The sequence below is a fragment of the Lactuca sativa genome, chromosome 3 (assembly GCF_002870075.4).
Source record: "Lactuca sativa cultivar Salinas chromosome 3, Lsat_Salinas_v11, whole genome shotgun sequence".
Lineage (NCBI taxonomy): Eukaryota > Viridiplantae > Streptophyta > Magnoliopsida > Asterales > Asteraceae > Lactuca > Lactuca sativa.
The window spans coordinates 39,347,732-39,403,532 of record NC_056625.2 but is presented as its reverse complement, the minus strand read 5'-3'; the positions used below and the strand labels follow the sequence as shown (position 1 = coordinate 39,403,532).

General features: G+C 35.4%; 3 protein-coding genes and 1 long non-coding RNA gene across 5 annotated transcripts; 2 read left to right on the top strand and 2 right to left on the bottom strand.

Moving 5' to 3' along the window:
* Positions 1-6,502: 6,502 nt before the first annotated feature.
* LOC111896740 (tobamovirus multiplication protein 3) lies at positions 6,503-8,822 on the bottom strand. Its single transcript, XM_023892726.3, has 11 exons — positions 8,537-8,822; positions 8,169-8,259; positions 8,026-8,078; positions 7,829-7,921; positions 7,674-7,745; positions 7,506-7,578; positions 7,379-7,424; positions 7,217-7,280; positions 7,058-7,111; positions 6,888-6,965; positions 6,503-6,799 (listed from the first exon to the last, which is right to left on the bottom strand). The coding sequence occupies exons 1-11, from the start codon at positions 8,699-8,701 to the stop codon at positions 6,707-6,709; spliced, it is 882 nt and encodes a 293-aa protein (XP_023748494.1). The 5' UTR covers positions 8,702-8,822; the 3' UTR covers positions 6,503-6,706.
* A 13,874-nt stretch (positions 8,823-22,696) lies between these two features.
* LOC111896743 (uncharacterized protein At2g02148) lies at positions 22,697-25,610 on the top strand. The gene is made up of 9 exons (XM_023892731.3): positions 22,697-22,851; positions 23,004-23,497; positions 23,671-23,794; positions 23,877-24,218; positions 24,317-24,479; positions 24,586-24,709; positions 24,784-24,849; positions 24,942-25,172; positions 25,279-25,610. The coding sequence occupies exons 2-9, from the start codon at positions 23,315-23,317 to the stop codon at positions 25,378-25,380; spliced, it is 1,335 nt and encodes a 444-aa protein (XP_023748499.1). The 5' UTR covers positions 22,697-22,851; positions 23,004-23,314; the 3' UTR covers positions 25,381-25,610.
* Positions 25,611-26,375: 765 nt separating this feature from the next.
* Positions 26,376-27,163, top strand: LOC111896736 (uncharacterized). The gene is made up of 2 exons (XR_002852013.3): positions 26,376-26,703; positions 26,802-27,163. It is a non-coding gene; the product is annotated as an uncharacterized LOC111896736 (long non-coding RNA).
* A 6,573-nt stretch (positions 27,164-33,736) lies between these two features.
* Positions 33,737-37,456, bottom strand: LOC111896746 (putative pentatricopeptide repeat-containing protein At2g02150). Of its 2 annotated transcripts, none has more exons than XM_023892735.3 (4): positions 34,840-37,456; positions 34,645-34,697; positions 34,489-34,556; positions 33,737-34,189 (listed from the first exon to the last, which is right to left on the bottom strand). In XM_023892735.3, the coding sequence occupies exon 1, from the start codon at positions 37,263-37,265 to the stop codon at positions 34,983-34,985; it is 2,283 nt and encodes a 760-aa protein (XP_023748503.1). In that variant the 5' UTR covers positions 37,266-37,456; the 3' UTR covers positions 33,737-34,189; positions 34,489-34,556; positions 34,645-34,697; positions 34,840-34,982. The 2 variants fall into 2 exon arrangements, with proteins under 2 accessions (XP_023748503.1, XP_023748504.1); XM_023892736.3 differs by having other exon boundaries at positions 34,489-34,528.
* Positions 37,457-55,801: the final 18,345 nt, after the last annotated feature.

Genomic DNA, 55,801 nt, shown 5'->3' with positions numbered 1-55,801 from the left:
TAATTGTTTATTTACTTGTTTGTATATATTGCTTGTATATATTAAATGTTTTGTGCAGGAGGATATATCTTGAACATTTTGTGAATCTATTGGATTGAAATAGTATATATGTGAAAATGGTGTAACACGCGGATCTAATCGGATACTTGATGACCCGTATAGTCTGTATATCATATATATTTGATTATGTATGAGAGTATGAGATATATACGAGTTTATCTTCTTCTCTGAGTCTATCTTCTTCTCTTTTCATATAGTCTTCATCTATACAAAGAGTCAGGTTCTTGTTTCAGTTCTTGTTTTTGATTCATATAGTTATATGAGTGTAGATTAGATGAGGGAATCTGTAGTGAGGTTCATTTTGTAATGAGAGGAGTGATATGTAGTGAGGTTTGTTATGTAAGTATATGTGAAAAACCTTCTGGTTCTTAATAAATAAGAGCTGATGATGTTGTAATTTCTTGTGTTCAAGTTTCTTTTGATGGTATAACCTGTTTTCACCAAATATAGGTGTTGCTTGATGTTGCATCTAATTCAAGTGACTTAGCACTCTTCTTAGCCACACAGCTTGATAGGTTGTTGTTGTAACAACGACATACTCTCTTTCGGTTAAAGATAAAGCAACAATCGCCTGTTTCATTGATGCCCAATAGATTGCTCCTAATCCAAAAACAAAACAATTCCCACTTGTACTCTTCATGCCTCCTCTGCTCCTGCCTAATCACTATCAGAATATCCAACTCCAACTAACTGAAACTTTTCTTGCCATATATGGATACCAAATTCCATAAGTTGATGTACCATCAATATATCTAAGAATCCTCTTTGCAGCTCCAAAGTGTTGCTTACTTGGACAATGCATGAAGCTTGATACAAAACCAACAGCATATGCCAAATCTGGCCTTGTGTGAGTGAGATATATTCATCGTCCCACAAGACTTGTGAATTTCCTTGCATCTGCCAACCCTGTGCCATCAGCCCATCATCATTTGTTAACTTCTCACTCACATTCATAGGTGTTTCTGCTGTTTTGCATCCTGTCATGTTAAATTGTTGCAAAATATCTGATGCATACTTTTGTTGGGATAGGAATATACCATTCCCTTTTTGTTGAACTTCAAGACTAAGAAAGAAACTTAATTCCCCCAAGTCTAGCATTTCAAACTCATTCATCATGGCATCCTTGAATTCGGAAATAAATTGTATTGATGAACCTCTATAGATCATGTCATCTACATACAAACTTACCAACACGATATCTCTATCTCATTTCCGTTTGACATACAACCTTGGCTCATTAGGGCTTCTTTCAAACCCTTTTCGATGAAATAATTCATCTATTTTATTGTACCAAGCTCGAGGGGCCTGTTTTAAGCCATATAGAGCTTTCTCAAGCTTGTATACTTTATGCTCTTTTCCAATAACTTCAAAAAATTCTGGTTGTTGCACATAAACTTCCTCTTCTAACTCCTCATTTAAAAACACGGACTTCGAATCTTGCAACCGGTGAAAATGTTTCTTTAAAATCAATCCCATACTCTTGAGCATATATATCATCGCGCCACCAACCTAGCCTTATGCTTTTGTATCGTTCCACCAGAGTAAATTTTGTTCTAAAAATCTACTTTAGGTTGATTGCTTTTTTTTCTTTTGGAAGATCAACTAGTTTCCAAGTTCCATTTCTCTCGATGGCATTGATTTCTTCTAGCATAGCTCTTCTCCAAACTTCTTTATTTATTGAAGATTCAGCATTTAGTGGATTACCAACATGCTTCTTTGGAATGTGACCACGCTTACTTCTTCTTGGTTGTTCTTGTTCACAATATGTGTCTTCTTGTGAAGATTCTGAAGTGTTTTTGCCACTTGAAATACTTCCATGAGATTGTGACGAGCTACTTGGATCACCAATAGGTTGTGTTTCCTGTATGTCTTCATCTTGTAATTCTGAGATCACTGTTGAGTGGCTATTTTCTTTGTTCAAGACTTCCTGCTCACTAAATTGAACATCTCGACTGATAATAATACATTTTTTTCTCTGGATCAAAGGGTCTATATGCCTTGGAACTAGTAGAATACCCTACAAATATATATTTCTTTGTTTTTTTATCCAATTTTCCTCTTCCATAAAGCATAACAATATACATAAGTGATTAGCAGCAAGTTTAGATTCATACCAAGCTTCATAAAGAGTAACGTTCCATACCGCTTTTGTGGGAGATATATTGATCAGATACACTGCAGTTGCCATGACTTCAGCCAAAAACTCGTATTCCAACTTCTTGGTTTGTAGCATACATCTCACCAATGGTTCGATTCTTACGTTCCGCTATACCTTGTTCAGGTGTATAGGGAGCCGTAAGCTCTCTCTTGATTCCATGCCCGTCACAAAAACTGTTCAACTCCTTGGAGAGGAACTCTCCTCCTCTGTTTGTCCTTAATATTTTTATTTTCTGATTGCATTGATTCTCTGTAAGGGCTTTAATTATATTTTTTGAAGAACTCAAAAGCTTCTGACTTGCATGTGAGAAAATAAACCCAGTACATTCTAAAGTTGTCATCAACGAAAAGCAAGAAATACTTACTACCTGCATGAGACTCTTTCTTCGTAGGTCCCCATATATCAGCATGAACCAATTCTATCTTTTCCTCTCACCTCTTTGCCTTTCCCACCGGAAATGACCTTCTTGTCTGCTTCCCTAAAGCACAACCTTCACATGTATGACTTAGTTCCTTGATAACTGGTAGCCCCTTTACCATCTCCTTGTTGGCAATATATAAATGAGCATATCGTTGATGCCATATATCAATACTTTCTTATCTGCTGCTCATCAGCCCATAGATACTTGTGTTAGAGAAATCTATAGGAAACATATTATTTTCTGTTATTGTGGATTTCAACAACACTTCACCTATCTTTTTTTCTACCATACATTCATCATCCTTAAAGATAACAGTAAAACCAGACCTTATAAGTTGTCCTACACTTAACAGGTTGTGTGCCAAATTTAGAGCATAATGAACATTTTGGATGAATTTCTCTTTTCCTTGTATTTCAACAACTACAGTACCTTTCCCTTCAATTTGGACTTGGTTATCATCTCCCAAAAGCACTTGCGATTTCACCTTTTCATCCAGATTTTTAAACTTCTCCTTGTCTCGTGTCACATGATTTAAACATGCACTATCAATATACCAAAGATCCTTAGGCATAGTTCGATCGAGGACTTACATGTGTCATGAAGAGGTAGTTATCTTCCTCTTATTCTACATATTGTGCATGTTTATCTTTGTTCCAACAATCGTCTTCTTTGTGACCATACTTCTTACAGTGAGTACAATGGACATTACTCATTCTTCCGCGTCCTCTTCCTCGACCACTATATTGTGAGAATCGTGCTTGTTCCTCGTGAACTTGAAAGGCTTGCTCGACTTCTTTATAAACATTTATGTTTATTCTAGCCTCATGTTTGCAGGCAACCCATGAGTTCATCAACAGAGTAGGTGGAAAGATCTTTGGATTCCTCTATGGTTGCGACAACATGATCAAACTTTGAAGACAAACTCCTTAGAATCTTTGCAACAACAACCTCATCATCCACTTTATCATTGTATGCTCTCATTTGGCTAACTATGCATGAAATTCGAGCAAGATATGCTTGTACTGTTTTATTTCCCTTCATGATTGCTGATTCAAAGTCCCTCCTTAGAAATTGCAGTTTTACCATTATGACTTTGGCATTACCTTGGTACTTGATCTTGAGTGTGTCCCATGCTTCCTTGGCTGAAGTTGCTACAACAATCCTTGAAAAAATACTTTCATCCACAGCTTGTTGTATGAAGAAGAGGGCCTTTGCGTCTTTCTTGTTTTTATAAAAATTAACTTATTTTCTCTATATATGTATAAGTAAAGTAATTTGAAGAGAAGTGGTATTTTATATTGTCGGTGAAAAGTGGAAATTTTAAGTCTTGAATGAGAGAGAAAAATAACATATTCACAATTCGATACTATTATTAATGGCTTTATATCTATGGCTTACAAATATATTTTTTTATTTTAATATTTCTTTTGCAGTTTGTTCTATATATATTAAGTTTCTTTTTAAGCCTTAACAACCTCTAATAAATGTAAGTTTTAGTGAATTAATGCATCTCATTGCTTCATTGTTTCGTGTATTATTATTAATTTTAGCTATTTGACTATAGTTTTTTTATATTTTGGAGTGCCTCATTTTTGCTTTTATACAAAGTCTCAAATCTGCCTAGATCTACCGCAGTATTTATGGAGGAATAATGTATTTTCATTTAAGGAATATTATATTATTATTTCAAAATCAATGTTATCGGTGTAACCAGTAATTACTTACAAAATATTTGTTTTATTAGCATAGTCATTAAAACGATCCAAAGTAGATTCTAAAATTGAAGAGTTATACTATATATGTTGTTTGCAAGATCTGAAGGCAACCGAATCTTACAAACCAAAACTATTCCATAAGTAGGGGCGGTTTTAGTATATGGCACGCAGTAACGTGTGCAACCTCTGACTTTTCTAGATGCAGTGCAAAAAATTTCAAAATTTTTTTCTACTATCGTGCAATCTCTAACTTTCCTGTGACACCCCTACTATGAAATTATATGGTTTCTCCTGTCCATAAGGTTGTTGGGTGTGGTTGCGGTTCCTAACGTGGTTCGCCGCCTCATCTATAGCAAACGCTGTGTTGGGTGTGTGGTTTCGTGTGCGATTCCTCTCTCTCTCTCTCTCTCTCTCTCTCTCTCTCTCTCTCTCTCTCTCTCTCTCTCTCTCTCTCTCTCTCTCTCTCTCTCTCTCTCTCTCTCTCTCTCTCTCTCTCTCTCTCTCTCTCTCTCTCTCTCTCTCTCTCTCTCTCTCTCTCTCTCTCTCTCTCTCTCTCTCTCTCCTCCTGGTATGTGACAAACACAATTGTAAGATGAGTCGGAGCCATGACATGACACCACAACTAAGAAATAAAGTAAAATTGTAAATAAAAATGTTGTAATATGATTTTTTTAACTGGTTGTTATGTTTTTTTTTTTTTTTTGCTAAAATCCAATGACACATTACTCAATAAATTGTTTATTTTATTTGAAAATATAACTAAGATTTTGTTAAAAGTTATATTTATTTATAACCATTTTTTATTATTTTTAAGATTAAAAAGGTATAAATAATTTGTTTATTTAAAAACCTAAGACTTTTTTTTACTTTGAATTTTTGTATATATAAAAAAATATATTAATATTTTTCTCTCTTTATAAAGGAAAAAAAAAAACTCTTTATAAAGAAAAAGAATATGATTCGGTTTATCTTGTTATCTTTTTTTTAAAAGTAAATGCTATTTGCAATTTATATTATAAAGTTTGTTTAAAAAAATTACATTTTACTACTATCTAGTAGAGGTGTCAAAAATTGACCCAACACGAAATAAACGTATTTGGGTAAGATATTTCAACCCATTTAAATAAACGGGTTGACACGACACGACACGAAAATTAAATGGGTAAGGTTAGTGTAAAAAATTTCAACTCGAATATGACTCGAAAATGACCTGTTTATTTATATGCACGTTTTTTGAATTATTTAAATAATCTAGAAAGATACAATACCAAAACCATAAGCAAAAGAAAACATTCGAATTGAATTGTTTTGTAATGTTGAAATGACTTGGTTATCTAGATCAAGACTTCATTTCAGTTTTTTCATTCTCTCCCAAACTACCCAGTCTCTTTCACCACTCTCACATCCACATTACCTTGTCACCTAACTCCCACTTTTTTAGTTTTGTCATATGAATTTGCTATGACTTCATCTATTCTACCTCCAAATTATTAGTTTTTCTTTTCGCCTACCCAACTCCTACTCTTTCAACATGCTATTTCTTTTAACCTCACATGACACGACATATTTCAAGGTATAGCCTAACCCGAAATCCGACACGAACTCGACACGAAAATAAACGGGTTCACACGACACGACACGTTAATTAAATGGGTCGGGTTAGGGTCGTGCACTTTCAACCCATTTAGTGTTTCGACACGACACGAACCCGGCACGACACGACACGATTGCCACCTCTGCTATCTAGTTAAGATTAATTTGGTCAATAACCACATTATGCTTTTTTTCTTCTCTTTTTGTGAAAGCTTTTTATTTCCTGTTTGAATCACTGAGTCTTAATCTTTATAGATTTCTAGTTCTCTTAACCTTTTCCAACATATTTTTTTTTCTTCTTGACTTCGCATTTCATTATTTAGTTGCTTCTGATTTTCATAGTTTCTTGGTGATTGATTTTCTTGAAAAGGTCATACTTTTTAAGTGGTATCTTTACCCATCTTCTATGTCCACAAGGATCAAATCTCAATATTACCATGAATTATATTAATAAGATTTAACATTCTGTCAAGAATCTTGGTGTCATATACTTTGATCTTTACTTGATGCATGGAACTATATATGTTGGCTAAACTTGTATCGAAGACACGAACAAAAAAAATGCACATTCATTAACATTTTGGAGTCAAACAACCATCAATACAAATCACTATCATATTCATCTAATTAACCACAGAGACCACTTCCACTTCATAACCCTTTCAAAATCTTTGGACACCATGGACATATATACCACCTTCTCCTTTCTTTCCATCAGTTAAATGTTGCTATTTTCATGCATTTCCTATATTATTCTCCTTAGCGAATATTGTGATACTGATTTATCCCTCTTTTAGGTGGCAACTTCTTCAAAATAAACAGAACCAAAGCTGATGGTAGTATCTCCACCAACTGTTCAAAAATATATATATGTACATAATTGGAAAAACATTAAATATATATATGGAGCAAACTATATAAAGCTAGTAAAGAAGTTTACCGAGTAGTATATGAAATTAAGAACAGGATGCTCCATTAAATCCAGGTTTGCAGCCTTATTGAATGCATTAAAGCACATCTAACCATCAAAATAAAAAGATAAAAGATTTTATTAAATAAATGCTCAATAATATCACTAACAATTACCAATTTGAAGAGAAGAGGACTCACCATGACACATCTTATGAGGAAGCATGTAAAACAGATACTTGTCACATATCCAACCTACATCAACAAAATAAAACAAAACTACATTACTTGCATAAAATAGATAGATAATTAAAAGGGTTTGAATTTCAAAATCGGTTTAATAAATTAATTAATATATGCCTCCTGCAACTTTTTTCGCCTTCCTTTTGATTCCACAGGAAACCGTTGCAACATTAAAAATAGCCTGCATATATATAATAAGATATATATTAGTCCTATTATATATATACACTGTATATGCTAAACAATAATATCATATATTCTCCAACAAAAATCTATTACCTTCCTCCATATAGCAGAAATCCCAAGGCAGCAAACAAACACACCCCTGGAAAAAAGATGAGTGAGACAACTTTTAAATTTTAATTAAAAAAACATTTTTTAAAATGTATTATAAAGAATGCAGGACCTGCAAAGAACATCTTGGAGAGGATCACCATAAAAGGGACATGCTTATACCAGATTACTACCCATAAAGATATCTATTAAGAGATAACAGAATATTAGATTAAGTGGTTATAACTGTAATTAAAAAATTAATACATATTTTATTGCAAAATAACTTCTTTTCTTAAACCTGAATAGCATAGATTATTCCATTGACTGTATAGAAAGTTGGCCGAAGGCCATCAGTTGATACAGCACGTGCCTACAAAGATTCACCAATCAGAACCAAGAGTAAAAAAAGATTATAAATAAATAAATATGAGAAATTAAGTAATTAAACTGAACCTGGTAGTAAATCTCTGCCCAGAATAAAACCAAGAGAGCAAAGGTGGTGAAAAACGCAAGGCTTGGGACATCAAGCAAGATATGTTGAACAATCTGACAAAATGAAAGTTTCATTATTAACATGATTATCATCTGAATTAATTAATGGGGTCATATTCATGTTCATATAATTGAAAAACTTAAAACAACTTTCTAACCTCTGGTTTCAAGAGTTGAATATCACGACGAAATGTAAAAATCAAACATCTAACTGCAATCAATATATAGTAATATGTTTATAAACTATCAGAATTCACAAGATTCATAAGAGAAAAAAAGTAGATTTATACATTATACAGACCTGCGTTAACCAGGAAACAGAGAAAATGGAAGACTTTCTGGGTTGTCCAACCATACTCTGGTACTCTTTGCTGAATTCGAATCAATTGCATCTGTAAATGTCACAAAATCATGAAATATATAGGGGGATCTTCTTCATACTACTAGTTTTAATCATTCATACAAGTGTAAATGTAGAGATCGGAATCTGTTATGAAGCAATCGAGTTAACAGTTTACCGACTTAACTTCTCAATTAACCGATACCAAAATCAAATTAGTAAGATAAATAAAACAAAAAAAAATTATCGCTCTAAAACGAACCCTAGAAACAAAAACATGAAACTCAACAAATCATGGAAACTGTAACAAAATCAAAAGGAGAAATCACCATTGCGACAACCGCCACGAGTCCATAGAGAAGAGCGAGAAGATAGAATATTCGATCTTGCCAAATAGGGGAGTCGTTTAATATATGCCACCATTTAGAAGCGTCTTTAATGGTGAACATCATAATCACCACAGAATCAGACGGGCCTACCAAGGCCCTATACATTGCCGGAGATCCGATTAGATGGTGATCGGAGGAGAAAATCGTCTTCTTCCTCGACGTGAATTGTACGATGAAACAAAAGATTGGGGAAAATTTTAAATTATCGTTGGAAGTCGAAATTGAACCGGACTTCAACAGATAATGCATATAGTAACTGCCGTTCAAAAAAATTGCATATAACGGACATAATTCAGTTAATTTATTATTATTTTTTTGCTTAAAAAAATTGTTACAGATAAAAATTCAAAACACACCGACATGTATTAATGAAAAAATAGATTGTTGCAAATACTTGGTAAAAAAACATATAAATTGTTTGCATATATAATTTATCAACTTACAAGTAAACCTGTCAAAACATGACACGACACGACAACATGATACAAACCCAACACGAAATTATTGGGTTTATGTAAGAGATTTCGATACTTTTAAGCAAAATGGGTTGACATGGCACGATATTAAAAATTAAACGGGTTAGGTTAGAGTCAAGACTTTCAACTCGAAGATGATTCGAATATGACCCGTTTAATTATATATTGTTTTTTTATAACTTTTATATTTTTATAAATATATTATATATTATAGAAATGTTTCTCTCTATTCTATATAGATTTTAAGTTTATATCATGCACGTTAAAAATGAATAAAAATGATTTGAATTTCAAATATTATATTGTAACTTTTAGCGGAAAATATGATGTGTTTTAAGCTTAACTATTAACTAAATTGACTATCGAAGTTATAAAAACATCACCATTTGGCCACTAACCTTCAACTTTCAAATTTGTCACCATTTAGCCACTGGAGTAGGTTTCAACCGGTTTCTGATTGCCACTTGCCATGTGGCTCGACTTGGCACTAATGTGGCATCTAAACTTTCCGAGAAGAAGAAAGAATTAAAAAAAATCATGGACTAAGATGGTTAAATGGAGAGAGAGAGAGAGAGAGAGAGAGAGAGAGAGAGAGAGAGAGAGAGAGAGAGAGAGTTCAATGGCTAATTAACATGATTAAAACCTTAATTAGTCTCCAACAACTTAGCAACCATTCCTTCAAAATTTTGAAATAAAAAATAAATAAATAAATAAATAAACACAAGAATCCACAAGCAATTAATAACTCAGAAAATTGTCATTCCCAACATGCAATTATTGAAGCCTATATGATTGAAACCTGTCTAAATACATTAGGTCATGGGGTATGGAGGATGTTTTTACGCGTAAAGGGTGACGTGGAGGGGGGTATTCACGCGTGAACACCGCCCCCCTCCATGGTGAATGTGACGCGAATTGAGATGGGTCACAGACAATTACGAGAATTTTGATTGGTTACCTCCAAATTGAATGCATTCTCATTGGTTGTTCACTAGTGAACACCATTTCCACCCTATAGTGAATGAATGGTGAAAAGAGGTTGATGATGATGTGGCAGCCCTTTAACGCGTAAAATCTCAAAACCATACCTCATGGCCTTATAGGAGATGATTGCAAATTTCAAACCGTAGAACGGTTCATTTATCTCTTAAGATGGAAGGGAAACAGATGCATGGTTTCATAGAGCAAAGCAACCGATGAGCTTCTGAATTTCTCCCCATCTAATCTACTTCGGCTACGTTCACTTAATCATTAATATTCGAAGTCACATTGAGAGAGATACATTTGAATCATTAAGAAAGAAGTTTGTTTCAGTTTCGCGAGGGCAGAGATGGAATTATCTTCAACTTACAAAGTGAATGTTAGACGAAAGTGCTATATTCCTGGTGCAATGTTTGGTCCATTTTCATTCATCGACATTTATTCTAGAAAAGAGGTTGTAGATGATGGTTGAGGTTGCGGTTATCTATCAGATACTACAGTTAATCTGCAAAGGTATAAAACTATGTATCCCATTTTCTAAAAATTTCAGAAGGCATGATAAAGAACATAGTTTCTTATAATAACAAGTTGTGAACTTGTGCCATCTTATTACAACAGAACGTGCGTCATCAAAGCATAAGATTAGCATTGCCGTGTTATCACCATACCCTGCTCAAGTTCAATGTCTCCAACAGAAAGTTGAAATGCACAACGAAAACAATGAGCTTGTAAAGGTAAAAGTTGGGTTTGTTCATGATTATCAGGGTGCAAAAGATGTTACGATAATATCGACAGTGGGAACTGATCATGATGGAGATGAATGCAACGAGCTCGAGAGTAGTCGACTGAACACTAATGGATATTTGAAATCGGAAAGGTGTGGGATCTAATGAGAGCATATTTATATATTTTTCTACCTTTTTCGATGACTTTTGGGACTATAGTGATATATTGGCTTGCTGATGCTTTTGCAGACAGTGTCTATGGATTATATATAGGAGACGAAAGAGAGCTCCTGAAGCAGGGAGGGTCTTACTGGGAACCCTTAATTATGGATGCTAAGGCTTCGTTAATGTTTCTTTCACGCAGATGAACACAATTAAGGACCTCGCAAAGGTCATAGTCGAAGTCAAGAAAGATCTTCATCAGCTTGATGAGTTATTAATTGGGGAGACTTCACTCTTCCGAAGTACCACATGGAAGGTAATTAAATCGGCTTTCTTGTTACTTCAAGTGCTAAGCACCAAAGTTTCTCTAGTGCTAATTTATATTATAATATATCATTCACATTCAAAGGATCGATAATTCCTCAAATTAGGGTTACTTATCAGAAAATGGTAAAAACAGGTCGTCTCTTGTTTTCGCATTTAAACTTTTTAAACTATTCATACGGATTGTGTGATCATATGTGGAATAATATCTTTGAGGCATTTACTGAATGCAGTTTTTAATCAAATAATAATCTACATATATTTCGTGTTGTAGCTAGAATCTGAAATTCTCTTGACAAAAAAATTTCCTAGTTTTTTACATAAAAATGGAAGTTTGGCTTTCAAATATCTCGTGCTATTTTTGCATGCATTTAGTTCATCATGGATTCATCTTAATTTCTTTTTTTAGGTTCTCTTTAGCAGCAAGTTTATAACCTCATTTTCAAACATTGACTCATGGGAGACTAAGAAACTAATGCTGCTAAAGCTTTCTACGGGTTGGAATTCAAAAGGTTTGTTGATGCGAATGGTAGCAACCTTATAAAAATAAATACACCTTTTTCGAATATAATGTTATTCACTTTCGATCAACTTTCAATCTGTGTTGATGGGTTATAATTTTGTTGTGTATTCTTTCATAAGGAATTGAGAATCTTGAAAAGTAATTAATGCACTTCTGATGATGACTTGTTAATATTTTCAGATTGACATGTGGTGGGAGTTCCTCATCACAATGCAACTCCATGAGTATTGATGATATTGATAAAGTGATGTTGTCTGTCTGAAGATATTCCAGATCATTTTATTCATCTCCCACACAACAAATATCCACTTATTATAACATTCCACAGATTCCTACTGATGCAGATGCTTGATGGAACAGTTGGTACATCATACCTTGAGAGATTCCCGTGTGTTAGGCAGCTCCTTTGTGGCAATAAAACAAGTAACTCAAGACTCAGTGTATTGGAACAATGTATTAGGCTAAAGGATGTTACTTTTGAGAGATTTTGTTCAGTGTATTGGCCTCACTTAAACAACAAGCTCACAGCAAATCTTGAATCCTCCATAGTTTACACTGAAATCATGTCAGTTATAAAGGGTGGATTAACTGCAAGCGAGGTTGCTCCCAATGGAATCTTCTCTAGAGAAGATTATGTTGCACTTTGTGATTCTAGAACTTCAATTTTTGATGCAAAGAAGAGAGAAATCATCTATTCCATATTTCTGCAGTATGAGAAGATAAAAATGGAAAAAGGGAATTTTGATTTGGCTGATTTAGTGAATGATCTTCATCAAAGGCTTGAATTTAAAGGATATAATGGAGATTTTGTGGATTATGTATATATTGATGAAGTTCAAGATCTTACAATTAGGCAGATTATGCTTTTTAAGTACTTGTGTAGAAATGTTCATGAAGGTTATGCTTTTTCTGGAGATATAGCCCAGGCCATAGCAAAGGGTATTGGATTCAGATTTGAAGATATACGGTGGTTGTTCTTTAGAAAGTTTCTTTTGGGTTATGAAAAGGGAAAACTCTCCAAGGTTTTCCAATTAAGTGAGAATTTTCACACTCATACTGGAGTTTTGAATTCGGCTCAAAAGTGTTGTCAACCTTCTTTGCCACTTTTTCCCCTTGTTTGTTGATGCTTTGAGCCCAGAAACTAGTCGAATCGATGGAGATCTTCCTATTTTGCTTGAAACTGATACAAATGATAATGCTATCAAAACCATATTCCAAAGCAATGGGGTTGGCTATCAGCAGTTTACTGGATTTGGTGCTGAGCAAGTTGTTTTAGTTCGTGATGAACATCTAAAAGAGAAGGTAGTCAACATTGTTGGGAAAAATATATGCACTTGTTCTAACAATCATGGAGTCCAAAGGCTTAGAGTTTCAGGTAATTAAAACACTAATTATCTTTTAATTGCTTTAAGTTTTATATGAGAATTCTCGTTTGAGCTCAAAAGTTGAACATTGTAATGCATTTAACTTATTCCATGTTTTATAAGATGTATTGTTATATGACTTTTTTTTACAACATCCTCTTTCTCAAATGAATGGAGAGTTGTATATATATCAATATATGAAGGAAAAAGGATTCAACTTCCGCTCTACTGTGGTGTGTGCACAGCTCTAATATGGTGTTGGGGAGGATGTGGGTATGCTGAGATAGAGTTTTTGCAAAAAGGTGCTCTTTACTATTATGATGTAAGGGATTTGAAAAGTATGATGACATTCGTTAGTTCCTTTCACTCTTAGGATAAGATGCGAAAGTTCTTAACTCAAAAGAGGTGTTTTGATGAACTTATATCGCTGGAAATAGAATGGGGTAACTTTGAAGAAGCTGCAAAGGCTTCAAGGCTTAAAGTACTAGATACTCAATCTGAACTTCTGATCCATGTGGGTGAACTTCACAGGGAGTCATCATTGCTAATCTTGTGGCATGTGTTTATGAACTCTCTGGTTCTTCAAAGTGCAGAGGAACCTTTTCCATAGAAGGATTATTTACTAAGTAAGGCTGTGTCAATTGCCAAAAGTGGCTTTGACGTCTGCTATCAGTTTGTGTGCAAAGTGGCGAGAATTTTATCCCAAGGGAAATGTTGACTTAGCTATAAGTTTACACAATGTACTAAAAGAGACAACCGATTCTGCAGGTTGGCTGACAGTCAATGACTATATGTCACCTACTTGCTTCTTATATCTTATTGAGCGTCTTCTAATCTTGTCATTTTGCTTTCATGGTTGCATTTTCATGACACGGTCTTCATGTGTCGAATGGCTTAGTTATGAGGGATGGTGCATGGGTTCAAGTTCAAATGTAAGGCAGTGTTACATGTTTGGATACCATGAAGGATATCCATCATTCTTTAGTTTCAATGGTTATGCAAATGTTGAATTCCCATGATGATTTATTGGAATAGGTCACAAGATCAAAGAAGTCGTATGATGTTTTGGTTTTGAGATTAATTGTTCTTCTTTCCATGATCTGTGTAAACTCGGGACAATAGTACTACTGTCATCATCTGCTTGATCTTTTGGGATGCTCTCGTCTTGCATTTGTACTGCCATCAACATTTGCTGAGGAGCTAATCAAGGGGGTAAAGGGAGACTGTTTAGCTGATGCTCTTGTTGTTGCCTGTGAGAAGATAGATAACCCACTAGTCATTGTGAGTTTTGTAAGATAATAGGGATAAAATAGTCTTGGAAATTCTGAGAATTGTGATTTCACTATCAAATCAAAGTATTGGGTGGTACTCCCTAATCTTTGATTGGATAAGACTCAGAAGAGAAAAGAACAGAGAATGAGTATATGAATTTTCGTAAGTACCAGAAAAAACAGACCAAAATCAGTTAAATACCTTCTTTGTCTGAAAACTGTTATAAAACAGTTTGGCAACAATCAACAAACTGTCATAAATCCGGGTTTTCTATAAGAATTAATATCAAGTCAAAAACGGGTCAAATATTCTAAATTTGGATTTCTGATGCATTTTCAATACAGCAATATAACCCAGGTCAGCTCGATCCCAGCCAGGGGCTCTGCCCCTTAGACCCCGCCAGGGGCTGCCGCCCCTTGGACCCCGCTCCCAGGGGTGCTGCCCCCGGACCCCCGTTCGTTCAGGGGTTTCGCCCTAAATGACATTCTACTTTTAATCTTGAATAAACTTAAACAAGTGTGCACTCCACACCTTCCTTACTTGTTTAATATTTATCAAGATCACTTTTGGTCAACAAAAGTAATCCTATTACACTTAAATCACATTAGTGAAACAAATCACCAACAAGTTTCACTAAAGATTCTTCAATGGCCCCAAGGAAATTCTCCTAAACATGGCGAAGCAGGATTTTACCCAGGAAATTCTCCTAAAAATGTTGTATTAAAGTCCTGGATATCAAAAACAAGCAAACTTTATTTGTCTACTTGATGTATGGTGAATTGAAATACGGTTTAGTTTGTACAAACATTATTTTGAATGTTGATGTCATAGAGGCAATGATGTTGGGATGCCAATCTCATTCGCGACTTGATTGGTCTGGATTTGATGTATTTGGGCACCTTTTATGACGTGTTCTCTTAATTTGTCTTTCTATTGTTGATTATCATGCTAATTGGTAATTAAGCCATCATGTTCCAATTTCACTATATTGACTTGTTGGTAATATGTGCAGTTCAAGATTGTCTATCAAAAAAGCATTTATGGAAAGAATGAAACTCCAACATATAAGACCCCATGACGCACTATATTAAGTACATTAAGTTATCATCTCTTTTTGACTTAATATATAAAAATCAAAATAGGATTCAACTATATATAACTGTTTCTTTTTTCTTAAGGCTAACATAACATCATAGTATGTTTCTTTTAAACATAGTGAAATATTTCTTTTTCAAGATTTAGATTTTGTTGCCGTAGGGACTAAATCCTCAATGAAATACAAACTTAATCATCATCAAGTTTCAATAACTTTGTTAGGTTTGGTCCAAATTTATTTTTTCTAGGCTTAAATTTCGTTGTCACAGGGACTAAATCCTCAATGAAATATGAAATTAATCGTTTATAATAAATTATGATAGTGTAATGAAAATGGATTAAACATTTAGTTATCTAATTATTACGAATAAGGAAGTAAAAACTAGCAAAATGATCTAGTCACCATCTCAATCTTTAAAGCTACTTTGAGTTTGGCAACTTACAAATCACAATTTTATTCATGAGAGTTTATAAACTGTTGAACATCAATTGAGTGTGATCACTGATCGGCCGTGTTTTGAACTCATGTATGGGTCAAATTCTCTATTGTTCCTCCTAGGTTAGAATATTATTGGTGATTTTATTGTATCAAGCCACTTAGTATGATCATGATGAGGGCCGTCCCATACATTTTTTAGGCCCGGGACAAAAACAAAAAGGGCCCTCGTTATTAACATAATAAATTATATTGTGAAAAACCAAGTTGGAATTTAGGCGTGTTAGCTATATATCAAAACCAATACAATGTAAAGGTGTGCATAAAACCGATGAGGAACCAAAATAAAAAGTTGGAGCGTACTATTGTAGTGAAAAACAAACGGTTTGGTTTTTGAGTTTTAGAAAAGATTGATTTTTAGCTTCATTTAGGTTTTTCTTTATATAGAAACTAGAAAAGCTATAACAAAGGGGAATACTTATGCCCTTTCATGTATAACTTAAGTGATTAGGGGTTCTACAATGGGACGGATCCATAAATATTTTTAGGTGGGGGTAAGAAAATATTTAAACGTGTTTATGTCTGAATATAAAAAATACTATATAGTCTTCTTGTTTGAGGTAAAATTAACAAAGTTGTAAAGAGACTCGTATCTTGTTTGTGCAGTAAAAAACAAATATACGTATTGAATCAGAATAAATTTACATCTTTAATATATTAAATTTTTTATATTTTTTAGGTAAATTTAAGAAAATGAGGGCGTTATATTTTAAAAAATGTTTCACATGGACTTTGAACAAAAAATTATTTATCGACAGCTACCAAATCAAGTTCTAAAAAAACTTCAACTTTTGTGTAATTTAAATATGAAGACCTTATTAGTATTATATTCCTTTTAAAATTATATTTGTAAAAAAAAAATGATGTTTTTAGTTCAACTCTTTAGCTTGAAAGGACATATCATTAAAACTATCCATGTGCAATAAAACTTATTTTTCAATACGCAACAAAAATATTTCTTACTTATGCATAATAAAATATCAAAAGTTCAACGAAAAAACAAGCCTCCTTAATATCAAAATGGAAAAATGACACAAATGTCCTACGAACTTTTTAGGGTTTATCCGTTGAGTTCCTAAAATTTTTGTCAGACTTTATGGGTCCCTAAACTAGAATATGACATGTTCTTTTAGTTCCTGTCAACTTGTAGTAGCCGGTTCAGTGACCTCTTATACCAAAAAAAACTTAAATTGTGCCCCTATAAAGCTAAAAAAATAAGTTCAGAGATCAATTCGTACAAAAAAAAACTCTCATTTTCTTCTAAAGTCGATTCACACTCAATTCATATTGATCCCTGAACTTATTATTTTTGGCTTTATAAAGACACAATGTTAGCTTTTTTGGTCTAAAAGGTCACTGAACCGGCTATTACAGGTTGACAGGGACTAAAATAGCATGTCATATCCTAGTTTAAGGACTCATAAAGTCCGACAAAAACTTTAGGGACTCAAAGGATAAACCCTAGAAAGTTCGTAGGTCATTTATATCATTTTCCCTATCAAAATATATAGTGGAAAATAAGGCTTTGAAATAGAACATAAATGAAATCTATGACTAATAATAAAAATATGCAAAAGAAAAAGAATAAAAATAACTAATAAAGCTTTTGTATTGTGGGTAATAATATGGTGTTGGATGTCGTCGAATGTAAACTTTTGTGCATCAGTTTTTTGGTTAAAAAAATAAAAATAAAAAGCCTACAAGAGGAGTCGAACTGTAACATCTGAAATCTAGAAGGTTAAATTATGGAAATAAATTCCCTTTTTAGGGGCCAACCCGTCGAGTTTATGCAATAAACTCGACGTGTTGGAAGTTTTTGGGGCGCGTCTTTTTTAAGGACCAACTCGTCGAGTCGGTGAAAGGAACTCGGCAAGTTGGACGCTGTTTGAGAAACCCTAATGTAACGACCCAATTTTCAAAGTAAATTTTCATTTTTAGAGTAGTCAAACATAATTCCATACATTAAGAAACCCAGTTATAATTGTTTTCAAAACATAAGTCAAAACAAATTTTGTTCCAAATATCATAATGTCCCATCAAACGCCTATGAGAGAGTGTGCACCGCGTCATCACGCCTTGCCCTTGCCCTTGGGATCTGAAGTACCTGAAACCATAAACAAACATGTAAGCACGAAGCTTAGTGAATTCCCCAGAGCATACCCCACACACAATCCACATAACATGCTAGCTATAAAGCTACCTCTACCACATAACGCATATCAATTAGCTATAAAGCTACCTCTACCACATAATGCATATCAACTAGATATAAAAGCTACCTCTACCACATAACACATATCAGTTAGCTATAAAGCTATCTCTACCATTAGCTCTGAAGGCTATCTCTACGATTAGCTGTAAAAGCTCTCAATACCACATATCAATGCATAACAATGTCACACACCTCTACACAGCAAGTATACAAACTATCATAAAATGGGTCGGCCTTTGTGCCTTAGACCCATTGGTATGGTGAAAAGACTCACCTCTCGAATGTTGAACTAATAAGCTGAAGTCAAGTGTATCCCACATGTTGTTCCTTCTCAACTGCCCATAATCGATGAATAAATAACTCAGCATAATCCCAAGAATACCCCCAGGATCAACCCTGGTCAAAGTCAAAGTCTATAGTCAAGGTCAACAATCCATATTGACCTTGACTCATCGAGTACAATTGGCCACTCGTCAGGTTCCCTGCTTAACTCTTCGACTCGCCGAGTCCCTCGAGAGACTCGTCGAGTTCCCTGATGTTTACGACCATAAACCACCAACCGTGAACCCTTGGCTGTGAACCCTTGACTGTGAACCCTCTCGACTCACCGAGTCACTTGCACAACCCGTCGAGTCCCCTTAGTCCCTTACGTTTACGACCCTTTCCAGTGGGACTCAAGGTCCCAAACTTCAGATCTATACTATACTAGTGTGAATTACACGTAAAGTTGCAAACTTTACATGCATGCAAGGCTCGCATGGCCATAACACCAAAACTAACATTCAACCAAGGTTTTTATGCATGGAGAGGGAATGAGCTTAATAAAATGTGCAACTTTCTGATATTTGGGACCTAAGAAGGTCCAGATTTGGAACCATATCCTTGTGATAGGTCTAGATCTATGCTTGCTTCCATTTCCTCAAAGTTGGTCATAAACTCTCAAATAGAATCTAGGCTTAAGATAACAGATTCATACCTCAATTTGATGCTCAAGACAAAGTAGATGCTAGATCTAGTGTCTTCCCACTTGATACTTCTTTTTCAAGCTTGGAATTCCTTCCACAATCCCAAGGTTTAAGCTCCCAAAGCTCTTACTTCACACACCCAAGTGTTTGCGGCCGTAAACGATCTCTTATGATGTCAAGGGAGGCTACAAAGGAGTATCATGTCGTTTATATAGGGGCAAACCCCAAAATTTAGGGTTTTATTTAAACAGCTCAGACTCGCCGAGTCGACCCTTTGACTCGTCGAGTCGGTCCCGTTCCGCGTTCCATGATCTCACGACCCTACTTGACGAGTTGACCTCCCAACTTGCCGAGTCCATGCATAAACCCTTTCCAATTCAAATCAGGTGTTACAAGTCTCCCCCACTTGAACTAGATATCGTCCTTGAAGTCTGTTGACTCAAACAAATCGGGGTAATGCTCTCGCATCTCCTCTTTCGATTCTCAAGTCCATTCGAAACCCTTTCGATGCTGCCATTGCACTTTCACCAGTCTTTCTTCCTTATTCCGATCTTGATTGTTTGCATCATTTCCAACATATTATGGGTATAAAGTTCTATCATTGCTTAATATTTGATTAGATCTCTTTTGGGTTAAGTTTTGATGCTTTTAGCCATGTTTGGGTGATTGGTGAGGTTGAAGGACATCCCAAGTGCTATCCTTCCAGATCTATGGTCCTCTTAAGCTCTTTTGTCATAAAGGTGCCAACTTTATCGTCCTAAGGGCTTCATGCATTCATTAAGTCCTTCTTTTGGTCTCTTTTAATCTTTTGAGCTCCTTCTAAGCATGAATAAGTGTAAAGTAGAAAACTTTACATGGCCATCTAGCCTCTTATGGTCAGATCTACATCTTGGAGTTGTGTCCTTATTGAATAAGTGATTAATGATTAAGTCCTTACCCTTTTAAGTTTCGGGTTTGGGTTTTGAACCCATTTTGGTGGTTCTTAGGGGTAAAGTTGGAAACTTTACCCTTCTTAAGGCTATTTTAGTTAAGATCTGAGTGGGAGAAGTTGTTAGTTTCGATTATGTTGGCTTAATGGATTAAGTTGTTTGGTCTCGGGTGAACTCGGCGAGTTGGATGGCCAACTTGACGAGTTGTTTTCGTTTTCCCTGATTTTGAGTTGGTGTGAGTCAACTCGATGAGTTGGTTAGACAACTCGGCGAGTTGGACCGGTTTCTTCCCGACTTTGCGGTTGTTAGAGGAACTCGACAAGTTGAAGGATAAAACTCGGTGAGTTTGGTCAACTTAGGTCGTTAACTTTGACTTTTAGCTTATGCCTTTGATCAAGTTTGTCCCAAGGGGTGTTTGGAACAATCTGAATTGGAAAATATGGGCTTAGGATAAGGCCCGTATGGGATTGGGCCCAATTTGGAAAATTAGGCCATTAGTGGGCCTTTATGGATTTTGTGTTTTAGGCTTGGGCTTTAGTTATGAATCTTATTGGGATAGGGGTAAAATGGTCATTTTACCCCATGTATGGATTTTGGATCATGGTTTGGAACCTAATTTCTAATTGGGTGATATTTTGGTATTGTTAGCTCGAGGAGTTGTCAGGGCAGCAGTTAGGGATTTCTTGCAGTGAGCTTCAACATTCGAGGTGAGTTTCCTTATTGGGTTTAGTGATTTGAAGGCACCAAGGCCGGACCATGTTTATATTATGTTGTTAGTATGCTCGTTGTCTCCGTGACTCTTTCATGTGTTGTGTTTATATGTTTTCCGGGTTAAGGCCCGATGCCGGGCAGGACCTAATGGATATATGTATGTTATGTATCTCTGTGATTATTGCATGTGTATGTGTTTATTTTGATATATGTTATTGTATGTTGGGCGGGGCCCGTTTTACAAAGCTCGGCTCGATGCCAGGCGGGGCCCGATGTCGGACGGGGCCCAATGACGGGCAGGGCCCACTATATGTTATTGTATGATTGGTATGTGGTATTTGAGGAATTTACTAAGCTTTGTGCTTACGATTTTCAATTTATATTTCAGGTACTCCAATTTTCAAATTAAAGGGGTTCAAGACGATCGCAACGCATAAACCTGTGTTCTCTACAATATATGATCTTTGGGAATGAACTCTGAAAGTATTTTTATTTAAAATCTTTTCAATGTTTGGGAAAAGTTACAATGGTGTTTTGAATATAATAAAAATGAAATTTTTAACCTTGATTTTTGGGATTTTACACGAACCTGGCTCAATTCAAATAAGATACGTGTAAATATTACATGTAATATACAACCAAACTAATTTTGGGGCCCCAAACCATCATGAGGCTCAGGACCGTCGCCCAACTTGTCCACCCTATTGGGTCGGACCTGATCATGATTAACTCGAGACAAACTGAATTCAATTTTAGCTATAACATACAAGCTTGAAGATGCAGAGTGTACACAAGTATAAACTAATTTGATCTCATGACCATGACGGTCAAGGGCAACACCTCTGGTGGGGTTCCAAGGGGCATTGACCTACCCCGGTATAGGATTCATATGTAAGGATATCATGCATCCATTATTTTTCCACAAAACCCAACTAAAGCGTTTGCTCCTAACGTATACGACTTCTCCTGATAAATAACCAAAGTTAATTTTCGTTATCTCATAAGTATATGAACCGGTTATACAAATTGATATATATTTCCCTAAACGTTTTTCTTCGAAGTCATTATCTTTGTAATCATAAAACAACAAGGTATTTTGTGTTTGTATATCTGAATTTGCATGAAATCTGGATATTGTTTACTTGAATGACCATAAATCTGATTTCGTGTAATTCCAAATAATAGGGTTAATTAAAATTATTGATTTTGGATTTTATGATAAATAAAAAGGTATTATCGTCTTTGGTGGAGGTACAATACAAAATCAATAGTGGGTCACTTTAAATCTTGTGGATTAATATAGTCTTTTGTGTGTTGCTTGTGCTCTTGCGCATTAGTTACAAAATTGCATATTATGTGTTTATTATGTATATGGTCATGACTTAATTTTTGTTTTTTGTTGCCATAAAAATTTTGATTCATGCTTAATAAGTTAAAGTAGATTCAACCATGATGTTTTCAATCAAGATAAGGTTATAATAGGTACTTCATAAACAAGACCCGTGTGAACAAATTTGGAGATTAATTTATTTTAGTAGAATCTTCTTATCCTGACTTCATCTTGATCCCGTTCTAAAAAAAGATTTTAAATAAAAATCTTAACAACCTTGGTATCCGTCAACCAAATATTTAAATGTCATCTTTAAACCTCAAAGCTAAAAACCATTTCAACAAAAAAAAATATAAAAACTTATTAGATGTATGTATTGCAATAACAAATCTTTTTACAATTCTCAAGTTAAATATGCATATATCGAACGGGCACGTTCTCTTTTTGGAAATTGTAAAGAAAACAACAAACAAGTGTCCTAAGGTTTGGGTAAAATGTACATATGGTACAAAGTTGATGGGTGTTTTTATGCTCTACAAGTTCTAAAAGGGCAAATATGTAATTTTCGTATTACTATTTACTAGTACCACTTCAGAACGCTTGAACTTGCCGGTTTGGGAGGTGGTACGGAAATCAGTCACAGGCTCGGGACCTGCTTTCTACTTCCCTGAAGCTCATCCTCAACCTCAGGTTTGGACTTCGCTCTTTCTCAATGTATATATAGCCGTTGAGATCTCCCTCCTTCAAACTCAAATGGCCAACAAATTTCCATCTTTCCTCAACTCTATCAACTCATCACTCCATAACACAATCTCTAATGCCTTTCCAATTTATCATCTCAGCTTTTCAGTTAAGTGTTTGACCTCGATGGAAAACAGAAGACGAGGAAGAATTAGAGAACATATACGTTTGTTTCTTCTGTGGGTCTAGGGTTTTGTTTGTGGGTTTTTTAATTATTTGGGATTTTGTTGGCGAAATTGTACATCAAACGATAGATGGGGTTAGGGTTCTGGGTCAACAGTGCAATTTGAGGTCAGCTGATGCTAAACAGAAGGCGGTGTAGAGTTAGATCACAGAGATGTATGTTTATTTTGTCGGTCTAGGGTTTTAATTATTGGGGGTTTTGTTAGTGAAATTGTACATGAACAGATAGATGGGCACTAGGGTTCCGGTTCAACAGTTTAATTTGAGATCGGCTGATTCATACATAGATGGGACTTCTTTGCATGATCTGAATACTGTGGATGGACGTTCTGGAGAGATCATTGAACCCATGGTTGACCGAAGTGCTGTTACAGATGAAAGCTTAGACAATGAAGACGACTCTGGTGCTGTTGTGAGTTCCAAATAGTCTCATATTATTTACCTTATTTGTTGTCTTTCTTCTAATGATTTTGCTACTCTGTTACTTTATGCGTTTGAGTTTTATCTGAAATTAGGGCTTAATTTCTTGTTCAAATGCATTTCTAAGAGCTATCCTGTTATAAATGATTTTTCTTCATAATGCAGGAATGCATGCATGAAAGTTACCAGAATACATTACCACTTCATAATGTAGGGGTAGATGGAGGTCATTCAAGCCTTGATTCAAACGGGTCTTCTAGGGACCCATATAATATATTATCAGCCAATGGTAATGTGAAGTTTCTCACCACATGTTCATCTTATGATTAAGATTAAATCACTTGACTAAATTTGAGTTTATTATATTGTAGATGTTTCACCAATAGAAACAGCAAGAGCAAGATTTCTGGATTTTGTGGTGGATAATTTCATTGGGTCACATATAGTTGAAGTAACAGATTCCGAGACAGAAAGTTTATCTCAATCTGTGGAAGAAAAAGTGAGCAAGAGGAAGGAAAGAGAGATCCAATATGAAGGTGATTCCCTTTATGCATTGCCATTGATGTATGTGGCAAATATGTATGAAAGTTTGGTTAATGAAGTAAACATGAGACTTTCTTCATTGGATGGCATGCGTGAAAAGACCATTGGAGTCGCACTTGAAGCTGCTGGTGGTTTATATAGGAAGCTTGCAAAGAAATTTCCTAAAAAAGGTATCCATTTCCTTTATTTGAGTATTTGTTAATTTGATATTCTTTTGTTGCTCGTTCCCCATGGTTATTTATTATCCTCCAAAATAAATTTTATTTAGGACCTTGCACATTTAAAAGAAGAGAACTAGCAACATCTTTTGAGACAAGGTCAAGATTTCCTGAATTAGTAATACAAGAAGAGAAACGAGTTCGTTTTGTTGTAGTCAATGGTTTGGATATCATGGAGAAGCCAACTATTACACATATAGATGATGCAGAGTGGTAACAATATTCATTATCATTTTAAAAATAATTAATAGTAATACATTTGTATTATTATTATTATTATTATTATAGATGATGGTTCAATTTTTTTTGATGTATGTAGGTTCAAAAGGTTGACTGGTAGAAGTGATGTGGCAGTTTCTCCTCGTGACTATAAGTTTTATGCTCCAAGGCATAAGTATAGGCGTTCTTCATCCAATTCTGTTTCAAGCATTTCTGGTTTTTCTGTAAGTTTTCTAAGCTGATTTTATTTATTTAGAAGATAATGAATAATGATGATATATTATTGTTTTGAGTTTAGACTTTTCCTGGTGCTGATAATTCTTCTCCAATGTCTGTTGCTCAAGGATACCGCTCTCTTACTGAGGTAACATCTTTTGCTTTTCACCATTATATTATTGATTATATAATTTTGAATAATTATGATAATAATAAGATTTGGTGAATAATTATTTTCAGCCACATCCACAAGATGATGAACATCAGCAGACATCATCAAAACAGCATATGCAAAGTCTGCCACACCAGGGTCAGTTTCATATTCAATCGCTGACTCATGGTCAACATGGTCAATATTCTCAATCATCACATCTTCCTGAAATTGGGCACACACAGCAGTCCTCTGCCATGTCTCAACAGTTGGCTTGTTTACAACCACTCACTCACCTTGGACCCCGCTTGCATGTACTGGTAAACTTTCTCATCTATATAATCTCAACCTTTTTTTTTTTTTAAAAAAAACTCATTTTAGTTTGTTAATAATTGTTTATTTAATATATATATTTATTTATTATAGCCTACAAGCCCTGCAAAGTTTTGTGATGAATGTGGTGCTCCATATTTGCGAGAAACTTCCAAATTCTGCTCAGAATGTGGTGTCAAGAGGCTGGGAACATGATGCTTTTCCTTTTTTCTTTTGCCTCTGGTAAAAGACATGAATGCCCTCCTCATCCTTCATTATTGAAGACAATCTAGGGCTGTTGTTGAAGTTTTTTTTTTTTTGTGTTGAAGGGGTAGAGGATTAGTTGTTGTATTGTGGATGTTTACTATGTATTGGAATAGTGAATGTGTCTTGTAAAAATTGCAAATATTTATATTTATATTAAATCAGGTAGAGGTGTTTGTAGTTTTGTTGACCTTAAAATTTTATTAGACCTTCTTATGACATATAATGACACAAATGAGGAAACTTACACATCATATTGAAAAAAAAGGAAAACGGACTTAAGATAAAGGTTCACCTATATGTTGAGTATTTTATTTACCCATATTTTTAGGGGTTTTGACTTAATTGACCATCAAATTTTCATCTCGCTGAACTCATATGAGTTTAATGGATCGACATATGTACAATCCACCACTCACTATACAACTTTACATATTAAATTCTACATTCTATTAAATTCTATACAATTTAATGGATTGCCATATTATTTATCATTTTCTTTTTATTTATTGTTTTTTTTGTAAATAATTAATTAGCATGAAATTAAAAATTAAAAACTATAATTAAAATTAACATGAATTAAAAATTACAAATAACAAATTGAAATAAAAAAATAATATATATATATATATATATATATATATATATATATATATATATATATATATATATATGTGTGTGTGTGTGTGTGTGTGTGCGCGCGCGTGTGTGAGGAGAGTGAGAGTGCAGAGTGTTCAGAGTGTTCAATGTAGATTGAACTCCTCGTTTTATTGAATCATTGTCATTATCCCACAATGATGATTTTGAGTTTAATGAAATTAAACTCCGCGTTAAACTCTCATTAGAGATGGCCTAAGTGTCACCATTTAGCCATGTAAGGGTTTGTTTTATATGTGACTGGGTCCGGTCAGCTGTTTTGGCTGACTCGGTCCAGTCAGCTTGTTTGATAAAGCGATAAAATGTCTTGACTCGGTCCATTGTTCTGACTCGGTCATGTAAAAGTCAGCTTGTTTGATAAAGCGATAAAATGCTTTGACTCGGTCCATTGCTGTGACTCGGTCATGTAAAATCGTCTGATTCGGTCGTTCCTAGAAAAGAGATTGACCGAGAAATTTCTCCACTTTGCCGTGAAGCTTTGAACTCCCCCCATCGTGAACGACACAATGCTATCTCCTTCATTGGCCCTTCCTAGCCTGCAACCTCCTTCCTTCTTCGTCTCCTTCTTCCGTCGGCGCCGACCATTCAATCGATTTATTCTTCCTTTAATTTTTGCATGTAAGGGCTTTCTTCTTCAATCGGTTTCTTCTTCCGTTAAATTTTGCAGGAGAGAGACAATTTCTTCAATCAATTTATTTTTCCTTTAACTTTTACAGGAGAGAGAATATCGATTGGTCGGGAGAAAGATAGAAAAGGAGAACGTGTTTGCTTTGATTTTTTTTCTGCAATGTAGTAATACCAAGTGACTTTTTTGTATTGACTACTATCTCCATCGATTTCTATACACAGTGTGATCTTTTGATAGGCTTGTTTATTGTTGCTTCGTTTCTAGTGCCACATTTATGGAAGAGACAAAAAAATTGGTTTGACTCTTTGAATTTCCATGTGAGTTTTGTGTCTAGCTTTTCAACAATTCTATTCTTATTGCTTTCAATCGTGATCTTGTTCATGATAAAACATTGTATCTTGTAAAAACACTACTTTATATGAAGTCTACATTTCCATGTTGTGTTCCAAATTTCATTTGTTTCTAATAGGCTTTAACAACTCAACTTTTCTGTTTAATTTTTGTGTATCTAGGAAATTTAAAACTTGTTAATTGTTAGGTACTGGGTGACATGGATAGAATTGTTTCCGTGTCATCTACTTCCTTTAGTTTATTTTTTTCAGGGAGAGGAGTCTGAGGATGATTCAAATGATGGTGAAGTATTGTATTGAAAGTCAAAGTTGGTGTTCCAAATTGCTTTGTAATTCGATTGAAAAAAAATAATTCATGTGTTTTTATTATGTTCTCTTTGCGTATGTGTATGTATCATCAATGTTCATTGCCTTTTCTGTTAATTATTTGTTGGTTTGATCAAAGTTCATTGCTTTTTCTGGAATCAAGAATAAAATTCTTTTTTATTTTTGGTGCTATATAAAGTTTTTCATCAAGGGGTAATATGGTCATTTTCATTATTAATCACAACCAGTCAGAGATATAATCAAACAACATGGTTTCAGTCAGATGTGGACCCAATCAGAAGTTCTAACTTAGTCAGCACTAACTCAATCAGCATTAACCCGGTCATCAACTATCAAACGACCCCTATGTCCAACATCACCTTCATTATATGTTCACTAGCCCTTGGAAATGGTTAACCCTATATATTAATTTATCTTTTTTTGATATTATATTAAATAAAAACACAAGAGAAATTAAATTGCCTCCTATATTTTATGTCTACAAATATTCCTACCCACTAATATTATGACACATGTCGCAATTTCATATTTACTTAACTATTTCATTAAGAGTATATTAGGAATATATCAAATTAAATTAAATTGAATTGTGGAATGATAACATGTGTCATAATATTAGTGAGTATGAATATTTGTAGGCATAAAAGGTAAGAGGCAATTTAATTTCACAAAACACAGTTATTAAACATACATAAATATTTTATAAATAAAAAAACATTAACTTAAATAAAATAATATTTTTAAAATTCAACGTACACTTTACTAATAAAAAACATTAATAAAACATTAAAATAAAAAAATACTACTCGTCGTCATCGTTGTCCTCACCGTCGGTCTCGTTCTGATTGTTCGTGTCCTCGTCCTCCTCATCATCATTGGGGTTTTTGAATTGTCGTTGTCATATGTGTTTAGTCAAATCTTGACGTAGATTATGATGTGTTTCACTGTTTTGTATTTCTAAAATCCTTGTAAAGTATGTTGGGTTACCGACTTGTATTATTGCAGTTGGATTGAGTATATCGTTCAAAGTATATGTACAAATAGTCATATCCTCTTCTTCTATTATCATGTTATGTAAAATAACACACGCTTTCATCACTTTCATCAATTTTTGCCTATCTCATGCTCGTGTTGGATGTTTGATTATGTGTCACTTATGTTTGAGGACTCTAAATGCCCGCTCCACATCCTTCCTTGTAGATTCATGTGCTAACTTGAACAATTTTCGTTTTTCATCAGTCGGATATGTGTATGACTTGACAAATGTAGTGTATTCTGGATATATCCCATCACCAAGGTAATATTCATAATTGTATTCATGTTCATTTACAACGTATGGCATGTTTGGTGTTTTACCCTGCAAAATGTCATTAAATAACGGAGATGCTCCAAGCAAATTCAGGTCGTTGTTTGACCCTCCCATACTAAAAAATGCATGCCAAAACCAGAGGTCCTGAAAACAACTACTTCTAGTATAACAGTAGGAACACCATGATCACCTCGCATGAATTGCCCTGGCCATGCATTGGGACAATTCTCACACCCAATGTGTACAATCAAGGCTACCTAGTCTTCCTGGAAATCCATGTTTAGCCTGATGTGTGGCATACAATTGTTCCACATCACTTCTATTCGGATTTCGCAAGTATATGTCACCATAAATCTCTATACCATACTCACGAAAAAGATATGTGCATTCTCGACCGGTCCTTGTAGAAACTTTAGATTCTATTAATACATGAGCATTTATACTTTCCACTCTACCAGTTCACACTTAAGCATATAGAGATTATACTACTAGCTCTACTCAACTCATTCCTTATCCTAACATACATGGATATATATTTTAGTACATTGCATAGTGAGATAACTCACCTGGACAGTTTCTCAGAAGATTAACAATTTTTTGGGCAATCCTACTGACGGGCAATGCACCAAACGAGTATTAACCTATAATACTATAACTTATCAGTTCTTATGACAATCTGATAATGAAAGCTAGATCGATCATTAATCCCAATGAATACTGAGAGTTCTATCAAATAAGGATTAGCTAGGTCGGACAATTGGGAGGCATGATCATTTCGGCGTATAGTCTTTCTGAAATCCAACAACCAAGCCAATGTGACCATTCTATACACATCTCTCGTAAGTAGATCAATCAGCATTATAACTGGAATTACTGATAAATCATATTTATACATTCATAATAACGACTATGAATATAAATATAAGTTACACTTAAAGTATAGTAAGTATAGCCTAACTTACAAAGAGTTTCTAGTGAAACTGGAAGATTGCACTAGAAGAACTCCGACCCGAGAGCTTCTATTTCTCTGGCCTTCTAATGTCGCAGGGTCTTGTTAAAGTAGTCGAAAATTATAGAGTAAAGGGACTAAGAGTACAAGAGAATTCCAGAGGAATTTGGGTGAAAAGGGATGAAGAAAATGAATGAACTCGTCGTCTATTTATACTAGGAAAAAGGGATGTGTGTCGCCCGCTTAGTTGGTGCGTGTCGCCCACTTGGTCAGGGTGGGTAACGTCGCGTTGTCTGGGTGGTGACACGTGTCGGGTTTCTATTGAATTGTCAACGTGCGCCGCACATGTTGTCCATGTGCGTGGTTGCGCGCAAGAATTCCTATTTTCTTTGAAAATTCATATCTTCTTCATACGAGCTCGGTTTTCGACGTATTTTATATCCACGCATAGCTATCTACGAGATCTACAGCTTTCATTTAGACTTTGTCGGCTAATTTTCACTTTATTTTTAAAGTTATATTTTTAACAGGTTTAGACTGTAAAAACCCATATAAAAATCATACCTCTCTCATATGAATTTCGTTCTTGACTGTCTTTATATCGACGGATAGGTATGATCGAGAGTGGGCATGGGCTTACCATGACTATCATGTGACTCCGCCCTTGACACCATTCAATCCAACAAAAAGGAAGTCCTTTTTTTTCTTACAATCTTTAACCCAAAAGCAAGCCATCAAGTGAACTTCGTTAGCCATAAGAAAATGGATGTTATCATATAGGTGTCACCACTATTTCTAATTTCTCTAATCTTGTTCTTTCTTACCATATGATCTTAAGTGATTGATCTTTTAGGCAATCCAAATGCGGTGCTTAGTTACAATCAGGGTAATCGGGGCAACATGAAAAGCTTCAACACCACTAATCCTCCTAAAAAAAATGCACCAACGTTTTTTACTGTCACCGCTAGTTGTATTAATTTTGCATTGCTAATACTGTGTCGCCACTATTTTCGCTTAAATTGTTACTGTTATTTGTGATGGTGCAGTTAAATATATCACTGCCATTTTTATGAATCAACTCAACTCTTTTCCTTTCTCTTTTTGCAATTACAAGCCCTAGACTCATATCTACACATACAAAACCATCATCTCTGCCATTCATCACTTCGGTAATATTTGTTAGGAGATATAGACTTGCTGCTGACATGTAAGTCATGGAGAATTTGCAAACAATAACTTCTTCGATTTTGCAATTTGCCACATCTCTTTCTAATATGTGGTTTTTTATATTTCTACAAAATCATTTTGCATATAGGTTTCCAAAATTGATGTGCATTTGGATGTAATAAAATGGAAGCGGACAAGATTAATGTTCTTAATGATGTTGTTCTTTGTCTATAACAATGAAGAATGAGGGAAGGGGGAAGAGTTTGATGCTTTAAGCATTCATTGTTGTTGGAGTGGCCAGAGACAAGTTGCAATTGCACTCGTGGAAAACCATGGTTGAGCTAGAGTGTTCTTGAAGTACCGGTAAGGAAAGAAAGAAAAAACAATGGCGGTGATTGGCGATGAGGTTGTCAATGATGGTGACGAGGTTGGTGGTGTTTGGTGATGTGGTGGTATTGGTATTTGTGATGGTGGTGGTAGGATAAGTAGGTGGTGGTGGTGGTGTGATGGTGGTTTTTCACTAATAGTTAAAATAAGAAAATAAGTAAAAGACAAATTTGACTAAAAATACAGATCAGTGTAAAGACATAGGGACCAAAACTGTAATTTACTCTATACATTTTATATTAAAGTTCCAAATCATCTTTATAAAAAAAATTACAAAATTGCAACAATAACCCTTGTAGTATGTTGAAAATTGTCACTTTAGGTCAAACATGTTTGGACTAGCACCAGTGGTTCAAAAGTTTCATTTTGATGTGAGTTTGGTTAATGTTGTTTTGATTTTTTTATAAAATGACGATTTTACCATTTGTATTTTGTTTTTTCAGTTTTTTTATTACATAAATCGAAAAAAATATATAAATTACCTCTCTCTCTCTCTCTCTCTCTCTCTCCCCAACAATTTAACCCCCCCCCCCCCCCTCATTCTTCCCCGTCTTTCTCTTTCTCTTACAACAAAAAAGAAACAATTTTTAGATACCTCTCGCTGGAAGCCATCGTATTGTCAGAAATGTCACCCTCCTCAGAGCCTCTTGTCGAAGCCACCAGCCTCACCAGACCATCTATGTCTCGCCAAAGAAATAAAAATAATAAAATAAGTAAATAAATAAAAACTTGTTAATGTTTTCTTTGGAGAATGAGCAAGGGTATCGGATGACGATGCTCTCTCTCTCTCTCTCTCTCTCTCTCTCTCCCCCCCGGAGGTAGGCTCGTAATCAGACCTCCGTCGGAAACCACTAGACCTCAATGCACCATAATCGAACATGCAATCTGTCGGATATGATATGTATCTCTCTCATCATCGACGAAATCCTTAGCAAAACCCTAGCCTCTGCCTTCTGGTGTCGCTAACCGACAGCGGCTCTACAAACCCTAGTAAAGACGGCAACTTGTGGTTTATGGCACCTCTAATCAACGAACAGCACCATTTCAGGTCTGGTTTCAAACATCTATGACCACCTCCTATTATCGGGTTTGTAAGAGAGATGGTGAAAGAGGTGGCGTTCCATCTGTATGTGTGTGTGTGTGAGAGAGAGAGAGAGAGAGAGAGAGAATGACGTTTTAGATCCGAAGAGAGAGAGAGAGAGAGAGAGAGAGAGAATGACGTTTTAGATCCGAAGAGAGAGAGAGAGAGAGAGAGAGAGAAGAAGAAGAAGAAGAAGAAGAAGAAGAAAAATGACATTTCAGATCCGACGAGTAAGAGTTTCAAATCCAACAAGTTAAGTGGCGTTCCACCTCAGATCTTTGAATCAATTTTTGGGTTTTGTGTGTGTGTGTGTGTTGAATCTAGGGGTGTTCGCGGTACGGTTTGAAACCGTGAAACCGGTCATCGGTTTGGTTTTACGGTTTGTATTTTTCTTTATGGTTTGGTTTGCGATTTTGAACTTTTCAAACCGTAGTGAATGGTTTGGCTTACGGTTTTTAAGATTTCAAACCGTATAAAAACCGGACCAAACCGTTAAGATTTGTGTGTGTGTGTCTATATATATATAGTTATATTTTATTGTATTATATATATTAATTTTTATATATAGATAATAAAATTTAAAACTAACGTTTATTTAACCTAGATTCCTAGTAATTTCTTTTGTTTACTATAGTGTAAATGAAGTCCAGCAACTGAGAGTCCACCTCTCCAACTCCAAGCAATCGTTTGATTTGTTTCCACTTGCCCTAAACCTAATCGCAAAGAGTCAAAATCGCAAAGCAGAGTCTCGTCTCGACTGTGGTTGTTCTTTAGTCTAATCACTATCGTTACCGACGCCGACAGTATCACCCCTCTGACTACACCACACCTAATATGTTTTTTTTCTAGGTTCATCTTCTTTTCAATATTTAAAAAAGGATATGGATAAGGATAGTGTTTTCATATTTTTTTATTATTTAAATTAGTAAACATCATGTAACTTAGTCGTGTTAGGTTATTTTTATTTTTGCAAGTTTTTCTTTTCATGTACCAACATAGTCGATTTATTTTACTAAATTAGTTTAATGGACTCAATTAAAATGGACATAAAAATCCCAAACCATGAAACCAAACCGGAGCCAAACCGTTAGTAACGGTTTGGTTTGGTTCGATTTTAAATTTTCAACGATTTGGCTTTGGTTTGACCTAAAAACCGAAAAAACCAGACCGTGAACTGATTTTGTGTTGATATGTGTGTGTGTGTTCATGTGATCTGATTTTGTGTGTATGTGTTCATCAGATTTGATTTTCTATATGATTTTTGTTTCTAGGATGATTTTTTAGCGGATATTAAGTCGCAAAAAAGGTTTAGGTGGAGATGGAGGTGGCAGAAGATGTTCTTGAGTATTCTTGAATCTATGAATATGTTCTTAGGTGTTTATCAAACACACACACAGAGTATTTTATTTATTTATTTATTTCTGTAATAAGAAAACTGAAAAAAGAAAATACAAAGAGCAAAATCATAATTTTATAAAATATCAAAACAAAATGGACCAAAATGCAGCAAAATAAAACTTTTGGATCACTGATGCTAGTTCAAACTATTTGGCCTAAATGACAATTTTCGACATACAATAGGGACCATTCTTGCAATTTTGTCTAAAAAAAATTTAGCAAGAAGTTTCGTCATTCTATGTTTTAGACATGCTTCGCTTCCCAAGCTTCAATTCATCTTTATGGCCTTCCCATTTATACTCTTTCAGTAGACTATCTATCTATTTGAAAAAAAAAATACAATATAATAACTGTATGTGAATATACAATTACTTACAATGAATGAAAAATTCCCTCAAAATTGTGAAGAAAAAACTAATTTTCAGAGATTCTTGACCCCATCTGCCTCTCCCCTATTCTTCCCAACAGCAACAATTTCATTTTGCTGCCAAATGACTTCCAAAACTACCTGCAAACATAATCAACTCATGATTTTTTTTCAAGAAAAATAGTAAAGTTTAACTTTAACACATGGTTTAAATCATTAACTATTTTCAACTATCTAAAATACCCTTCAAGAAAAACTAAGAAACTATTGTGCACTAAAATAACTACTCTCTATTTACTTGTGTAATGATGACAATGGGCAAATAAGCAATTTTGACAATAGAATGATCGAATCTTTTAAATTAAAATACATGTTGCAATTTTAAGAGAAAAAAAAATTTCAAAATAGCATGCTGAAACTAACAACAAACCAATACATACCAGATTCAAGAACTGGGTAATGCTGAAAGATGATGGAATCCTGATGATTAGGTGGGAAAGATTAGAAGCTTCAATATTTAAAGAGGGATAATTAGTAATCAAGGTTTCCTTAGATAAATAACTTAACAAAACATACATAATTTGCATAAAACTCACACTTGGTAATCAATGAGATTCATGTCGCCTCTTTGATTGGATAAATCCCATATCTGTGATAAAAAGAGATACAAATAACACTTATCAGTAAGTATCAACAAAGATACTTTCATAAGTTCATGAATGCTCATAAAACTAACTTCCACATTTGATTCTTTTAATGTAAATATGAAAATGATAAGATGTATACTTTACCTTAGTTTGAGGATTGCAAAAGTCTTGATCCAAATTTATACGACTTCCAATGTGTTCTTGATCCACAAATCATAATATCCATGTGCAACAACAAGATGCAATCAAGTAATGAATTTCTCACTTTTTGCTTCAAAGTTCAAACCCTAATCACTAACACCATTCATAATTTGTTTTCCAACCATCTCATTTTGCAATTCCTCAGCTTCTTTTGTATCACCAATCTCATAATACTTTTTCACAAGACACCCATAAATCACATCATCTGGACAAACACCATTCACAATCATCTCATCATAAAACTTTCTTGCTTCCAACATTTTACCACATCTACAAAGCCCACAAATCAAACAAGTGTATGCATGAAGATCAAACTTTACACCACTTTCCACCATTTTGTCCCTCAATTCCAAAGCCTCTTTAACATTCCCATGTTTTAAATTCCCATCAATCAAACACGTGTATGCATTTACATCCGGAATCACACCTTTTCCCACCATTTCATCAAACAGTTTCACACCCGATTCTAATTGATCATTTTTACAATAACCATCAATAAGAGCTGTATAAACAATAACATTAGGCTCAATTCCAACATCTGACATCTTACAGAAATGGTCCATTCCCTCATGGACATAACCAAGTTTGCACAAACCATCAATTAAGACACTGTAAGTCACAACTGATGGGGTCAAACCTGTTTCATTCATTTCTTGAAACAAATCAAGAGCTTCTCTTTTGTGTCCCAATTTAAAATACGCATCCATAATCGTTGTATAAATCACAAAATTTGCATTTATACCGTTTTTCTTCATTTCTTGAAGAACAGCCTTAGCATCTTCAATTTTTTTGTCATTACAGAGTCTTAGGATCAAAGTACCATATAGCAATAAGTCTGGTTTGAAGCTTTTGGCTTCCATTTGTTCCCAAACATTGGTAGCCTCATTTACATTATTCGATTTTATATGCCCATGAAAAAGAGTTGTATAGCTTTTTATGTTAGGTGATATACCGGTTTTAAGCATTTCTTGAAAAAACACATCAGCTTCTTTCATTTTACCTTCTTTTGTAAGCCCATCAAGTAAAGCTGTACATGTAACTGTGTTCACCATAACACCTGCCTCATTCATCTCTTTGATTAACTTCACAGCCTCCTGAATACAACCTGCTTTACAATTTGCATCAATTAAAGAAGTATATGTGAATTCATTGGGAATAAGACCAACACGTCTCATATCCATGAAAAACTTGATTGCTTCTTGCATCATTCCTTCTTTACAGAAAGCATCAATGAAGGTGCTGTAAGTTACCACATTTGGTTTCAATCCACTTTTCTTCATGTGATGAAGAAACTCAAATGCTTGTGGCATTCTACCAAACTTACACAAACAGTTTATCAATGCATTGTATGTGATCACATCAGGGTAACAACCGATGTTCTTCATATCATTATATATACAGATTGATTCGGTTAACTTCCCGAGCTTACCATACCCATCAATAAGTGAATTATAAGTAACAATATCTGGTGTAATCCCTAATGCTTTCATCTCCATGTAAAATCTTTGTGCACCTTCCATGTCTCCTACTTTACACAAATAATCAATCATGATATTGTAAGTGAATACAGAAGGCTTAACACCAGCCATAATCATTTCCTTGAAGAACTTCTTTGAGAAGTCTCCTTTATCAATCTTAGTTAATCTACCCAGAAATGAATTACAAGAGCGTGCTTTTGGGAGAACTTTATGAGATTTCATCCTTGAAAAACACTCATTTGCTTCCTCAAATTTCCCTAATTCCACTAATACATTGAACAATGTGTCAAATACCCCCCACCCTGGACGACAAGCATTTCTGGTCGACCACATTACATCAAACACATCAAAACCTGGCAAAATTAGGGTCGAACTAAGCAAAGCTTTTAGAATACCATGAGCTTCATTGTAAAGCTTATGGAAAAACAAAATATGGGTAAGAATACAATAGGCCTCAGTCGTATGACAAAACTTAGGTCGGGTTTCAGCCCATTTGAAGAACTTCAAAGCTAACGTAGGTTCTTCGTTTAGTTGTAATAGTATTTTCGAAACCCAAATTGGGGCTAAACTTGAATCAAAATATTTGATGATCCTATAATCGTCCCAGCGCTCATTCTTAACAATTTCACAAATGGATTCCCGACCAAGTTCGTCTCCGATTTCGTCGCAGAAAGCCTTACTCGAAAAAGGGTACCGAAATAAGCAGAGAAAACTGGTGACACAGAATAAGAATGTGTACGATGATGGTGATGAACAGTTGCAGAAAATTATTTTATTAGGATTCAATGGAGACGGTAAATTTCTTGTTGATGATAATAGAAGGCTTACGCGATGATTAGGGTATCTTGTTTTTCTTCCCATGATGACAAGACTGCGAAGAAAGACGAACATCGTCCGAGCAAACTAAGAAAGTGAACTTCCATTCATTGTTGTTTTAAGCGTACGAATTTGTACAGTGACAGTGTTGTATTGAGTAGGGATTTAGTTTAGATGGTGCTGGTGGAGATGGAGGTGAAACCGTTGACGACGAAGCTAGTTAGGGTTTTAGCCACCAGGGGTTCAAGAAGACAAGCGGCAAAAGGTTTTTCTCATTCCATTCTATTACTGTAAATACGGTTCGGATTTGACCCGTTTTTTAATAGGTGGGCTTATTTTGGGCTATTTGCTTGCTAAAGGGAGCCCAATATTTTATTGGAGAATGAAATAATGGTTTGTAACTTTAAAGAGTGTGAACGTGAACTATGAAATATAAAGTTTGAGTCAAATATTAAAGGAGGGTTCCCAATTGAACAGTACTATGTTCCTATTGGACCACCTTTAATATTTTTTTCTTTTTACTCATGTGCTGTAACTTTGATGGTATACGTGTTGTTCAGACGCAAGTGTAACCAATAAAAGCAGGAAGGCAGGATGAGTGTGCTCTCCACGCTTCATTCCCCACTTGAGCTTCCACCGCACCATCAATTTTTTTTCTTCCACCGCCTCTATCTGTGTTCATATATCCCACCACCTTCTCTCACCGCCTCTGATTTCATTCATTTCCCTTCTAATCATACCGATTCCTTTTTTCCTTCATCCACCGTCATCGACTCTTCCTATCTTTCTTCCTTCTCTCTACATGGAGATTCCATGTTTCTTCCACCGATCGAGACACAGAGGGCATAAATCGAACCCGCATTGCTCTTAATTTCTCTATCTTGCTGTGTGGAAACGGAAACAAAAGACAAGAGGCCGAAGATACAACCGCAGAACAGATAGAACGTGATTTGTCATGATGACACTACGCTGACGGTAAAGGCACATACCATCGATGCGCTGCATTCTCTTTAGCGGAAGAAGCTGACACTGATAACACCGGTCGATTCTAGGTTATATCCTCCGAGATTAAAAGAAAAAATGTGTATATGTTTGTATCCAGCTTAGAGATTCAGCACAAAGGGGAAACACAAACACACATACAACCTATTGTGTTACAATTTGTAGCACCCGGTTCCTGGTACGTAAATCTTAATTAAGTATTTCCCTTCTTTTAGCCTTGGACTCGGCGAGTCATAGGTCCGACTCGCCGAGTGGATGCGGGACCCGGGACAAGTTTAAGTTGGCGACTCGGCGAGTCCATATCCTGGACTCGGCGAGTCACAGCTGTTGGATGAAACCCTAAGTTTCAGGAGTTTGCACCCTATTTAAACGACTTAACTGCCCCAAGCCAGCCCCCATTCACCCTCAGAGCCCTGTATCTCTCTCTAGTCTTGCTTTCTTGTGAGTTTGAAGTGTTTTGTGGTGTATTGAAGTTTCTTTGAAGGAAAAGAAGAGGGAATCAAGAAGAGGAGAAGGAGGCCAAGCATCTTTGTGTCATTCCAACGTTTCCCCTAAGGTATAGCTCGTTTCCCCTCTGTTTTTAAGCTTATAGCTCCATAAAAGTCATTTTTGAGCCATTTCCAAGATTGTGTATGCTTGAGGGTTGGTAATAAGTCGATTGGCCTCTAGATCTAGGCAAGATTGAGCTCCAGGAGCTCAGATCTGTTAGCTTTATGGCCCCATGTTGCTTGTTCACCCTAGATCTACCCTTTTGAGGCATTTTGAGCCCTAAAATCCATATTGGTGAATATCCACACGTAAAGTTGGAAACTTTACGTGTGATTCGTGTCCTAGAAGTCCAGATCTGTGAATGGCATGGACTGGAGTCGAGCAAATATGTGTATTTAGTGGGTGCATGGAAACGACTCGGCGAGTCGTTCATGTGACTCGGCGAGTCTGTTCGCGAGTCTCCGAGTTTGTCCCCTTTTCGTAGTGTCGAGTGAGCAGTGAGTCACGGGGTGTGACTCAGTGAGTCGAAAGCTGAACTCATCTATGGAGGTACTCGGCGATTCAATGCCCTGACTCGGCGAGTTCAAGGCAATCTCCTTAGATCAAGAACAGACTCGGCGAGTTGTTCATACAACTCGGCGAGTCGCAGCATTAGTGTTCATCGGATGAAGATGAACTCGACGAGTTGTTCATACAACTCGGCGAGTAGGATGAAGGACTTGATTATCAGTTTAGAAGGAGAACTCGTTGAGTCATCGCCTAACTTGACGAGTAGGAACGGGATCCAGGACAATCGTTTGGGTGGTGATTCGGCGAGTTGGAAAGCCAACTCGGCGAGTCGGGTCAACTGAAAGTTGACTCTGACTTTGACTTAGGGCATGGTCAGGGGTAAAATGGTCATTTTACCCAAAGGTCAGTGAGCAGTGTTTGATTGAGTATGTTGTGGGAATTGCAGCCGGAGGATTTCCGGAGCAGCAGCAACAGCAGTAGGCAGTCAGTTCCCGATCAGATCAGCAGCTACTTCGAGGTGAGTTACCTTCCAGTAGCGGTGGGTCTACGGCCACAATGTCGGCCCACCAGTAGGAGTTGTATGTTAGATGGTTGTCTTTGTGATATCATCTAGGTTTGCTACTACCTGATATGTTGTATGCTGGCATGATATGTATATGTGATAGTTGTAGAGTTCGGTTGTTAGGACCGAAGGGTAGGTCGGACACCCCAGATATGTCTGACAGTACGTGATGATATGATTGCATGCTGGCTTGTTATGTTATATGAGGTAAAGGTAGTGAGAGGGGACTAGTCCCCGAGGATCGGTTGTTAGGACCGATGGGTAGTCAGCACCCCAGAATGGCTTGACACGGGTAGTCAGCACCCCAGGATGGCTTGACACGGGTAGTCAGCACCCCATAATGGCTTGACATGGGTAGTCAGCACCCCAGAATGGCTTGACACGGGTAGGACGGCACCCCAGAATAGCCTGGCAATATGTATGTTACGTGTTTGTATGGTATGTGGTACGATGGGGGAACTCACTAAGCTTTGTGCTTACGGTTTTCAGTTTTGGTTTCAGGTACCTCCTCAGCTAGGGGAAAGGAGCCGGCGCGGTAGCAGCATGTCACACACACTCTCTCCGGTTTCTGCATTTACAAGCTTCACTGGGATTTGTACTCTGATATTTTGATTGGGTGTATGAATTGGCTTTTAGACATGGTTCACTTTGTGTTATGGTTTGATCAAACAATGTTTTTAGTTATTAATATTTTCTAAAGTAATGTTTTAAAACAAAATTTTTGGTCGTGAAAATTTGGGTCGTTACACAATTTCTCGATTTTCTGTCTTTTTCAGATACCTCCATAAACCCTTCGTCCACTTTGAAAATTGAATGCTCGATTTCCCATTCATGTTTGTGTTTCGTTGTTTTTCTAGGGTTTATGTATTGTTTCTGTTCCTGCTTCGTTTTTGCTGAAACGCAGGTAAGGATTTTCCTTATGTTTCTTACTTTCTCGCTTGATGCCATTGATACCACAAACTCATGGATTCGAGTTGTTTGCCAGGACCGACAAAGGAGTTATGGTGGCCTAGAGCTTGCTTTTGGTGATTAAGTTTTCATTCCACCCTCGAATTCCAATTTAAGAAAGATCATGTGTAAGGAGAAGATAACAATACTTTGAATCACGTAAGAACATCTTTAAATTATGTAATTTTTCGATTTCAAGACTCAATTTCGTATGCAATTCGATTTGTATTCATGGCTCAGTTTTTTGATTTCAGGGCTCAAATTTTCATTTCCATTTTAATGATACATGCTTAATTATATATTAAACAGTCAATTTTTTTCCAATTTAGGGCCCAATTTTGGATGAAATTGGATTTAGATTTGAGTTATCTAGCATCTAATGGTGATTATGATATTATTTTCATGTCATGGTTTCAACCATAGTCGGATTTATTAGTGTGTTAGCTTTAAATTATAATAGTAATGTTGATTTTTACTTCATTTGTTGATGTTGATGTAGGGAATGACTACATGTTTTTATCATGGTTACTTAGTTGGTTCCCACTCCAAAAAGAGGGGATTGGATGATTACTTCACAACTTTCTAGGCAGTTGGATCGATCATGAAGTATTTGCTTGCTTTGGTATGTCTTATCAACTAAATAGTTATGTATCAGAAATGGAATGGAATAGTTACTTCTAATGAAATTACAAAACAAAGTGTTTTTTGTTTGAAGCTTTGGATATAATAAACATTGAATCCTGTATTTCAGCTTTCTAACTCACGTTACAAATGCATTTTTTTAGCCGTTAAACCACCTTCTTTTTATGAAGAAAATGTGATGGTGATGTGGCTACACCATTCAAAAAATCGACAGAAGGTAGTCTTAGAAAGTGACAACCTCTAATCTATGTTTTGTATTCCAAAAGGGTATGTACGCAGCATACCATACGATTGTGGAAGTTCCATATTTGTTGGTTAATGCACTATGGTAATGGTTTCTTATAGTTTCAATAGTTATAATGTGTTTTTTCCACTTTTTTCTTTTGATTATGACATATAGATTTACTGTTGTTGTATTTAGTTTTAAATAGTATGATGAGGCCTATGTGGTATAACTTTAGTTTTCTTGCAAATCTTGTGAAATATAGAATAGCTTCACTGCTTTATTACATATTATATTGAAAGGTATGTGGCTCCATTTTCAGTTTCAATGAATAATCGAGTCCATGTGTTGAAGGTTAGTCTCTCATCATTCCTTCCTTCATATTCCAGTGTATGCCTTTTTTAAGATGACTTTTATCTTGATTGTTTTACTTTTATTGACACAATGATTTATATTTTTACTTATTTAAGCAGCATTACAAGGCTCAATAAGACATTTGTTGGAACAAAACAAACAAGTTATTGGACAAATCTCAACTAATATGTGTGCACTAAAGGTAGTAATTATTAGTAAACGTTTTTAGAAGGAATGGAATCCCTCAAAGGAATTAAATTACTAAGGAATTGAATTCATTTTTAACAGCTTCAATTTCACAGTTTTAGTTTTTGTAAATCTTATTCATTTTGTTCATTGTTCTTTTTAAGTTCTGAACACCAACTGCTTAAGAAAACTCCTCAACGAAAAATCTGGTCAACATTGTGTTTCTACTTGGTAAACTGTATGATTGATCTCTTATTTTACACCAAATTACAATTCTACCCTTTATAAGTTTTTCATTACAGGATGCACTTGCAACTGCTAAAAGGCTCACTTCAAATCGCAAGGACCAATTGATTAAGGTGCTTCCATTAATTTATTTTTCTTTTTTTTTTCATTCGTGTTGTATAATTCCCTTTTTCTTGCAGCTTCATAAATATTTTCTTAATATGAGAGAATATAGTGACAAACTTAAAAGATGTGAAGACCAACTCCAGGTTAGTCTCTCTATTATTATTGTTTTTTTACTTAATGCATACAAAAAAACGATATAGTTTTAAATGAGTTGTGTTATCGTTTTGTTATACTGTTTTCATTTGCATATATAAATAATAATTTGCTTATGTTATTTATGTTGGGTTTTGAGCATTCTAACACTCCTAAGTGTACATGCAACCCTAAATACCTTGGATCTATGTTTTCTCTATTATACATGCAAATAAGAACTTCCAAGGTATTATCTTAATCTAGCATACAAAACAATGAATGTAACAAGATAGAATACATACCTCTTTGACGTAGAATGTCTTCATGAAGCTTGAGTGCCTAGTGCCCCAAGTGTGACACCTCAAATGGTTCACACAACACCAAATGCACTTGGAATAACTTGAGAGAAATCTACACTTCATGAAATCGGCTAGCCCTCTCTAGAATGATACTAGTCGCCAATTTTGTCAAGAATAAGATCTTTATATAATGTTACAATTAGGGTAAACCCTAATTGTCATGACTTTCCATTTCCTTGGATCCATGGGTTCAAATACACCATGGAGCATCCATGGATCATCCTATGGGTTTTAGCCCAACTTGATTATCCATGGAGCATTAGCCCACTATACAAGTATGGATGATTTACACAATCAATCCATATATTTAATTAGTCTTCTTTTGATCACTTAATTAATCCTAGATTAATTCTTGATCAATACTAATTAAATAATCTTATTATTCTTATTATTAATATACTAGAACTTATAATATATTAATAACCATAAGTGTCTTATTTCTCTCATTATAGTCTATCCAAGTGCATGATGTCATGCAACCCAAATGGACCATGCCGGGTCAGGTCAAGTCTTACCAATTATAGTTATGGACTTAGGCATTAATCCAACAGTCTCCCACTTGGATAAGTCTAAAACTATTATTGTGTATGACTTCAGGAACCAACTGGCAATCGTAGCTCTCAAAAGCTTTTGTCGAACTCTGACCTTGTCGATGAACTCTGACCTTTGTCAATGACTTGTCCATTAGATAAGGGATCATATATTCCTCCATTCTAGATATCATATGGATTGAGACATGGATTATAAGCATTCTCTCTGTCCATTTGTTGTTTCCCGATTTCCGATTTATGACGACTGACTAACTGAACAAATCAAATCAGTCCTGGCCCGGCCGAGCACTTCCATTTGTCATCATCAAATCATCGAGGGGCCCACAGATATCGCTTTTATCCCGAAGGTAAAAGGAATGGATAAACTTCGACTCATATGGCTTGTTCTACTACTTGTTGAATCATACACAAAGACACGTTTTATAGCACCGAGTTACCTAATGCGTTTTCGTGCAATCAATGTACTATCAACTCATAGTAACAACTCATATCTCTAGGTTTGAAGAATATAAGATATTATCGTCTCATGATCACTCGTGATAAAATCCATGAAGTGATTCCAATGAGCGCGGGTTGAATCCAATACTCAGAACTTATGAGCACTCATGAGTGTTGTAGCCCTTTGTCCAACACCTTAGACCTCTACAAGCCAACCCATGACAGTCTTAATTCATATCTACTTCCAACATATGACCGACTGTGGATGGTTTGAATAACTTAGTCATTTCGGAAGAATAACCTAGTTTATTCTGGAAGTCAAAACATGCAAAATGAAACACAATAATAATTGAATCCAATATGGTATCAAAACCTATGAACATAAATAAAACACCTTTTATTTATCACCATATGATTACATATTATTCATTGTATACTGTTTCAGCTATCAACTTTATTCTTGAATTTAAAACAATAGTTGTCCCATGCTCCAAGCATGTACACTATGTTTTCTAAACACTGGTCATGCCATACACCAAGTATGCATACTATGTTTGTCTATGATCTTTACTTTGTGAACTAGATCCATTGAACATAACTTCAATGATTCTCTTTTCACACTCCCAAATCCTTACTGCAAGTACAAGAATTCCAAATTCATTTCATTTACTGAAATCTGCTAGATTCTAAACTTATATGCATTGATCCTCTTGTAATGATTATGCACAAAGTCAGAAAGACTTGACAACAATCATTACAGAGTATTCCAAAGGAGATCAGCTCCTTGGAAACATCATTCTTGCATTAAGTTTCCAAATCTTAAACAGATTGAAAATTCTAACTTTGAAACGTTTCCAGATTCCATTTTGACTATCACTTCTGAACAAGAGTTGCCTCCTTCTAGATTATGTCAATATGGTCCTTCCAGAATTATCACTATACTTCCAACTATCCTTGAGCAACCAATCTTTGGTAAACCTTAGATTGTCCTCGACAATTGTTTAATCCTTTTAGTCATATCCAGTTCTAAACCTTTTCCCTTCTTAATGCCCCAGGCATTTGGAAAATTTTAGAAAGGATGAATATAGCACATGTAATCGATCTTATATCCAAAGCATATGGGAATCGATTCATGATGTCTCACATAAAGACTAAACCAGTCTTTTGCTATAACATTTCCATTTCAAGTTGCCAAGTTCTCAAAATTCAGATTATGAAAAGGGATGCCGTAATCATAATCGAACTTTAGAACGCAAATAATGGACTCATATACAAAATTTCCTTATGTTGAGCCATTCCAACATGAAATTCATATATATATCCTTGACTAAATGATTAAAACCTCACGATCTAAGCTTATAGATTTGAGATGAAGTATAATTTCCTCTCCCTTAATTATAGCAAAACAACTCTTTCCCAATTGAAACTTTTGTTTTATATAATTAACATTGCTAACTTGCAATACTTATCATAATTATCATGCTCCCACTAACATGATGATTATTAGCATAACACTTATGTTCCCACTAGCTTTGACATGTACTCAGAAATCAGCTGACTTTCTTACCAAAGTTCAGATTTCTGATACTAGACTGTTTTGATAAAACTTTATCAAAATCATACACCTTCCCTTAGATAGCACACTTGTGTGTCTAAACAATTATGAAGAGGGATGCTGTAATCATAATGGTTAGACCTTTTTGCCACTTCTCACAAGTCCAGGTTAGTGTGTCGGTAAACCACACACGCTCCACTAATGACTTTCAGAATGCAAATATCACAATTGTTATCTAGCTAAAATCTACTTAGTGAAAGTGTTTCCTCACCATCATTTTCATGGATCGGAGAGAAACCTTATGACACTTAGATTTAATGGTGTATGTGTTCTTATCCATGTGAATTGTCAAAACCATAGACACAAGACAAGGATAATGACAAATCCACACTCATATGGATTGAACTCAATCTTAATTTCTTTCCACCTGGCAGCTCAAGGGTCTGCCATTGCTTCCAAGTTGCTATGCAACTAATTGAGAACTCTAAGAACTCATATGCAAAGCCAACTTTAACTAGAATGGGCACAGAATATGTCAACACGATAGGTTATAAACCTCAAGTCGTGTGCTAGTGAAGAACTTCAGGTTTTATTCTTGATTAGTTTTTGAGACTTTCAAGACCTTTAAGACTCCCACTGTCCTCTTGACATATAAGACTTTCTTGTCAGTTATTCAAGAGATAGTGTGGATTCTAATCAAGACAAATATTTCACACAATTGGCCTTAGTTGGTCTTTGTTTTATCCAAAACATCACAACTTACCAATTTCAAATGTACAAGAGTAGAAAACTTTTACTCTTACATTTGACAAGTGTTTTAAACCTTCTTTGAGACATGTCACTCAAGTTACAATCTTGGAGTATGACTCTAAGACTTGTATTGGAACGAAGTATGACTCATCTTCTTGATTTAACCATTTCAACAATTCAAGTTCCTCTTCTTAGTCATAAGAATGCACTAAGATTTTCCTTAGAGAACTAATTTTGATATGGTTTCTTAATCATTAAGATGATCACAAAACTGATACTAAAGTACTCTCCCATCTTTTCAGATTTGAGAAACTTTTATCCTTCTGCCTAAGTTGATTCTTCTTATTCGCTCTACCTTACATTGAAACTTTTCCAATGTCTCAGAATTATACTTTAGCTTGTAAGTATAACCATATTTACTAAGCTTTAGTAAATTATGACGAATAATCTTATCGATCTTTTGTGGTGGACTTAATCAGTGCACAAGAATGTGTACTCGATCCCTTAGTCCTTTACTTGACTCACACATCCATGTGACCGAGTAATTAGTCTTAATTTTTCCAATACTTGAAAGTTCTCATTCATCATGCTATACAACTTGCATAATTCCAAGTTCCGGTCCAATTGAAACTTGGGTGATGAGAATCTTTCCTTATTTGGTAAATTTAGACATTACCACAAATGAAAGAATCAATTTCGTATTTCCACTCTTGCTATTAATGGAATCATATAAGCAACAATTTTTCCTCAAATGCCATTGTAAGGATATTTTAAAATAAATAAAATCTAAAATTTTCTTTTATTTTAAAACTTTGCAGAAAAACTTATCCTTACAATCCATATGAAAACTTGTTGTTATCTATTCCTAAGCAATATCTCATAACTCCTAAGAAGTAGCTCAAGAATCCGATCTTCAAGCTACGCGATAGAAATCCATCTACGCGATCAGATTCAACATATTCTTTCTTTAAGTTTCTTTACTTTTCTTTGATTCTTAAAACATCAACATGTGACCCAGTGACATTATGTATCAAGAATCTCATATTAGAAACTTAGCATAGTTAGATAGTGGACTTTACCTGAAGTAGGGTCAAACTTATTGACTTCAACATCCTTAGGTAAATTTGGCAGATTCGTAACCAATGTCCCTTCCTTTGGCAATATAAACATATGGACCCTTTGATAATGGTACACGGGACTATCACAGACTTAGCTTTTCTCTTTACCATTTGGTCAACCGAGTTGACTATGGCCGATCCCTTTCCATTGGGAAGAGAATGCTTTACTAGATATCCAATGTCATCATTGTCAATGTCCATAAAGTTTTAGGAAGTTGATCTTATCAAATAGATAAGATCATTAAGGGTCTTGTCATAGTCTGTTTCATAGGTGTTCCAAAAGAACTCACTATGTGACTTAGAAAGTAGTTGAACCACCAACTTTCTCAAGACTTTGACACCCAACTCTCCCGGCTTGTCAATATGTGACTACATCTCCAAGACGTGACCACACCTAGACCTTGCCTTTCCAATTGGGCTTGAGTGACCTTAAACTTTTCAAGAACTTGTGGGTTGGGGAGAATAATTAGAGGAGGTGAAAGAAGTATGATTTCCATGGGACATCATCTTCATTTAGGAAAGCTTGTTTCAAGAGATTTGGGAAGATCATAAATGTCTAAACCAGACATCTTTTGGGAGATATTCAAGATAGTTGATCTTAAGTCCTTAATATGACACCCAATATGAAATATTAAGGCTAGGACCCAACAAACTATTTTATAACTTAGAAGAGGTATGCCGTAATCCAAGCTATAAAATATTTGAAGGTAGGTGAATGACGATTCGCCAATTTCCACCAAGATAAACGAAATGTATTATTAGGTTTTAATTGGATTTGAAACTCCTAGATCTTTGAGATTCATTGAACTGTTCAATGGCATGTTTCAATCTCGAGTGTGCCCTTCAGGTTTTGTGACTGGGATGCCGAGGATCACAAAACAAGGTGTGAAGTAACCATGCAAATTACTTGGTACCCTTAAGTGTTTACCCCTCAATCGATGTGCCGGTTAACCACACACGCTCCATCGATACTATGATAAACATTAAGTTACCCTTTGCCTACCTTGTTAAATACGAGTTAGTGTGCCGGTTAACCACACACGCTCCACTAACCGACTTAAACAAAGTGCAAAGTGTAATTTCATGGATTAGCACCTTATTCACATTTTTCCTAAGTAACTAAGATTGGGTATTATTAAGATTTTAGTTACTTAGTATTTACCATTAATACTTTTAATGAAGGGAGAATTATAGTCTTGTCAAACCCGTTCGGCTAACGACCCTCCACCAGTCAAGCAAGCGGTGGGTGAGAGTGGACACCCATTAAGTTGCCATTTTATAGGCAACAACCTTATACCCACCTTATAGACCGGCTTCGTGAATGAGGCGTACTAGCGGTAAAACTGACTTTACTCTTATACATACATATATATATATATATATATATATATATATATATATTATTAACTTATAATATTATAAAGTATAAGGGTTGAATTTTAACTTTTAAAATTCTAAGGGCTAACTTGGAATTAAAGTATTCATAAGAGAAAACTTTACAAATTCCAAAACTTGAGGGCAAGTTTTGAAACTATTCAAAACTAATTAATTCCATAACTTATGTGTTTAAAGTAGTTTTAATCCAAAAACCCTTCAAGTTCCATAACTTGAGGACAAGTTATGGAAGACTTTAAACTAATAAAAGAATAAAATTTTCTTTATCTTATAACTTATGGAATTAATTAAGGTTACACTTTTTTTATTTATTATTTAATGAAGAGACTCTTGGTCCTCCATAACTTGAGGACAAGTTATGAAGTCATAAACCCATTTAATTAGAACTAGACTCTTCATTTTGTAACCTTTGCCAACTTTTATGAGTTTTATGAAACTTAAATGTGACTTTTCATTTAACTTGAGGACAAGTTACAAAAACACATTTTAGAATCAACTCTTAGATTAATTTGGATTGAAAACAACTATTTCACTCAATTTTTCTATTAATCTAAGCAACTCATAAGAACAAGATAATTCAAATCAAACTTTTTCATGTAATTAGTCTAAACCTTAAACTAATACAAAACATGAATCTATTGACAATTATCTTTGAAATTGGATTAGCATGAACATTACCACATCAAAAACAAGTTTATAAGTTCAAAAACATCTTAGGGTAATGTTCCTAGTCCAATTCCAGCCAAAAAAGTCGAATTTATGCTGTCTGGGGGTCCAACTCGTCGAGTGCACGAACCAACTCGGCGAGTTGGATGCTTTTTGCCTTGGACTCGGCGAGTCTGCTGGGCAGACAGCATCAAAACTCGATTTTCCAACTTCTTTTGCAAGTATAACAAGAAAACAAGCCTAGGCTCTGATACCACTGTTGGGTTTTGAGCATTCTAACACTCCTAAGTGTACATGCAACCTTAAATACCTTGGATCTATGTTTTCTCTATTATACATGCAAATAAGAACTTCCAAGGTATTATCTTAATCTAGCATACAAAACAATGAATGTAACAAGATAGAATACATACCTCTTTGACGTAGAATGTCTTCATGAAGCTTGAGTGCCTAGTGCCCCAAGTGTGACACCTCAAATGGTTCACACAACACCAAATGCACTTGGAATAACTTGAGAGAAATCTACACTTCATGAAATCGGCTAGCCCTCTCTAGAATGATACTAGTCGCCAATTTTGTCAAGAATAAGATCTTTATATAATGTTACAATTAGGGTAAACCCTAATTGTCATGACTTTCCATTTCCTTGGATCCATGGGTTCAAATACACCATGGAGCATCCATGGATCATCCTATGGGTTTTAGCCCAACTTGATTATCCATGGAGCATTAGCCCACTATACAAGTATGGATGATTTACACAATCAATCCATATATTTAATTAGTCTTCTTTTGATCACTTAATTAATCCTAGATTAATTCTTGATCAATACTAATTAAATAATCTTATTATTCTTATTATTAATATACTAGAACTTATAATATATTAATAACCATAAGTGTCTTATTTCTCTCATTATAGTCTATCCAAGTGCATGATGTCATGCAACCCAAATGGACCATGCCGGGTCGGGTCAAGTATTACCAATTATAGTTATGGACTTAGACATTAATCCAACAATTTCCCCATATTATCCAAAGGAATTCTGCAAAAAAACTCTTACTTGAACATAATTGAACTGAGTAATCATCAACATTGAACTTCATGATATTTGCAACAATAATATGCGTTATTAAGTCTGTCACACTTCATACTGCGAATGCTTATCGGTTTGTTTTGTGCAGGGCTTCCGTATGTGAACAATAAAAACAGTAGATGAAACCGATTGTAGAGGTTGTTGATTAGTTTTATGCACTTTGGATACCTGATCTTTGTATGGAAAGAGACCAGATTAATACACATTGATCTCTGTTTTGTCCAAATGAGGTACCAGGTGTGACTAATTGTTGATGTCTAGAGGAGGCTGCATCAGAACCCACAATTCAACAAAAGGGACAAAAGGTTATAATTGTAATTTCGATCATAATTGTACCAACCTCTATTTTTTTCATCTACAATTGTTTGTTGCCGTTATTTTGAATGTGTTGTTAAGAAAATTCTTGACCCATGCGGAGCATGGGCTCCTTTTCTAGTTCAAATTATTTTCAACGTTCATTTTAGGTTTTATAAGTTAACTATTTCTTTAAATAATATAAAATAAGTATAGAAAGAAACTTACATAAATATAAAGTAGAATGTTCTTTATGTGAGTAAAACCCATAAAATACAATAAATTAAAAGAAAAGGTATAGCCGTATAGGAATGTATATATGGTGTAGTGAGTACGAATATATATATATATATATATATATATATATATATATATATATATATATATATATATATATATATATATATATATATGAAAAGTGAATATACCCTTAAGGGTAAATAAGCTTAGGTACCTAAACTCACTATACTACGTCGTTTTGTATCATATAATATGTTCTAATTATCCAATGTTCTTATGATTTAACTTCTAATTTGATTACTTCCAAGATTTTTATAAATTACACATTTATCTTCCTCTTACATAATTTTCATTTTCAACTATAATATATATAGCCTAGTAGGTGTTCGAAAAAAAAGATGTGATGTAAGAGCAATATAATAGAGAAATTTCGAATATCTTGAAAGTAAATCAAGTTAAGGTTGAAGTTTAAGAACATTATAATGAGTATATCAAACAAAATGACGTATTATAGTGTGTTTGGGTACCTAAGCTTATATACCCTTAAGGGTATATTCACTTTTCCATATATATATATATATATATATATATATATATATATATATATATATATATATATATAGGGTTAGGTTATATTGTTTCTAATAACTATTGTGTGCCAGATTGCACAGATCTGGACCACCGGATGAATAGAATCAACAATCATGATTTGAGGGTCTATGATATTACAATAGGGTAACATGTATCCTATAATCACACAAATTTTAGCAAAATGGTATTTTGGTCAATTAACCTATTTTAAAAAAGGAAATTTTCGATTTTTAAGGGATCATTAATTCCCTTATTTTTTAAAAATCCGAATTTTTTAAATTAAATCTAATTCAAATTTTAATATTACTTTTAATAATAACTGATTTTATTCTGTCAGAATGACAAAAGGGTCAACAATAAACTAGTAAACATATTTGCAGTTTTATTCTTGCAGAATATTGTTTCATTCAATATACTTTTTATATTAAACATGCTTAAAGAATTATACAACATATTATCAAGAATAACATTTTTTAAAGAATACGGATTTTATTCTTTAAGAATCACTATTTACATTCATCAGTAAAGAAAAAGACTATAAACAATTATTACAATGTAACATCCCAAAAATACGAGCCAAAAGTTTCGTTTTTGAAACATGTACTTAGCAAAACATTTAGAAATAAATCATTCAACAACCATTTCATTTCACAAAAGATGTTGCAGGTCAGAAAACATTGTCATAATCATAAAAATGTCAGAGTAAAATCTCCCAGGTAGATGTCATAATGCGGAATACAAGCAGGTGTGTGTGTGATGTACCACTACCGTGCCAGCTCCTTCCCCTTCGACGAAGAGGTACCTGAAACCAAAACTGAAAACTATAAGCACGAATCTTAGTGAGTTCCCCCATAATACCTCATACCATGCAAGCATACAACATACGGCTAGGAGATACGGGCCTTACCCACACTCATGAAGATACGGGCCTTGCCCACACTCCGCTAGCCGAGAGATACGGGCCTCGTCCACACTCATGAAGATACAGGCCTCGCCCACACTCCACTATCTGGGAGGTACGAGCCTTGCCTACACTCATGAACATACAACTAGGAGATACGGGCCTTGCCCACACTCATGGAGATACGGGTCTTGCCCACACTCATGAACATACAACTAGGAGATACAGGCCTTGCCCACACTCATGAAGATACGAGCCTCGCCCACACTCCATTATCTGGGAGGTACGGGCCTCGCCCACACTCCACTCTTGGAGAGATACGGGCCTTGCCCACACTTAGCTGCTAACCCATAATATACAAGTATCACACAGACAACAAGTATAGACAACTCTATCATACTGGCATATATCATAATCAACTCAACCAAGAGATACGGGCTCGGCCCACACTCTAGTACTAACATCTCGTCTATATGGGCGGGCCTTGGTGCCTTAGACCCGTTCTTACTGGAAGGAAACTCACCTCAAGGTAACTGTCGATCTGCGTGGGGACTGACTGTCTGCTGCCACTGCTGCTCCGGAAGTCTTTCGGCTATAATTCCCACAAAACCCTTAGTCAAATACTGCTAACCGATTTCAGGGTAAATTGACCATTTACCCTTACAAATCAAGAGTCAAGTCACAGTCAACTGCCAGTTGACCAGACTCGCCGAGTCCCTTTCTCTATACCCAAGTCCAATAGTCCTTCATCCTACTCGCCGAGTTCTCCTTCATCCGAAGAACACTCTAAGCTGTGACTCGCCGAGTTGTATGAACAACTCGTCGAGTTGTTCTTGAGACAAGAAGATTGCCATGAACTCGCCGAGTCATGGCATTGACTCGCCGAGTGACTTCATGAGTGAGTCCGGCTTCCAACCCACTGAGTCACACCCTATGACTCACCACTCCAACCCGCAACACGAAAAGGGGAAAAACCCTGGGACTCGCCGAGTCGGCTTGCCAACTCGCCGAGTCCCTTTCTCTATACCCAAGTCCAATATTCCTTCATCCTACTCGCCGAGTTGTACGAACAACTCGCCGAGTTCACCTTCATCCGAAGAACACTCTAAGTTGTGACTCGCCGAGTTGTTCTTGAGACAAGAAGATTGCCATGAACTCGCTGAGTCATGGCATTGACTCGTCGAGTGACTTCATGAGTGAGTCCGGCTTCCAACCCACTGAGTCACACCCTATGACTCACCACTCCAACCCGCAACACGAAAAAGGGAAAAACCTGGGGACTCGCGTCCCGACTCGCCGAGTCAGATGAACGACTCGCCGAGTCTGCCTCATGCAAAAACTATACACGCGATTTTGCTTGAATCCAGTCCATGCCATTCATAGATCTGGGTTCCTAGGGCCTGGTTTACACGTAAAGTTTCCAAATTTACGTGTAGATAATCACCAATGAAGGTTTTAGGGCTCAAAGTGCTCCAAAAGGGGTAGATCTAGGACTTTCATGCAATATGACTCCATAAAGGTAGTGGATCCAAGCTCCAAGGACTGAATAGTGCCTAGATCTAAAGGCTAACAACTTAATACAACCCATAATGCACAAACAAGCTTGGGGAGTGGCTCAAGAGGGACTTTCATGAAGCTAATAGAGACTACAAGCTTGAAAACAGAGGGGAAACGAGCTATACCTCAAGGAAAACGTTGAGATGTCACAAAGATGCTTGGCCTCCTTCTCCTCTTCTTGATCTACTCTTCTTTCTCCTCAAAAACTTCAAGAACACACAAAAACACTTTAATCTCACAAGGAATAAGGGTAAAACGATGTTGGGAGCTCTGAGGGTGAATGGGGGCGAGCTTGGGGCGGAAATGAGGGTTTAAATAGGGTGCAAACCCATGAAATTTAGGGTTTCATCAAAAAGCGGTGACTCGCCAAGTCCAGAATATGGACTTGCCGAGTCACCAACTTAAACGTGCCCCCGGACCCCGCCCCTACTCGGCGAGTCGGACCTACAACTCGCCAAGTCCAAGGCTAAAAAGACAAATTCTTAGATAAATTTTTACGTACCAGGAACCAGGTGCTACATACAATCATTCTAAAAAAATTATGACTAATAATGGTTTAACGATTACATGTATTCTTAAAGATTAAAACTAAAAATGGTTAAAAAAACATCAAAATCTAACAAAAACACTACTCTATTACGAAAGAATATTATTGTTAAGAAACAATTTATAAATTCTGACAGAATACATTCTGTTAGAATACAAATATCGTTCTCCATGTTTTCTTCATTTTCCACATTAATGGAAACATCTTCAAAACCTAAATTCACAAGGAAAACATAATCAACTTTCAAAATATTAAATTTTTTAGTGCATTAAATAGAATAAAACAATTAATCCATATTCCATTCCAACAGAATTGGAATTCATGATTCAAAATTAAAATCAAAAAGCAATTAGATGAGAAGTTCATAGATGAGGGTTCATTTTAATTAATAAATTTTGCAATGTAAATGAGTTACACAGGAGGGTATACCTCCTGTGTTCGGTTTCTAAGAGAATAAAAACTATAAAAAATATTCATATTCCATTCCAACATAAATCAAATTCGTGATTCCATTCCGATAGAAATAAAATTCAAGATTCAATTACTGTATGCATTCTATTGGAAAAATATCAAAGTGAAAAATGCATAAATCAGTAGAACAATGGAGATGATATGCAGAATCGATAAAAATTCAATCACTAACCATGAATACAATTTGAGGCCATGACATGTTGAGCGATCAATATGGTAATATTTCTCTTTGGCATTTCATCAAACACTTTTAAGGCAACCATTAATTTAGTCCTAACAAAACCATCCAATTGCACTAAAATCGAAGCACACTGATCCAATCTCAGATAATAAAATATTGTAATCAATAAAGAAAATATGATACCTTATTGAGTTTTAAATTAACTTTTATTCTGTTTCAACATGTGTTTCCTTTTGATTGACAGTCAATGAATCACCAAAGAAGCAACATCCAGTTTCCTTATTTCTTATTCTGAGTATCATGTTCCAGTCAAGAACACGGTGTTGTTCTTGACAAATCAATCAAGAAAATGGGGCATCAAACCTTCATTGCTTCTCCTTTATTTTCCCTGTCAAAACACCAAAGCTCAAACACCCAATCCAAACACCCATGGATTTCTTTCAAAACTCAAACCCATATCCCCTTCATTATATCGATTTTCCAGGAAAACCCAAACATCCC

Coding starts and splice junctions, on each gene's coding strand:
- LOC111896740 (XM_023892726.3), bottom strand. CDS start 8,701: ATGTATAGGGCCTTGGTAGGCCCGTCTGATTCTGTGGTGATTATGATG. Junction 7,425..7,505: donor CTCCAAGATGTTCTTTGCAG/GTCCTGCATTCT, acceptor TCTTTTTTCCAG/GGGTGTGTTTGTTTGCTGCC. Junction 6,800..6,887: donor TTAATTTCATATACTACTCG/GTAAACTTCTTT, acceptor ATTTTTGAACAG/TTGGTGGAGATACTACCATC.
- LOC111896743 (XM_023892731.3), top strand. CDS start 23,315: ATGGGCACTAGGGTTCCGGTTCAACAGTTTAATTTGAGATCGGCTGAT. Junction 24,850..24,941: donor GATACCGCTCTCTTACTGAG/GTAACATCTTTT, acceptor AATTATTTTCAG/CCACATCCACAAGATGATGA. Junction 25,173..25,278: donor GACCCCGCTTGCATGTACTG/GTAAACTTTCTC, acceptor TATTTATTATAG/CCTACAAGCCCTGCAAAGTT.
- LOC111896746 (XM_023892735.3), bottom strand. CDS start 37,265: ATGTTCGTCTTTCTTCGCAGTCTTGTCATCATGGGAAGAAAAACAAGA.